At 40.3% G+C, this 72,089-nt stretch overlaps 2 protein-coding genes and 1 pseudogene across 2 annotated transcripts; 1 reads left to right on the forward strand and 2 right to left on the reverse strand.

The window, feature by feature from the left end:
* Window positions 1–3,864: 3,864 nt before the first annotated feature.
* On the forward strand, window positions 3,865–5,008 carry LOC120780197 (annotated as a pseudogene).
* Window positions 5,009–20,890: 15,882 nt separating this feature from the next.
* Window positions 20,891–31,499, reverse strand: LOC120780198. Its single transcript, XM_040112463.1, has 2 exons — window positions 30,563–31,499; window positions 20,891–20,952 (listed from the first exon to the last, which is right to left on the reverse strand). Exons 1-2 carry the CDS (start codon window positions 31,497–31,499, stop codon window positions 20,891–20,893), a joined length of 999 nt encoding a protein of 332 aa, XP_039968397.1.
* A 37,351-nt stretch (window positions 31,500–68,850) lies between these two features.
* Window positions 68,851–70,531, reverse strand: LOC120780199. Its single transcript, XM_040112464.1, has 2 exons — window positions 70,454–70,531; window positions 68,851–69,600 (listed from the first exon to the last, which is right to left on the reverse strand). Exons 1-2 carry the CDS (start codon window positions 70,529–70,531, stop codon window positions 68,851–68,853), a joined length of 828 nt encoding a protein of 275 aa, XP_039968398.1.
* Window positions 70,532–72,089: the final 1,558 nt, after the last annotated feature.

Raw genomic sequence — 72,089 nt, forward strand, 5'->3', positions numbered from 1 at the left:
AACTTATTTTTACGTGACTATCAACATTGAATAGCATTTGCTTAAAGTATTCCCAGTCAGTGTTTTTATTTGTTAGCGTAAGTGGAGGATCCTCAATAACAACACTTTCGTGTAGTGTTAAATATACAGGTGAATGGTCAGAGGTCATAACCAAACCGCTTTCTATGCACATATGTATAATTTGAAGAGATATGTTCGGCAATGAAAAATCAATAAGATCTGGTGTTTTAAGTGGAACTGTTGGCTAATAAGATGGTGTTCCAGTACACATGATGCTGCACCCAGTCATTTGAAGAGAATTCAAAAACTCTCTGCCCTTTGTGGTCATAAGCCTCTATCCCCAGTGTTTCGCATTATAATCACCACCCATTATAACTCAGTTTTTATGGCTATTGATCAGTTCTAGATAGCTATGACATTTTATTTGATGTCTTGGGGGACTGTAAACTGCTGGAATGGACAAGTTGTCGTCACTATCTGTTGTTATCGTTATTGTTTGAAATGATTGCTACAAAAATTTCGAGAAAAACTGTTTACATATTTATTAAAAAGAAGGAAAATAATAATTACTTAGACAATTTAAAGATTACAGGGCGGAAACCGGTGATGACTCAAAGTAAATGTCTAAAATTAATAGGGGCAGTCATACAAAATTCTACAATAAGTTCCGTTAGGATTGCAGTAGCATATATTAACTTAATTCTATCCAAATCTAGTTTAATGACAAAAAATACCTCAGTCAAACAATTGTATACAGTGAGAACCACAAATGACCACAAGTTTGTGCTTCGTGTCTTTACATCTGCATAAGTATAGAAGTAGAAGAGAAATTTTAAAAACTTTTTTATCTCTTTAGTTCATGTTCAATTCCGAAAAAAATTGTCGAATACTAAAAAAACACATATAAAACTAAAGCAACTCACATGTTCTCAATTATGCACCTGTTATGTACCTATTCAAAAAAAATATCAAAGTTTGCCGTAAGTTTGCATTGTTCATGACTTAAATAAAAAAGTTTAAATAATATAATGCTTTCTCGCGCTTAATAACAACTTGTTGATAAATATAAAAATATTTTTTTAATAGTTATCACATTTATTTCATTGGCCTTCAAAACGAAGAAGGGTATGAGAGAAGTATCATACTTGTAGTCATCACAAGAGCAGGTCTTAACACGAAAGATATCAAAGGTGCTTAAAGTAAGCCAATCAGTGGTCGTAGGCGTTCAGAAAAGGCGACCTATCGTCCCCATATCACAAGTCAGAGGCCACAATAAAATTTTCACGGATGCAGACGCATGTCTTATGCTAAAACATATGAAAAGAAACAAGCATTTGACACCAAAGAACGTATTAAGAAATAAAAAAGCTTGTTCGTAAATGGAATGCTTCGACATTGTCTATACCGTAGCGGTAAAAAAATGAAAAACCTGGATTGTCGGTATCTAATGTTAAGGAACAGTTCAAATGCGTCAGAGAGCAAAAAAATTAGATAGCAGATGACTGGAAGCTTGTAATTTGGTCAATCGAATTTATATATTTTCAACCAGTTCGCAAACTACTTGTACATATATTGCTGGCATTGGCATTGGGGAGACCATGCAAAGGAACCATGTTACACAAATAGTGAAGATTGGTGGAAGAGACGTCTTGATATGAGGTTGCTTAGATTTGGATAGAATTATTAGTGGTGGTAACCAGCGTTTGAAAAACTACGCTACTCTCGTAGCATTTCATTTTACTCTTGCTACCGCTCTCACATTGTCGGCAGCCACAGCATAGCTTTAGCATAACAATGTAAAGTATGTGCTCTACTCTGCTCCGAGTTTTGTTAGGAAAAAACTATAGCTGGAGCGGGAGCAAAAAATTAAAATCTGCGCTATGCTCTGGCGTAGCGGTAGCAAAATATTGGGAACGGTAGCGCAGCAGAGCTAATGAAAATTTTCATGTGCTACAGCTCCCGCATGTGTTTGTCGTTTTTTTTTCTTTTTTTGCTATTTCTGTCATAATATTTGAATTAATTGAATAATTCAAACAAAAAAATGTTTTGCAAATCGTTTTGGCACTTGGTGCGTCAAGTGACTTTATAAAACTAAAATCAAATATTTTAAGAAATATATTAATAAAGTGAATTAGATAATAATTGAATAAATTATAATTTTTTTTTATTATGTAAATTATTTACCATTTTTATATTACCAAAAACATCATCTATTCCAAATGTATTACAATACTCAATTACTATGAATTTTCGAAATTAATTTTAACTACATATCGTCACCTGAAATGCAAAATAACGTAACAACATTTTCGGAAATTTACAGTGGCATGAATGAAACACGAAATAAAATAGAACATGAGTGAAACAAAATTTTAATATTGGTTAAAACTGGTTCATATATGAGCGCAGTACCTGAAAATATTGGACATATGTAATATTATGTATGTAATTTGAAGTAGTGAATCGTAATCAATAAGATACTGAATTTCGAATTTTTTGATGATACGTTATTTTTCATTTCAGGTGACGATATACTTTCCCCCTTTTTATATACATTTGGGTGTTTTTTTTTAACTATTAATTTTTTTCAGTCCCGTCACGAAATTTCCTTGGAAATACTCTAAAAAAAATTCCCTGAAAATTTTAGCCCTAAATATTAACATTAAGAACTGGACCAAGACATGTAAAAATTTTCCATAGAAAATACACTACAATCCTGATTTTTTATCTTTAACTTCCTACAGATCAGAGGTATTTTATGGCATCGCTTTGACTTTCATTGATCTTGACTCTCCTGGTGGTCTGAAAAAAAAAAACAAAAAAAATTCTTAATCAGTGAGGATGCTGTTATAGTCCCTACCTCAGGAAACACGAACAAAAAAAGTTTTTGAAAAATGGCGACTGTGTGAAAATAAAAATCATTTTTTACGCTTTTTTTGAAATTCCTGAATTTTTTTACTATATTAACAACACAAATTTTGACACGATGCTTATAGGCACGATAAAGGATTATATAAAGAAGGTTCACACAAAATTTCAAGTAAATCCGTTGTATAGAACTTGAGATAATGCCGGTACCGTGTGGAAAAAAGTACTTTCGAGAAAAACGCGTTTAAAAAATTCGATACGGCCGAACCGGGCTAGGTGCTACGTCACTAAAGTAACTGTAGCTCTTAAAATAATTTAAATTTTAAAAAATCCTTTGGAGGATATGTTCTTAAGGGTCTAAACTTTAAATATATGAAAAAAAATCGAATTTTTAAAACTGGAGTAGAGTAAATTTAACTTCAGGCAGGAGAAAAGAACTATAGTGGAATCCCAGAAAAGCTAACTCGCGAGAAAGTTAAACCTTCGGCTAAGTGGACTGATTTTGAGCGTCCACATACTGTTCTAAAAAGGTAACTTTTGGTTTACTTTATTGAGCTTATCATGTTTTTCAAACCCAACTGTTTGTTTAACAAGAAAAATCACTGCTATGCATTCCCCGAAGTTCTATGTAAAAAATTACTGTCGGTGTCGCGAGGTCCACACGTAGTTTGTCATGAACGTTTGAACTTGTGAGTTTTTTATAGTCAGTGTGTTAAAAAATGTCAACAAAGCAGAAAAAGTTATTGCAAATCAGATTAAAATTTCGTCAAAAAGCTGAGATTTTAAGAAAAATCGATGAAGGTATATCGTTTGGCGTTGAATTATGATGTATCTAAGGCGGCCATCTCATAAATAAAGAAAAAACGTCATGGAATTTTGAAGGCAATGGAAAGCACAAACGAAGAGCCAACCAAGAAAACCTTACATAAATCGTAATATCCTTGCCTCAAGAACGCAAGGTTGTATAAACGGTTTTTAAGCCAAAGACATTGTGAAATGAGTAGTCCAATTTTAAAGGCAACAGCTAAGCTCGAATTTGCCAAATTGCACCCTGGAAAACAATTGCATGCAAGTAATAGATGGGTAGCAAATTTCAAGAAACGATACGGTTTCACGACTTAAAAATTTGTGGGGGGTTCCTCTCAAGCGACAAGTCAGAAATAACGCCATTAATTTATAATTTGCTACCAAAAATGCAGAACAATCTGGATTATTTTATCGTTTTCTGCCCAATAAAACAATTGTCGCGGAAAACGAAAAGACGGCACTTGGCCGAAAAATTGCTAAGGGTAAAATTACATTTATGTTGTGAGCGAACGCAGATGGTTCGCATAAGTTGAAACCATTGGTAAATCTGCAAACCCCCGTTGCGTCAAGGGATTTGAAAACCCATTACAATATGCTAACTCGCAAATGTCTTGGATGAATTCAGAGCTATTTTTCTGCTGGTTCCATCATTCATTTATTAAGAAGGTAAATTTATTTTTTTTTTATCATTTTTAATTTTAAGTGTGCCAAAATATTTTTCAGGTTCGCAAATTTTCTGCTGAAAATAATTTACCACCCAGAGCATTATTGCTGATTGACAACTTTACTGGCCATACATAAGTCAATTGACAAGTTACAGTCAGATGATGGAAAGATTGTGGCAATGCTTTTACCACTTAACGTGACAGCTATTTTGCAAGCCATGGATCAAAGTCCTATTAGACTGCTCAAGTTACGATCCTGGGCTAAACTGTTATGGAACATTGTAGCTCAAGAAAGCGTTCCGGTTTAAAATATTTTGAAAGGATATTCAATTCGTGAAGTCTTCTTGCTTCTTAAATCTGCAAGGGATGAATTGCCAAGAGCTGTGCCAAAGCTTGGAGAAATATAAAACAGTTGGACGATGACCAATACGACAGTGAAGACGACACTGCTTACACTGATTAAATCAAATAGTTCTCTCGATTATACTCTTCGAGAGGTACAATCATTACAGTCCAAGGTGGATGTCAGCAGTAAATACATCGAAAATTGGAACGATGACCAAAATACGGAAGATGATGAAGATTTCGAAGTGTCTGACAATGAAATTGAAGAACCGGTTATCGAGGAAGATATGCAAAGAGGTGATTGCATCAATATCTTGATATAGTGGTATGAAAACAAGAATGATACAAATCAGATATCAGATCTTATTAATATGCGCTCAAATATTGTCAGGAGATATTACACAAAAGAAAAGAAACAAACAAGTCTCGACCACTTCTTTTAACCAGCCCTTACAAATTTATATGTACGTTAGTATGTATGTATAATGTGGAAAGTTTAAATTAAATCAAAGTCTCTGTTTTGTTATGAATAAAAGTGAGTCATGCGAGTCATAATTCGAAAAAGAAAAACATCTTGGGCCATTTTGGTTAACTGTTTCGCGATTCTTCTGTACTAACTTTTGTATTCAGAATTTTTACTAAGAATATAACACCAAGCATGTTTTAAACGACTACTGTATGGAGGAAGACTTAATCCAGAATGCCATCGGAAATGCCCTAAGACGAAAAGTAAAAACTTTTTGTACCGACTCTAACTTGTCAGAATGGATTTGGTAACTAGGATTCAATATAACAGAGCCTCATTTCAATATAGGCCTAACCAAAGTTGTAAAAAGTGTTTTCGTAACATAAGGATCTCTAAATTCTTTAGACCAACGTTTATCAAAACTGAGAATAGTCTTTGCTTTCAAGGTATCAATCAAAATTAAGGTTAGGTTCCTTAGTAACTCACTAATCAACAAAGTTAAAAACTCGCTCTAGTAAATAGTATTTATATTATTACATAAGGACATGGAAACCCAGATCTACGAGAAAAGCACATTGTCTTACATTTTTGAAAATTTAATGACAAATCATTTCTATCACACCAAGCTCCAAATTGTTTAAGTCTTCAGCAGTTAAGTGTGCAACAGACACCTTTCATCAATTGATGTACATGATTTAAAAAGCTATACATCGTCGGCATATAATAAAATATTTGAAAACTCAATGACAGAAGAGATATCGTTAAAAAATAAGATGAACAGGATCGGGCTAAAATGACTATCTTGTGGAACATCTGACACATTATGTTATATTATTAAGCAATATACTTATCCATTGAAGAAATATTGGTTGAACGCCCAGAAGATCAAAAATATGTTTAAAATCAAGAGATCTACTTAATCGAAAACCTTGGTGAAGTCAGTGTATATAATACCCGAACGCTTGTGTCCCCTAAAACCCAATGATACGTGGTTTACAAATTCAAGTAAATTTGTTAGAGTATATTTCCCTTTACGAAATCCATGCTGAGAAAAAGAAATTAACGGATACATCGAAAAAGTTATATTGTTCGCAATGAAAGCCTCAAAACGCTTAGACATACATACATATTTAATAGTTTTACAATACCCCTCTTAATTTCAATGTATGACTTAAGTCCCCTTTTATGCAAAGGATTATGAATGACTGTTTACTTATTGAAGAAAATATACATTGTTTAAGAGATGAATTAAAAATACTTGTCATTCATTTTTATTAAATTTATTTTTCATAGCGGACGAAATTCACGCAGTGCATAATGTTTCGAATAGTCGACAAGTGAACCAGTTCTATTAAAATATCCCCATAATAGTCAGGCCAATTTATAGTAGAAAGTAGCAACATATTGCTACAGAGTCTAATACAAGTAGTTTTGTTTACTTAACGGTTGTACGAGAAAAGTTGAAATTCGGTTGACTGTCTGTCTGAGTAGAAATTGAGGTACCTTGATGAAAATTGGGATGCGGGTTCTTTAGTACAAAACACGAGTTCGTAGATGGGCGTAATGGGACCACTACCATGACCACAAAATGCCATTGACCAAAATCTATAAAGTGCCGTAACTAAACACCTTATTAAGATATAGTAATTTCGCAGAGGGGATCGCAGTAGAAAGGGGGACCTGTGGGCATAAAATTTTAATTTTTTATTTGACATTCTTCTAAAATTCCCATAGTGGAAAAATGGGCGAATTCAGACTATAACGACGTTTACTTCCCATATAACATAATTTTAAATTTCATTTGACTTTTTCACTTTCCACTGTTCAAATCAAGAAATAAAAAATATAACGGGATAAGAATTTGCAAGAATAATGCCTTTCGAGTATGCCACCTTGTGACCAATGGTTTCCCAAATCAAAACAAAACTGTTAAGGCCTCACAAACTGAATAGTTTATTTTTGACCGAAAATATCGGTCAATATGTAAGATAGACAATTGAAATTCAGGCAGAATTCTTTCCTGACAGTGTAACTTTGTACATAAAATTGGACGAAAACTTGACCTACCTGCCATTTAACTAATATAAGGATTTTTGAACATCCGGCTGACCTTATTCCATGTGATTGATGATTGTGTGTAAGGTACTCGATACTACCCCGACTCACATATACTACATATGTATGATTTTCATTTTTCTAACAACCTTATTGCGAATATGTCGAATAGTGTAAGAGTTATATGTATATAGTACTCAGATCTTCTGGTTGACATTTTACTCCTTAAGGTATTTCCCTGGCTTTGATTCCTGCAAGCAGCAAGAGTATAAAATGTACGGTTGCATCCGAACTTAGCTCTTCCCTACTTGTTAGTTAGATTTTGCAAAGTTAAACCGTTTACAGAAGTCTACGATTTCAGCAGTTATTTCCAAAGCGGAATTATGCGAGTCCTCAGGTAGAACAATAACATTACTCTGAATAACGGAACACTTTGAAGGGGTATCAACACATACTAAGTCTAACCATTTACCAAATTTATTCCGAATTAAATTAATTTGTGAAAAGGGGAACCTGTTCTTTTCAGGATGATTTTTTATTTAAATAGTAAAATGAACGTTCACAAAGTTTCCTGGATTTAATTATAATATTAATAGATTATTGCCCAGGAATTTTCACAAAGTTCATATAATATAATAGATAATTGCTCAGAAGGCTTTGTTACGCGTTGGCGGTTTAATTGCAATTGCTGCTGCTGATGCGCCGGTGATACCACTCATATAAAAATTTTCATGGGGTTAACCTAGAGTATGCTATCCTGGCAATGTAGCGGTCTTCAAAATTTGAGGGAATTTTGCTCCACGAGTTCATCTTATCGGAAGCGCAGATTGAAGTATAGTGACGTGACGTTCGGTCTGTTCTTGGCAAGTAATTACTCTTTGGCGGAGTTATTTTTCGGACAGAAAGGCCTCTCTTGTCGGCATGAATGGGAGTGTGGAGATCGGAGTTGTTCAAGGCTGCCCGCAGGGTTCCATCTGTGGTCCATATATTTGGAACCTTATGTTAGACACTCCGCTTGGGCAGCTCGAGCCACTCTGTAAATGTTGTGCGTATGCGGGCGACCTTCTTCTTATGGTCGAAGGTCGCTCGAGGTCTGAGCTAGAGCGGGCGGGAGGAGATCTCTTAGAGAAGGTTAATTCTTGGGGTTTAGGTGTGGTGGTCGACATATCGATGGACAAAACGGTGACAATGCTACTGAAAGGTAGATTGTCATCGTGTTGTCCACCGATTGTCCGTGTGAACGGGGTCTGCATCAGATATGTGACGTAAGTCAAATATCTGGGACTGACCATGAGTGAAAGGATGTGTTTTACTCCACACTTGGCGAATGTGAAGGAGCGACTGTAGGCAACCGTAGGCAAAATACGACGGATTTTGAGGAGCGATTGGGGTCTCGGACGTCATGCTGTCCGCATCATATATCGTGGCTTGTTTGTGGCCTGTGCCACTTATGGAGCCCCTGTATGGTGGGAGACACCCACGACTGTCTGGGGGTCTCAAAAACTCCTCTCAATCGAGCGTTGCATAATGCTTACTTGTTTGCCTGTATGTCGCACCGTCTCAACGGATGCGATGCAGGTCTTGTTAGGTGCACCCCCTCTTGACCTGATTGTCATACAGCGTGCTGTTGCATTCAGGTTAAGAAGGGGCTTGAGTGTGTCATTGCTGCGGAATGACTGGATTTCTGACGATGATGTGGAGAGGGAGGGATATCTAGGGAGCAAGAGGCTCCTAGATGATAGGATCAGGTGTAGGTGGCAAGAACGTTGTGACAATAGTCCTAACGACCGAGTGACGTACGAGTACATTCGGGACGTGGGGTTCGTTGAGGATAACCCAGATTTCAGATTTTGTCTGAGTCTGGGTTTCCTGCTTACTGGGCATGGGCCTCTGAATGCATTTTTGGATCAGTCGGAATACCGAACAGTTAGGGTCGTTTGCGCGTGAACTATTTAAGCGGCGAAGGCGGTTGGCTGGAAATTAGGATTAGTTTCTGTATGATTGGTGTGTGTAAGTGATGTGTGTATGGGGTCCAACCCCTGGCCACCAGTCCAGAGACGTATGGAAGCTCAACTGGTATTAGTTTCGGCTACGAGGTCTGACCGGAGACTTAATTCTGGTACCACGGGAAGCAGGAGCCCTTGGAGTTCGCTCCAACCTGCTCGTGCGGACTGGCCCCTCGGGGAGTATCGTGGAGGTTGTGGCTAAAACCCAAATCGCGGGAAGAACTGACTTTGTCAGTTGAATGTGGAGTTGCATTGCAACCGGGTGCCGGACCCAAAGCACGGCAGAGGTTTTAGATGGGCCTCGAACCCTACCAAGGTGGTTAGTGTATCCATTCCACGCTGCCAATTGGTACTGAAAATGCTTTGCATTCTCAGGGCACTGATCAACGCATTGATTTGATCCGCTGTGCTTTTGAGCTCCGTGGAGTAAGGCTGTCGTCAGCAGGTCCCACGTAAAACACACCGGACGTTGTTCTTGGCAAGTTCCCTCTGCGCCTAGGGGGGACCCCCTTGGGTACGGGGGGAATATACCCGCGGTAAGGCATGCCTGTAGTAAAAGGCGACTAAAATCCCGCATGCACTGTGTCTGTCATTCAGGGCTTGCCTCCGATATGTCAGCATAGTCCATGTCAGATATAGTGCTATAGTATTCATCGTAAAAAATGGTTATTATACACTGTATGTTTTATTCCTGGTATTTGACCGTATTTTCGTTTACGATTTCGTTTACGGAGGGTTTTACGAGACACATGTCAGTCATATAGCCGGGTTCTTGGGAAGTCTTAGGAATTCCTAGGGGCTCGGCTGGCAGTAGCTTAAGCGAAAACTTGGGCTACAGGTCACACCAAAGACTAAAACTTGGTACCACGGGGAGCAGTTTGCCCTTGGAGTTCGCTCCAATCTGCTCATTGGGTTTTTGACCCTTTGTGGAGATTCGTGGTGGCTGTGGTTTAAACCTAAATGCAGGAAGGGCCTTTGTACGATGTGGAGTCGCACTGCGGCCGGGTGCCGGACCTAGAGTACGGCAGAGGTTTTAGATGGGCCTCGTACCCGACCAAGGTGGCTAGGGTGTTTCTTTTGGTTTTCACCCTACCAATTGGAACCAAAGTGTATGTGTGTGTGGCGGCACTCATGCCTTGGTTCTTCCAGAGTGTAGTGTGGGTGCACACCTTACGCTTTGGGCGCTGATCAACGCATTGTTTTGATCTATGTGCTTCTAGCAATGGAAAGTACCGTGGATTTGAGCCTCCTAAGGCAGATACCCACGTAAAACCACATTGGATTCTCTTCTTGGCAAGTCATTCGCAGAGATAAAGAGATGTTTAACTCCTCTCTCACAGCTAATCGAGTTCAGTAGGTTTTGACGTTTATCAATTGGAAACGAGCGATGGCCAGATTGAAATCTTACCAAAAAAATGTGTAAACGGAGGGATTTGTTGCATCGTTCAAGACCACTTATAAAAAATGTAAAACAATGAAAATTAAATAAATTTGTGAAACGTTTTATAATTTGAAAATTATTAAAAACATTTAATGATTGAGAGCTAACAAGCTTAAATCCTATTATTGGAAATTGAAAGGACAGAAGTAAGTTGTTATAATATTCTTTAAAAAGATTTAAATAGTTTCTCCATATAATAAATAACCACTATCTAGTAATTTTTATTGGTACTAAATGTTGGTTATTGGGTTGATAAATGCCCAAAAATTGTTATTTTGTTCAATCTGGCCATAATGGAAAATGTTATAAAAAACGTTAATTTTGAGGCGCTCTCACACTGGAATAAGTTTAACATCCCTTTATTCCTGTCATTCGTCAGTTGACTGTCGACGCGGATAGACGTGCGTGCGCAACGTTGCGATATTTAAAGTGTATTTTTCGGTGATTTTTTTTGCGATTCCCTTTTGTGCGGTAACTTGTTTACGCGATTTGGCTGGCACCGTTATTGCCTGGCGCGTGTGCATAGCGGTTTAGTGAAATTGTTTGTGCGATCGTGGGTAGCGTGGGTTAGTGACCGCGAGTATTTTGTGCGAGTACACAGTTTTGTGCAATTTTGTGCATTTTTATGTACTGACATAACGGGTGAGTAATATTTTTTTATTATTACCATAATGTATATGCGGACAACGTAGTCATCCACGTTGTTGTTATTGGCGGAAGCTTCGCACGGTTCCAGTGTAGCTCCGTGTTGTTGGCACTCGGTCGACTCCGAACCGTTATGGGGACTTTGTCCGGCCGGCGGCCAATTGAGTGGCCTTAATTCGACCACTGGTTGGGGTTGTGGGCTGTGCCACTGCGAGCACGCTCCAGACGTACGCACCTCGGATCAGTTCGACTGAGAGGTTAGTTGGGAAGCGAGATGCCTCTTGGATGGAAGAGGAGGACCAAGGCCCTCGCTGGAAGCGGAGAATCCGCCGTTCTACAGAGCGACGGTTAGGTCTCCACCGAGGAGTAAGGCGCGTTTGGGGTCGCCACGTAAAGAGGGCGGAAGCTAGGGAGGGAGCGAGGAGTGTAGTGGGAATGCCAATGGGGCCACCACTTGTAAAGCGGTTGCGCGTTTGGGGTCGCCGTACCAAGTCGGCGGAAGTGAGGGTGAGAGCGGGAGTTGTGGCGGGAGTGCCAATGTGGCCAACGCTGTCAAAGCGGTTGCGCGTACGGGGTCGCCGCGTCATGAAGGGGAAATCGAGGGAGGGCGCGGAAGTCGTAGTGGGACGGCCACGGGTGCCGAGCGTGCCAAAGTGGCCGCAAAAAAGCGGGAGTATTCGCGGGGAGCAGTTGTTGTTGGGGGTGGGGCAGTCAGCCATGTTGAGGCTGCCAAACGGATTACGGGGGAGCTGAAAGAGCTAGTATTCGAGGACAAGAATTTTGATGCAGGGACCCCGAAGGGGCTGTTGGGGCTTGCGTCAAAATATTAGGCGCTATTGATGACGGTTATTACCCAGAATGCCCATCTTCGCGGTCAAGTTGACGCCCTTAAAGGAAGTTGCGGGGGACACTCCTCGACGACGAGCAGGCCAATGCCGGCTCCGTCGGCACCGATGTCTGCGCCTCCAGCACCACTACTTGCCAGTAGTGGCCCATTTATCCTAGGGCTGGATGCGAATGCTTCGTCCTCGATGTGGTTTAGTAAGGTATCCCGGCATTCGTCTGGATACCAAAGCCACAGTCGAGGCAAGGCATTATGCGAATGGGTGGTGGCTAAAAGTCTCCACATTTTGAATGAGCCGAGCAAATGGTATACGTTCGATGGGCCGGGGGGCGTGAGCGATATTGACGTGACGCTTATGAATGAGACAGCAAGTAGGATTTTCAGCGTTAGATGGGAGGTTAAGGGATGGTGAGGATTGAGGGGTAACCATAATTTGCCTTATGAGAGTCCATTGCGGCGATGGCGTACCACTGGTACTGACTGGAACCAATATGGACTCTCGGTTAGGGAAGCGGTATCCGGGTACATGGGGTAGTTTGGGGGTTAAATGATAGGGTATTTAGGAGGTGAGAAAGTCATAAGATTAGTAAGATTAAATGGTGGACGCGTGAGTTGGCCTTGAAGAGGAGGACTGTCAGGTGAAAGTTTCAAAGCGTCCGACGATCCAATTCTGATAGGCTGTTCCAGCTTAGGTACGAATTTAGTTGTGCGGATAGGGGATAAAAAGAGATGTTAGTTAAAATTAAAGAGGAAGATTGGAGGAGTTTTGTGAGACAGGATAGGAACGACCCCTGGGGTCAGGTCTTCAAGATCTGCCGGGGTCGTAGGAGGGAGGATGTCACCTCTCTTCGCGTCGGTGACACTTTGTTATCGTCGTGCAGAGAGTGTGCGGGCGTTCTTTCCTAGGTTGGAAGTCCAGGTACCTCAAGCACAAGAGGTGCCTGTCCCTCCATTAGATGATGGCCAATTGGGGTACGCCTTTGGCCTGGTTAGGTCTAAACGGTCCCCAGGTTTTGATGGTTTGAACGGAAAAGTGCTGGAAAGAGTCATGGTGGAACGGCTTCAGGAGCTAACGCGGGGCATGTGGTCGGATAGGCAGTTTGGGTTCAGGAAAGGACGCAGTATAGAGGATGCGTGGTTTCATGTTCAGAATGTCGTTAGGGAGAGTGTCAAAAGCGTGTCCTTGACATATTTGTTGACTTCAAGGGGGCGTTTGACTACCTAAGCCGGGATCGAGTGGTGCAACGGCTGGAGGAGCTTGGCTGTCCGGAAATTACTCTTTGGCGGAGTTATTTTTCGGCTCTCTCTTGCCGGCATGAATGGGAGTGTGGAGATTGGAGTGGTTAGTGGCTGCCCGCAGGGTTCCATCTGTGGTCCATATATTTGGAACCTTTTGATGGACACTTTGCTTGGGCAGCTCGAGCCACTCTGTAAGTGTTGCGCGTATGCGGACGACCTTCTTCTTATGGTTGAAGGTAGCTCGAGGTCTGAGTTAGAGATCGTTAATTCTTGGGGTTTAGGTGTGGGGGTGGACATATCGAGAGAAAAAACGGTGACAATGCTGCTTAAGGTCAGATTGTCGCCGGTTCGTCCTTCGATTGTCCGTGTGAATGGGGTCAGCATCAGATATGTGACGTAAGTCAAATATCTGGGACTGACCATGAGTGAAAGGATTTGTTTTACTCCACACTTGGCGAATGTGAAGGAGCGACTGTAGGCAACCGTAGGCAAAATACGACGGATTTTGAGGAGCGATTGGGGTCTCGGACGTCATGCTGTCCGCATCATATATCGTGGCTTGTTTGTGGCCTGTGCCACTTATGGAGCCCCTGTATGGTGGGAGACACCCACGACTGTCTGGGGGTCTCAAAAACTCCTCTCAATCGAGCGTTGTATGATGCTTACTTGTTTGCCTGTATGTCGCACCGTTTCAACGGATGCGATGCAGGTTTTGTTAGGTGCGCCCCCTCTTGACCTGATTGTCATACAGCGTGCTGTTTCATTCAGGTTAAGAAGGGGCTTGAGTGTGTCATTGCTGCGGAATGACTGGATTTCTGACGATGATGTGGAGAGGGAGGGATATCTAGGGAGCAAGAGGCTTCTAGATGATAGGGTCAGGTGTAGGTGGCAAGAACGTTGGGACAATAGTCCTAACGACCGAGTGACGTACGAGTACATTCGGGACGTGGGGTTCGTTGAGGATAACCCAGACTTCAGATTTTGTCTGAGTCTCGGTTTCCTGCTTACGGGACATGGGCCTCTGAATGCATTTTTGCAAATAAGGATTAGTTTTTGCATGATTGGTGTGTGTAAGTGATGTGTGTATGGGGTCCAACCCCTGGCCACCAGTCCAGAGCCGTATGGAAGCTCAACTGAGACTTAATTCTAGTACCACGGGAGCAGGAGCCCTTGGAGGTAACTCCAACCTGCTCATGCGGACTGGCCCCTCGGGGAGTATCGTGGTGGTTGTGGTTGAAACCCAAACGCGGGAAGAAATGACTTTGTCAGTTGAATGTGGAGTTGCATTGCAACCGGGTGCACGTCCCAAAGCACGCCAGAGGTTTTAGATGGGCCTCGAACCCGAACAAGGTGGTTAGTGTGTCCATTCCACACTGCCAATTGGTACTGAAAATGCTTACCATTCTCAGGGTGCTGATCAACGCATTGATTTGATCCGCGGTGCTTTTGAGCTTCGTGGAGTAAGGCTGTCGTCAGCATGTACCCACGTAAAACACACCGGCCGTTGTTCTTGGCAAGTCTTCAAGTAAATAACGATCTTTACAAAGCTCTTGCTTAATTATAATGGTGCTTTTTTAACGTGGCTTCAGCTTTCTCGACCTTTCTGTACTAAAAGGTTCATTTTCGACTTGCTCTAAGTCATTAACGTGGAATTTTTTTGGTTTTGAATGATGATCATCGTATCGCTTCTTAGCTTGTTATCATTTCTGGTTTATATTCTTCGCTTTTTAAATTACACTTGTAAACACTCTTTTTGTCACATGAACTTGTTATGATTTTGGTTTATGTTGGTGTACCCTGATTAAAAATATATAACGGTTTTGTTTCTATCACATCCAATTTTTTTGTGACAGCTACATATTCATTTCTGACCTCATATGCGTTTCTTTGCTTACATAACTGCATTCAGTCGACTGTGTAACTGCTGTGTTTGCTAAATAACATTTTATTTACATTAGTTAGATCGTAAATATGCCATGAAAGTGTTTGCACAATCCGGACAATTTTTGTTATGTGTATGGAGAATTAACTTTTACATCTCAGCGCCGAAATTTTGGTTTTCCTGTGAGGAATCAAGACAAATCCTGGGTTCCACATAAACACACTATCCAGTATCCAAACTTGTATTCGACCCATCCTACATAGTGCCGAACTGCCTGTGCCGATGTCTCGAAATCGATCAAAAAGTGAGAATTCTAGTCCGGAATTTGTTCTCAGTCAGCATAATAAGGTAGCTGAAGATAGTGACTCAAGTTATGAACCGTCAACTTCAAAAGAACCGCACTTATTGACACTACGTGATTTAAACGATTTAGTACGTGATTTAAATCTGTCTAAAAATCATGCTGTGCTTTAGGGGTCTAGATTAAACGACTGGAATTTACTTTCTTGTGGTACAAAGATTTCTTATTTTCGAAGTCGTGACGATGAAATAAAACCTTACTTTTCTGAACGAGGTGATTTAGTCTATTGTAATAAAGTTCCTGTTGTGATGCATTTATTAAAGTTCGAATATGATCCAAGTCACTGGCGACTGTTTATTGACTCTTCAAAAACTAGTTTAAAAGCAGTGCTACTGCATAACGGAAACAAACTTCCTTCAGTCCCGATTACTCATGGTTCTAATATGAAAGAGATTTACGAAAATATGAGATTTATATTTGAAAATTGGAAAATTTGTGGTGATTTTAAAGTGATTGCACTTTTACTTGGACTACAGCTTGATTATACGAAATTTTGCTGTTTTATTTGTGAATAGGCCAGTAGAGACAGAAAAAGTCACTATACAAAGAAAGTGTGGCCAAAGCATCAATCACTAACTCCAGGCCATAAAAATGTTAAAAATGATCCTCTAGTGAACCCTGATGACATACTTTTACCACCGTGGCACATAAAGCTTGGCCTGATAAAAAATTTTGTAAAAGTTATGCCTAAAGATGGAGATGGATTTTTATATCTAAAAGAGAAATTCCTTTAACTCAGCGAGGCGAAAATCAAAGAGGGAATATTTGTAGGCCCACAAATACGGCAATATATGAAAGATAAGAGCTTTGAAGAAAAACTGAATGATTAGGAAAAACTCGCCTGGACATGTTTTGTGAATGTTGTGAAAATTTTCAAGGTAACCATAAAGCGCAAAATTACAAAGATTTAATAAATGAACTTATGATACCATTTAAAGCCTTGGGGTGTAATATGTCTTTGAAAATACATATGCTGGACTCTCATCAGGATTTCTTTCCGGCAAATTTGGGTGCTGTGAGTGATGAACAAGGTGAGAGGTTCCATCAAGACATTTCCTAAATGGAGAAGCGTTGTCAAGGGAAATGGAGTCCAGGAATGCTAGCAGATTATTGTTGGAAACTTAAAAGCGACCTACAGGAAGACAAATATTCAAGAAAATCATAAGTATCTATTTGATATTAGGAAATAATTCTGTAAGTTGTTGTCACAAGAAAACATGATGTTAACATTTTTTTTCATTGATATATTATTATTTGGTGGCCTTAGTATATTCAAAATTTGATATAAATTTTCATGTGACAAAAAAATATTACAAATTTGTTGACCAGTGTTATTGTCGTGTAATGCTAACAAAACCTTATTTTGAAGTATACTCTAATGGACTTTTACCCGTGGTTTTATATTTCATCGTGTTTATTGACCATTGGGTGTTGAATAGATTTTCGTCCCACTTTTTGTCTATGTTTTTCTTTGGGAGTAACATCGACAAAAGTGTACGATTAACTCGTTCGACATGACCATTCGCCCGCAGTGTTCGTATTACATTAAGTATATGTTTAATATCATTGTTAGCACAATAGCTTTTAAAATCTTTATAGGTAAAGGCTGTACCTCTATCAGTGATGATTCGTTCAGGAACTCCAAATCATTGGCAACTTCTTGTAACGTTTCTAATACGTGCTTCGTTGCTTTACTATTTCTTGCTTTAATGGTCGTATATTTCGTAAAAACGTCAACTATGACTTCAGTTTCACCATCTTGGCTTTTGTTATATGCGCATTAAATACATGCTTTTAAATATGATTCAACGAAATTACGCATTCGTAGGAACCATATGTACTTTTTAATTTTGTTAATGGTCTTTTCGAAATTCAAGTGCCCATTTTTATCGAGATATTCTTCTAACATTTTATGTCTTTCTTTTCGGAACAACCCAAAACTTCCTTTCCTTTTCGATTCAAATAATATATCTTTATCAATACAGAATTCTTTCAAATTTTTTTTATCTCTGTTTTTAATCTTTTCGAAGATTATTATATCGTCCTCTTGTAGCTGCATATTAAACAACCAATCGTCTTGTGTAATCGATACTTTATCTTCTCGTAGAGTTGCTACATTTGTTTCTTTAGCATTTTCGCTTAGCCACCTACCTAATGCATCGACGTTTTCCATGCTTCTACACTGACGATGTGCAATATCGATATCGAATTCTTGTATCCTCAACCATCATCAAGCAATTCGTGGAATAAATTCTCTCTTACTCATAGCAGTTTTAACAGCGCTACAATCGGGTACAACTTTTACTGTTTTACCGTCGATGTAGTACCGGAATCGCTCTAACGCTGCAACTCCAGCTAGAGTTTCAAGTTCGTAACTGTGAAAACTTCTTTCAGTATCGCTCGTCGATCTATTGTCCATCACATTCGTTTTGTAACATTACACCTGCTAAACGAGCTGAACTGGCACCTGGCTGAATTTCGTGATTTCCATCTACTCTATATGCGACTAGTAGAGGTTTTAACGTCATTTTCTGCTTTAAGTCATTAAAGGCTTTGTCTTGGGCATAGTTCAAATTAAAGATCTAATTTTTACGTAACAGTTTTCTAATAGTTTCAGATATTATTGCGTAACCTGGAATGAGTTTTCGAAAATACGCACTCAACCCAAGAAATTTTCTAACTTCATTTGTTGGTCGGTCATAATTTTGTATTGGGTTCATTTTAGCTTGGCGTGGAGTCAATCCATTCGATGATTATTCGCATTTTGAAATATTCAATGCCAAATTAGCTTATTTTAAAACTTCTAAAACTGTCGTAAGTTTTCGAAACATTTCTTTGTAGGTATTACTGCGGATAAGTATGTCGTCCATATAATGAATCATATTATCTTTTTTTGCTTTTCTTTGGATTTTTGATTTTTTTTTTTTAATTTAGCATTTTTTTAAATTCGTATAAGCCGTCGGTAGTAACAAAATATATATACTTACGGCTTTCTGGTTCGATTTCAACTTGATAGTACCCACTATTCAGTTCAAGTGTTGTAAAATATTTATAGCGCGCTGTTTCCTAAAGACATTCTTCAATATTTGGAAGTGAGAATATTTCTTTCATAATTCATTTGTTTAAACGTCGATAGTAACGTTTTATTACTTAAACTTTAATTTCTTATATTGTTTATAAAGTTTTCTTGCCCTAGTAAAATGTCTCTAGGTAATAGTTGATCGCCTACCAAATACAAATTAACTGGTATTGTAATGCCATCGATTGTTAAATATACTTTATGTATTTGCTACTAAGTTTTTCACATAACAATTACATTTGATGGGAATTTATCGGTACGTTTCATTCATATTCGTTTAAGGTTTCTCTTCATTCTCTCATTGTATTAATTCGTTGAGCCTATATTGACAACTGTGCATTGTTTATTTTCTGCCATCTAAAAACATTAAAATTTGTTTTTGTTAATATACTTGCACATAATTTAATTAGCAATATAAAACTGCTTACCTCTGATGCTGCAAACGCAAAGGAGGCGGCAGACTTCAAGCGACATCTGTCAAAAAATAGCAAAAATCGGCCATTTTTGAGCAGTGTTGCCCACCCAAATTTGGTAAATTCTGCTAATTGCATATTAGCGCTTTCGTCTGTCAGGGCTAATTAACAACGCACAGTTTGCTATCCATTTTTCCATTATTCTTAACTTTTTCGCAGACTATTTCCGCATTACAATCAATTATTGCTTTTAATTTCACTCTATTATCATTTAACGTAGTTAATAATAAACGAATTTTTTCGTAAAATTTATATTGATTTTCCAAAATTACCAAATTTTCTAATAATAATTTATCTTATTCATTTTTATTTCACTTTTTTTTGAAATAAATAAACAAATTTCACTATCTGACGTCTGTCACCATAAAATTGCAATGCGCATTAGCGTTGCTTAAGGCGCATTAATTTTGCTCGTCTGTCAGGGCTATAGTGGTTCTCATTTTTGCGAATTATGTACTTCGTTTTATATTAAAAACTTCATTTTGTTTGCACACACATACGCGCCGTTAAATCGTATGCTCAAGATTATGTAACGTTAGCCGTTATATCGAATGATCGAGATGATGCACATATTTTACACGTTTAAATTGTAAATTAAGCTATAACTTTAAATTTTCGGGTTTTTGCAGTATTTTACACGTAAAACCCGTATGTTCTATTCGTTATGTGCTAGAATTAATATCGTTTGAAAATGCGTAACGTTTAGAACATTTTACATTTAATAATTTCACATATATATGTATTTGATTATTAACGTCTTGTACGCGTGAAGTAATCCTATTTATTTCTGGTTTGAGAGAGAAACTTGTTATTTTCAGTAAGGTTTTTTTATTTAAATAGTAAAATTAATGTTCACACAGTTAATTGCACAGGAGGCTCCGTTACGCGTTGGCGGTTGAATTGAGGCAGGGTCAATTAATATCACCCAAAAGGTTTATTGAATCTGAATTACAAGTATTTGTCATTAAGATAGCACTATTGATCAAAGAAGCATTTTGCATATATACGGATAAGTCCGATTGGGAAGTTTATAAGACAGAGTTAAATAAATAAAGCAACTATTAACATAAACCCTAATACATTTAAATTAAAATGAGTCAGTACCAGGAACGAGGACATCTTCACAAGGAATAGAAGATTTTGTTCAGTTGATCATATCTAAACACTTAAAAATCGCTGTTTAGGATCCCATTATCAAAAATGTGCGATTTTAGTCAGGTTGCTGCAAATCAATTATATGAAAGTTACAATTAGTTCTGATTAAATATAAATCAGCTAATTTGGTATTTAGACCACTAATATTCTGGAAAAGAATACTCAGCAAGTGTTTAGCACTCATTTTGAGACGCATTTTACCGTTCGGTAAAGTTTTTGGGAATTGAGCTCTTTGGATGTTGACGCTTTATCATCTTGAGTGCAAGATGAGGAAAGATTTATAAGGTCAACTGATAAGTACTCTTCTGTACAAGGAACTATGTATTACTCCAACAGTAGGACGTTTACACTTAGCTGCGGGCTTAGAATAATCATTCAGACACTTAAACGATTTGAACAATTGTTCGTAGTGCCTAAATTTATCGATAACGGTTACAAGATTCCGACCGGTTTCATTAAAGCCATTGCTCGTATGCTTATAAACTTTAAATGAATAAATTTCAACCGATCTATAATTTAAACAGGAACAACCCTTTACCGTCAATAATAGAATCTCCTCTCAGTCCTGCATATTTAAGTCAAAGCCATCATGAGACATAGCGATCTGACTTGACTTTAATACTAAAATGGGGGAAGTTACACGCCATAATAAAAATAAAACAGTATAAAATCAAAATCTAATAAATAAATAATGGCAATTTGTGTAATAATGCAGTAGTAATAAAATAATTACAAAAAAAATCGAACGCAATAAAATATTTTTAATTGTTAATCAAAAGTCATAGTGTTCAAGGTGTACGGACGTGTTTTTAATTCGCTCCGCGAATTCTGTGTTTAGAAAAAGCAAATATGCACAAAGTAAGAAACAAAAAATTGATTAAATTGAAAACAAGCAAATAGCAAAACAGTGCACACAAATTGTTATTAATAAACATAAGCAAATTGTGCACGACACAAAAAGTAAAAACAAAAAAGGAAAACAATCAAACAAACAATATGAGTGCTGCTCAGTCTCAACAGCAAGGTCGTAGGCATTCTTTAAATACCTACTTTAAGCAGGATATACACTTGCAGACATGTCTGTGCTACATGTCAAGTATTGCAGACCGTCGCATTGTGTATGGGCAGGTATGCATACCAAATTCTAGGTATGCATACAAGTATGAACAAAATTGAAATCTTTCTGCTCATTGTTGCGACGGATAGCAACGTGTATAGTGCGGTATGCAGACCGATCTCCTACTTAATTAAATTTTGAAGTGAAAGGTTGTGCGCGTATCAGTCACATTAGTAATTTTTACGATTTTTCTTAATTGGGGGCAGGATAGAAAAAAACTACACGTTGTATGAAATTGGGGCAAAGTTTATTATCTGTGGCATTAAGTTATCTTCTATTTAAATTAAAAAAACACTTAGAAAATTCAAGTTTGAACAAATTTTAAATAACATAAAGTAAACTTTTTTTGGTGAAAAACCATTTTTTTTCACTTAAAAAAAAAAACAGTAGCATTTTACACTTTTTTTGGAATTTTCTTAGTTTAACTAGAAGATAAATTATTAAAATATATGAATCTCTTTGAATTGCTTATTTCCGAAAGAAATTGCGACCTGTTTCCTTCCCGCCGTCCGATATCGGCCAATTGCTTCCAAAAGGCGGAATATCGAAGATTTCGTATGAAAAAAAATTTCGGATGATGTTTAAATGTACATATATCTATAACCTAGAAATTTCGATTCAATCCATTATTTCTTTCCCTTCCAAAAAAAATCGATTGAAACCTCAAAAGCAGGCGATCCTCTTAATGGCATGCGAAATTCCTATAGTTGAGAATTGTGCAAAATTAAAAAATCTGAAAAGTCTGGTGCTGGTGGAGAGGACATACATAGCCAACGCTTTGGTACTTTCACCACCTAAACTTCCCTCGAGAGCACGAAGTGACAACAACAGGAAGACCCCAAAAGCGTTGCTTTCGTTTTTTGCCTTTGTTTGCTCCTCATTTTCCGCGCACACCGAAATTACAAGCAGCGCTAAAATTTCCTCTTCTGAGGCCATGTCCGTCCACATCAACGATTATAACGAAATGATGTTTGAACAACTGGTCGCACAAGTGTATAGTGAACTGACTTGCGACATGGTATGCATACAAGTCTGCAAGTGTACATCCCGCTTCAGCTTAGCAGAAGCAGCAGAGAAGAGCAATAGGGCAACAACAAACAACGCTGACAGTAACCAGTAAGCAGGTACCAGCAAGCACCCGGACAGCGAAGGAAAACAAAATGCAAGGTGAGAATGTACCAAGCAAAAAAGAGCCGTCTGCTCAGACTGGTATTGATCGCTATATTAACGTAAAAAATAAATTAAGTTCAATTAAATCAGCGGTCAATACCAAAAAATTTCAACCAGGCACGCCAAATAATAAAAAGCCAGAAATTCTAAATGGCAACAGATTTGCCTTACTGAGTAAAGAGTCTAACAACGATGCAAAGGGTACCACCACAGTCGTGAATGCCAAACCCGCTTCAATCTGTCTGCGTGAGTGTAGCGCAAATGCACTTGTCTCAAAACTAAACAGTTTAATAGGCACAAATAATTTTCATATTGTGTCCTTGAAAAAAAATAACATAGATGAAACAAAAATTCAAACATACACTGAAAAAGTTTCATTGATATTGTAAAGTACTTGCCAAACAATAACTAGAATTACTACTCAGCAGAAGAGCTCAAAAGGCCTAGTTGTTGTCATAAAAGGGAGGGAGTCTTCGGTAGACTCTATCGAAGTTAAAGAAGCACTGAAAGAAGGTCGTTTTAGCATTAAATCTGTAGTAAATATTTTTAATAGGAACAAAGTCCCACAGCCAATGTTCAAAATAGAATTAATGCCAAATTCTAACCAACTAAAGAAAAATGAAATACACACGATTCACAACCTAACATATCTGTTCCATCGCAGAGTTACCGTGGAGGACCCACATAAGAGAAATGGTCCAGCACAATGTACAAACTGCCAGAACCAATTGAATATTCCTCCTAATGAAAATATTGAAATACATATTTCAAAACCAGTAAATCTTAAAGACAATGCTACACAAGGGAGCTATGCAAACGTGGTGAAAGGCAATACTACACAAATGCAATTGCCTCAAAACCAACCAAATGGAAGCGTTGTAACTATGATTTTCAACCCGACCCAATGTATGACACAATTAATGGCTTCATTGCAAAATATGATTCAAGAGATAATCAAATCACAAGCCAAAATGTTGCTAACGTTTCTGTTGCTTTTAAGTAAAAAATGAGTGTATTGAACATTTCTTTATGGAACGGTGTTAACCGACATAAATTCGAACTTATTAGATTTCTGGATGAAAATAATGTTGATGTAATGCTATTGTCAGACACTCATGTTACGAACAAAAACAATTTCTTTATACCGGGAATTAGACTCTATCTTACAAATCAGCACGATGGAAAGGCACATGGAGGAACAGCAGTGTTGGTTAGAAAACGGTGAAATCGCCACGCATTAGAATCTTATGCCACAGCGCAGTTAACAACAATAACTATAAAAAATCGCTGTGGGGACTTAAACCTGACGGCCATATACTGCCTACCTCGGTTTAAAATTACAGACATCCAATTTAAAGATTTTTTGGAACACTAGGCCATATATTTCTAGCAGGTGGAGATTACAATGCAAAGCACACGTGTTGGGGCTCACGGCTAATTAATCCGAAAGGACGACAGCTGTATCACACTATTATAAATAAGCACAATAACCTTGACATAATATCTCCTGGTAAGCCGACATATTGGCCTAGAGACCGTAAGAAAAATTTAATTGATTTTGCTGTAATCAAAAATATAGATAAATCGCACATAACAGCTGATACATGTACTTATCTATCTTCTGATCACTCTCCTGTACTAATAAAGTTATGTGAACAACCTATATTCGTTGATCCAAAAGTGGGTTTAACTTCTTATAAAACGAACTAGCTAAAATATAAAAAATACGTGAGTAGCCACATTAATGTTGAGTACAAAATAAATACAGGAAGAGATATTGACGAAAGCATAGATGAACTTAATGATATAATAACTTAAGCAGCTGTCTTAGCAACACCAAACAAAAACTATAAGCCGCTTGGTGCCAGAAAAATTACTAATAGAGAAATAGAAAAGCTTATAAATGAAAAAAGGCGTACAAGACAAGAATGGCAGATAAATTGCTCCCCTACCCCTCAGCTTCAATTAAAATGCTGTACGTAAATTAAGAAACAAACAATTAAACGTGAAGAAGAATTCAACACTGAAATGTTTATAAAGAAGCTGTGTCCAAATTCAAGCAAGCACAATTCCCTTTGGAAAGCCTAAAAGTCCATGAAGCCACCAATTGTCTCCAATATGCCTATACGACACATGGAAATTGGGCTCGAGTGACGAGGAAAAGGCTAATTGTTTTGCAAATCACCTAGAAAAGGTATTTAAACCAAATTGTCCAAAGAACAACTTCGCGTTGTCCAGCTTACCCAACACAGTTAACGAGTCACTCGAGTCTTTTAAGACTTCACCTACTGAAATTATTAGAATAATAAAAGAACTTAAACCAAAAAAGTCACCAGGACATGATAATATTATCCCAAAAATGCTAATTGAGTTACCAAATATTGCTGTAGATGTGCTCTCTTTGCTCTTCAGAGCAATTCTTAATCTCGGAAACTATCCTAATTCATGGAAAAAGTCGTAGATTATCTTGATAGATAAACCTGGGAAAGACTTAACACAGCCGTCTTCATACAGACCAATCAGTCTTCTACCCTGTCTTTCTAAAATATTTGAAAAAGTGTTACTATCAAAGATGTCTCCTTTCCTCCACGAAAATAACATAATACCAACGCACCAATTCGGGTTTCGTGAAAAACATAGCACGATAGAGCAAGTAAATAGAATTACTAACGAAATAAGAAAAGCATTTGAGAGCGTACTGTTCAGCTTTATTTCTAGACGTGGTTCAGGCGTTTGATAAGGTGTTTCATGAATGCCTTTTGTATGAGATTAAAACATTCTACCTTTAGAATTGTATAAAACATTAGAGCCTTATTTAAAAAATAGAAAATTTATGGTAAAAGTGAGAGATTTCATATCTGACGAACGACAGAGAAGGGTTGGTGTACCCCAGGGCAGTGTTTTAGGCCCAACTCTATACATCATATATACTGCAGATCTTCCAACAGCTAATAATGTATTATGTATCATCAACTTTTGCGAATAACACAGCTTGAGTGAGCCGTAACAAATGTCACATAATAGCATCAAGAGTATTAGCCGAGCACTTAAGGTCTGTCGAAGAATGGCTAGCCAACTGGCGTATAAATGTAAATGAACAAAAGTGTAAGCATGTTACGTTTTCGCTAAGACCAAAAATGTGTCCGACAGTAAAAATTAACAATATTTTAGTACCCCAAGCGAATTAAGTATTATATCTTGGTGTTCAACTAGATAGAAGGCTCACATGGAGAAAATACATCTCTAGTAAAATAACTTGCATGAAGATAAGAGCTGCAAATTTAAATTGGCTTTTAAATAAAAACTCCAAACTTAGCCTAGACAACAAAGACATTATATAATGCGGTCATAAAGACGATTTTGATGTATGGCATTCAACTGTGAGGTACGACCTGTGCAACCAATATTGATATAATACAAGTATAAAGGTTCCAATCGAACATGCTTAGAACAATCACGTGTCCACCATGGCACATGTGTAATGAAAATATCCATAAATATTTTGGTATTCCTATGGTAAAGAAGTAAGTGAGATCACCCCAACCCTTTGGCTAATGCTTTGGTACATTCCTGCGATCAAACACGCCTTAAAAGAAGAGATATGCTTGCGTTCTAAGGAGCAACGTATCACCAAAACAACTCAAACACTTACTTGAGCTTGTCTAGTTTTTAAATAGATTTAAGATTTTATAACTTATTGTTAGGCTTTTAAAACAAAAAGCAGATTCATTACATAAAACAGATATTGCAAAAAAAAATATCTTAATCATAGTACGAAACCAAACAGTTTAAAAAATATGTAGCAAGCAGTTTTAAAACACTAGAACAAATAAAAACTTTGCGCAACACAGCAGCGAAGAGCGAAAGAATGTAAATGAAAAAAAATAAAATAAAATGAAGCAAACTGAAATAAATATACCTTGTCACTGTAAATATATACCTAGCCAGCGTAGCCGCTGTCTTTTAATTCGCTGAACTATGTCAATGTCGTCATATATCTCGTAGAGCTCATCGTTCCATCGGATGCGATATTCGCCGTGGCCAATGCGCAAAGGACCATAAATCTTTCGCAGAATTTTTCTCTCGAAAACTCGTAACGTCGACTCATCGGTTGCTGTCATCGCCCAAGCCTCTGCACCATATAGCAGGACGGGAATTATGAGCGACTTATAGAGTTTAGCTTTTGTTCGTCGAGAGAGGACTTTACTTTTCAATTGCCTACTCAGTCCGAAGTAGCACCTGTTGGCAAGAGCAATCCTGCGTTGGATTTCCAGGCTGACATTATTAGTGGTGTTAATGCTGGTTCCTAAATAGACGAAATTATCTACAACTTCAAAGTTATGACTGCCAACAGTGACGTGAGAGCCAAGTCGCGAGTGCGACGACTGTTTGTTTGATGACAGGAGATATTTCGTTTTGCCCTCGTTCACTACCAGACCCATTTTCTGTGATTCCTTGTCCAGCCTAGAGAAAGCAGAACTAACGGCGCGGGTGTTGAGGCCGATGATATCAATATCGTCGGCATACGCCAGCAGCTGTACACTCTTATAGAAGATGGTACCTTCTCTGTTTAGTTCTGCAGCTCGAACTATTTTCTCCAGGAGCAGGTTGAAGAAGTCGCACGATAGGGAGTCGCCTTGTCTGAAACCTCGTTTGGTATCGAACGGCTAGGAGAGGTTCTTCCCGATCCTGACGGAGCTTTTCGTGTTGTTCAACGTCAGTTTACACAGCCGTATTAGTTTTGCGGGGATACCAAATTCAGACATCGCGGCATAAAGGCAGCTCCTTTTCGTGCTGTCGAAAGCAGCTTTGAAATCGAGGAAGAGGTGGTGTGTGTCGATTCTCCTTTCACGGGTCTTTTCCAAGATTTGGCGCATGGTGAATATCTGGTCGGTTGTTGATTTTCCAGGTCTGAAGCCACACTGATAAGGTCCAATCAGTTTGTTGACGGTGGGCTTTAATCTTTCACACAATACGCTCGATAGAACCTTATATGCGATGTTGAGGAGGCTAATCCCACGGTAGTTGGCGCAGATTGTGGGGTCTCCTTTTTTATGGATTGGGCATAGCACACTTAAATTCCAATCGTTGGGCATGCTTTCGTCCGACCATATTTTACAAAGAAGCTGATGCATGCTCCTTATCAGTTCTTCGCCGCCGTGTTTGAATAGCTCGGCCGGCAATCCGTCGGCTCCTGCCGCTTTGTTGTTCTTGAGGCGGGCAATTGCTATTCCAACATCTTCATGGTCGGGTAATGGAACGTCTGCTCCATCGTCATCGATTGGGGAATCGGGTTCTCCTTCTCCTGGTGTTGTGCGTTCACTGCTATTCAGCAGGCTGGAGAAGTGTTCCCTCCATAATTTAACTATGCTCTGGGCATCAGTGACTAGATCACCTTTGGGGGTTCTACAAGAGTATGCTCCGGTCTTGAAACCTTCTGTAAGCCGCCGCATTTTTTTGTAGAATTTTCGAGCATTAACCCTGTCGGCCAGCTTATCAAGCTCTTCGTACTCACGCATTTCGGCCTCTTTCTTCTTCTGTCTGCAAATGCGTCTCGCTTCCCTCTTCAACTCTCGGTATCTATCCCATCCCGCACGTGTTGTGGTCGATCGTAACGTTGCGAGGTAGGCAGCCTGTTTTCTCTCCGCTGCGACACGGCACTCTTCGTCGTACCAGCTGTTCTTTTGCTCTTTCGGAAAACCAATGGTTTCGGTTGCAGCTGTACGTAAGGAATTTGAAATGCCGTCCCACGGTCCCCTTATACCGAGTTGTTGACTAATGCTCTCAGAGAGCAGGAGTGCAAGCCGAGTAGAAAATTGTTCGGCTGTCTGTTGTGATTGCAGCTTCTCGACGTCGAACCTTCCTTCTGTTTGTTGGCGTGCGTTTTTCGCTGCACAGAGGCGAGTGCGAATCTTAGCTACAACAAGATAGTGGTCCGAGTCGATGTTAGGACCTCGGAGCACACGCACATCTAAAACACTGGAGACGTGTCTTCCATCTATCACAACATGATCAATCTGGTTGGTAGTTTTTCGATCCGGAGACAGCCAGGTAGCTTGATGAATCTTCTTATGCTGGAATCTAGTACTACAGATAACCATATTTCGGGCCCCGGCGAAGTCAATCAGCCTCAACCCATTTGGGGATGTTTCGTGGTGGAGGCTGAATTTACCGACCGTAGTGCCAAATATACCTTATTTGCCCACCCTGACGTTAAAGTCGCCAAGCACGATTTTGACATCGTGGCGGGGGCAGCTCTCATAAGCGCGCTCCAAGCGCTCATAGAAGGCATCTTTGGTCACATCGTCTTTCTCATCCGTCGGGGCGTGGGCGCAAATCAGCGATATGTTGAAGAACCTCGCTTTGATGCGGATTGTGGCTAGACGTTCATTCACCGGATTGAATGATAGTACTCGGCGACGGAGTCTCTCTCCCACCACGAATCCTACACCAAACTTGCGCTCCTTTATATGGCCACTGTAGTAAATGTCACAAGGACCTACTTGTCTCTGTCCTTGTCCCGTCCGTCGCATTTCTTGGACGGCGGTGATGTCAGCCTTTATTTTTGCGAGGACATCAACCAGCTGGGCAGCGGCACCTTCCCAATTAAGGGTCCGGACATTCCAGGTGCATGCCCTCAAATCGTAGTCCTTATTCCGTTTGCCATGGTCGTCATCAAAAGGGGGGTCTCTCATCCGAGGCTGTGTTTTCTTTTTCATTGGTATTGTTTTTTACGTGGCGGGTCCCAAACCCAGCGCACAACCCTATGTAGGGAATGTTTCGCCTTCTCACATTAGCTCACCTTCGAACGGATGTTCTTAGGCTACCCAGAGGATACTTGGTCAAAGACCGGAAGTAGGGAGCTGCTTGAGCCATGTGTAAAAGAATCGTTTCTGGCCACTCCCAAGTGAAAGGCGCTCAGAGAACTTTCCTCACTTGCGTGAACTTCTACACATAACTCCATCCTCCTCCATTATCACTTCTGTACAATAAAATCACTTAAAAAATTATTAATTAAATTAACTTCAAATCGCACAAAAATCCCAGCTTAACAGAATAAAGTGTTGCCACCTGCCTAGTGATTATTATCTATCTATCTATCTATATAAATAAAAATGAATTGTTGTTTGTTAGTCTGATTAAAACTCGAGAACGGCTGGGCCGATTGAGCTGACTTTGGTTTTAAAATGTTTGTCGTAGTCCAGGGTAGGTCTAAACGGTGAGCAAATAAGGAAAAATTACGAGTAAGATAGAGTAAAACGACAATTCCATTTTCCCATATAAAAGTTGACCACTTACTTGCTGTCAAACATTTGACATATTTGTACTCTCAGTTCCACTCGAATTGAAGAACGCATTAAAACAAGACTTTTGAATCGGCAACATAATATCAACTTTGCTCATAACATATTCAAAATATATAAATATAATTAATGTGTTGACATGTTTGATGGTGCCAACCTTACAGTGTTACCAACTCTCAAAAATTCTTTTATTATAATAACGGGGCATCTCTGCCTATGCAGACTCCACATTGCTCATTGCTTACTAGATAGATAGATAGATAGATAGATAAATGTTATGAGGTAATGCACCGCGACCTAGGGTCTATTGTGCCCTCTACGATATCACATGTCTTCCCAGAGTCCCAGCAGCCTGAATAGGTCTAGGAGTTTGCCGGGCGCTACTGAGGTGATGTGATCCCTGCTGATAAAAATGGAATCCAGGGCCTTAAGCCTTTTTCCACAGATTGCTGTGCAATCCGGGATTAGGTGTGCTGGTGTTTCCTGTTCCAGGTCGCAGAACCGGCAGTTAGCACAGGAGACTATGCCCATGTTGGACAAGTGTTTCCTGAGCCTGCAGTGCCCTGTGTAAATTGCGACGAGGAGACGGAATTTTTCACGGGGGAGGTGAATAAGTTCCTTGAACCTGGAGAGACTGTACCCCCTAGTAGCAGTTTGGCGTGGCGCATGCCTGATGCCTGTTGCCAATGCCGTTCTCTCTCCGTTCTTTCATCCGTGCGGAGCAGCTCCTTAAAAGTGTGGGATCCTACCGCTAGGTATGGTTCTGGTCCCATCACCTTGGACGCTGCCGCAGCGCGGGCCAGTTCGTCGGCCTTCTCGTTACCTTCTATTCCTTTGTGCCCTGGCACCCAAATTGGGTGCACCCGGTTGCACAAGGGCAGGCGGTTTAGCCTCTCTATGCATTCCTCGACTAAAAGCGATTTGATCTCATATGATGAAATCGCCTTTAGTGCCGCTTGGCTATCACTGAGAATAGCTATACGCTGGTTGCGATAGTTGCGGCTGAGGTTGACTTCAGCGCACCGACCTATGGCAAAAACTTCAGCCTGGAAGATACTTGGGAAGCAGCCCATTGGTATGGACAGCTTAGTACGCGGTCCCGCAATACCTGCCCCAATACCTTCCGGTGTTTTTGAGCCATCGGTGTACCACTGGATGGTACTGTCTTCCAGCAGTTTTTCCAGCGTGGAATCGCTCCACTCCGTCTTGCTGCCGAGAGTAACTTGGAAATTCCTTTTGAAGTTTATTTTCTTCGTTGTGCCGTCCTTTGGGAGGAGGACCAGCGGTGTGCTTTCCGCTAGTGCGTCCATCTGTCTGGAGGACATTAACTTTCCTCTACCGCAGCCTTCTGCTGACATTAGCAGCATGGTGTGGTTTGCTGCTTGTCTTATCACCTGGTGCAGCGGTGTGAGCTCCAGTATGACTTCCAGTGCCACAGTGGGGCATGTGCGCATTGCCCCCGAAGCACAGCCACAGGCAAGTCTTTGCAGCTTTGACAGTCTCTGGATCACCGAAGACTGAGCGGCTTTAGTGGCCCAAGCCACCGCTCCATAGGTGATAATAGGCCTTACTATCATGGTATGCAGCCATCTAATGATTCCTGGCTTGCAACCCCATGATCTGCCGGCCAGGCGTCTGCATACCATAAGTGCTCTCGTTGCTTTGGACAGCGTTAAGTGCAAATGCCTACTCCACCGTAGTGACGAGTCTAAAGTGAGGCCAAGGAATTTGACCTCTTTCGACATTTCCACCTCTGTGCCCCCTATTGTTAGGAACCTCAGGCCCGGAAGAGATCTCCGCCTAGTGAATGGGACCACGGTAGTTTTTGCTGGGTTGATGTTTAGCCCTACCGTGTTGCACCATCCTTTCGCCAGGTTTAAGCCCCTTTGAACAATGTCACAGAGAGTGTTTTCAAATCTGCCTCTCGCCATTATTACGATGTCTTCCGCGTACCCTTGACAGCGGATTCCATTGCTGGCGAGCAACTCAAGGAGTTCATCTACTACCAAGCTCCATAGCAGAGGGGATAGTACTCCCCCCTGTGGGCAGCCCCTTGTGGTGCCAAGACAAAGCTTGCTTTCCCCCACCGTGGTTTCCACTACCCTAGTACGCAGAAGGGCTTCTATCCATCTGCATATTGGAGTGGTAACGTTCCTTCTCTCAAGTGCCTTGACGCCGTCCGCTCCCTGTGACTTATAGTTTGAAAAAGAGGCCAGTGCCCATCTGACTGAGTCCACAGTGAACAAATTCTTTGCAGACAGCCTGTCTGAGCGGTCCGGCCTACGTTTGTCCGATGCTGGAGTTAGGTCAGCTTGAATCGTCTCCGGGAAGTGCGCCTGTAGGAGTGTCTCTGCCCTCTCCTCCGCGCTAGTCGTATAGCTCCCGTCCTGTCTCTTTAGGGATAATACTGTGTCCGTCTTACCTCTCGACAACGCCTTATGCAGCCGAGCTGCCTCCGGGGTCGAGGAGACGCTGTCACAGAATTTCCTGAAACTGTTTGTCTTGGCAAGCCTGATCTCCCTATTGTAGATTGTTAGGTGCCGTTTGTATTCTTCCCAGCTGCCTGTGCGCTTGGCTTTATTAAACAGCCTTCGCACCTTATGTCTGAGAGCTGAGAGTTTACTAGACCACCAGGGGCAGGTTTGTTTATTGGTGGTCGCTTTCAGTGGACAGGCACAATGATAGGCGTCCATGATGGACTGGTTTATTGCACTAAGTCTGCTCTCCAGTCCACCTGTGGTGGATCTACCATCTGCCTGCCTCACACTGCTTATATTTATGCTTAGGGTTTCTTTGTAGATACCCCAATTCGTATTTCTAGGGTTGCGTGTCGGCGGTTTGTCCTCAACTTCTACCCTCAGAGCAAAACGAATGATCCTGTGATCTGACAGTGAGGGCTCTTTTGACACCCGCCACTGCGAGATCAGCCCGATCATTCCGTCATTGCTCAGGGTAATGTCCAGGACCTCCCTGCGAACACTAGTTACAAAAGTGGGCTCACAGCCCACATTCTCTATGCGCATATTATGACTAATTATAAATTCTAGAAGTGACTCACCCCTCACGTTGCAGTCCGTGCTACCCCATTCCATGTGATGCGCATTTGCGTCGCATCCCAGGGTCAAGTGAAGTTTGTTGACCCTGCAATACTCCACCAGATTGAGTATCGATGGGGGGGGGGGTGCTATGGCCGTCTCCCCCGGGAAGTAGGCGGATGAGAGGACGAAGTCCGAACCTTCCTTGTCCTTCACCTGTACCGCCACCAGATCTTGCGTTAGAAACTCTGAAATACAGAAAAAGTCTATATCGGCTCTAACGACTATACAAGAGCGGGGTCTCTCGCTAGAGAGATCCCAGATTACCTTGTTTTCTTTTGTGTTGAGGCCTCTTACCTCTCCTCTAACCACCCAAGGCTCTTGGATTAAGAGGATGCCCAGGTTATCCGAAATGAACCTTTTCACGATGACAGCCGAGGCTGCCGATGCGTGATGTAGGTTCACCTGGGCAACTTCTATGCCGGCGCTGGAGCTAATAATATGGGTTCGATGAGAGACAGGTCCTCGTCCTCAATCTCTTCATCAACCTGCATATCCAGCCCTTCTAGGAGCTCTTGGGTGGATGGCAGCGTGCCTTCTTGTTCTTTGGGGAGCTCGTTGCTTCTGCTTTCATCCACGGCGGTGGTCACAGCCCTCTCGGCCGGGATGGGGTCTTTGGGGGACTCGTGCCGCTCTCCCGCAACCACAGAAGCAGTCGCCTCTTGCCCTGCTGAGCTGGCTGAGGATGAAGCCGGAACTGCGGTCATCCCCGTCGCGGGTTCTTTATCCGTCGTCGGCGTTGCTTTGGGTCTCCATGGCCTCATCACCACCCTGCCGAAGCGGAAGTTTAGCTTGAATCGCTTGAATCCCTTCTGCCTAATGTATTTGTAGGATTCATCATCCACCGTTATGTTGAGGTTCCAACCTGAACCCACAACACTGCTAGATACGACCTTCCACGCCGTGGTTCTTAGGCCCACGTTTTGGTTTTTCACTAAACCAAGCGCGAAGTCGTAATTTTCGTCCGCACTTCTAGGGAAGAATACCGCCATACTATGCGGTTGTGGTATATCCTCCCCTCTCTTAACACACAGGACCGGACCATTCCAACCCACTAGCCTTGGCGTGGTCTCCGTTAGCCAGGTGGCCGACTGCTCATCTTGGCAGTCCACCAGCAGCATACCGCCCTTGAAGAAAATGCCATTAAAGGCGCCGGTGTACTCGTCGGCCACGAACAGAGCTTTCACTAAGCAGTTCTGGAGAGACGTCTGCTGTTCCGGCCCTAGGGCCTCCGCCGGGTAGTTGCGGGGCAACACTGCCATCCGGATGCTCTTCACCGCCTCCGAGTACTTCCGGGTTACGGCTCTCGTCGGCTGCTGGTTGGGGTTGGAGCTTTTTCCCCTGGCCTCCTGTGGTTTGTGTTCTCGTACTCTTGGACCTAGGTGGCTCCTGAGGAGTTATTTGGCCGCTTTTCCTCTTTTCCGTACGATTGGGTGCCTCTTAGGGTGCCGGCCTAACTACGCTTCGTCCCTCTGACAAGGCTGCTTTGGCTCGGCGCCGCCTCTGGTTCCTGCGTCTTGTTGCAGACGAACCGCTGGCACCTGTGCGCTGTGCATTTTTAGGAGAGGGGTTGCTCCCCATACTCCTACTCAGAGCCCGCTTTTCGGCTGTCTCCGGTGTCGTGCCATCCTGAAGGAATCTGAGGTACCACTTGAGAGTGGCCCCACTCATTCCCGCTCTTCGTGGGTCGTCGTGACCTCCTGGGCGTCCTGGCTCCGGGGTACATGAGATGTTCCCTCGTTGACGTCTCCTTGTGCGCTCGCTCCTTGATTCCACTTTCGTGAAACCACCCTCCTCTCCGCAGTCGATTCTGCTCGAGTGGGTTGTGGGGGTGGCGTTCGCGCGGTTCGCAGTGGTCGCGATGGACGCACTACGTTGAGTGCCGCTGCAAGAGGGCATGTCGTCGTCGTCACGCGCGTGCTCCTCAAAGAGTGCTCGCTCTTCCGGCGACAGAGCATCCAGGAAGCTAAACTTTCGTCTAGCCCCCGGGCCACTCTTGCTTGCGGTGCTTGTGCAGCCGCGCACTGTCGTTGTTGATGCTGCTGTTTCGGTTGTTGTCGATGTTGTTGTTGTTGTTGTTGTGTTTTGTTTGTTTTTGTTATTATTCATCTTGTTCGTACGACGTTTGGCCCGTGTTGTGGGCCTCCCGGTCTATTCCAGAGCCCCTTGACACGGTAAGGCCACCGTTACTTCCCAAGGCGGCCCGGTGTTGGGAAGGCTCCGTTAGAATACCGCCGAATTTACCTACAGGCTGCAAATCATCCAATGGGCACGGGAGTCGCATAACACCCTGGATTAGGAGGTGGTAGCTCTTGGTCGCTGCACACATACAGCCTCTGCCAGCCCCCAGGAGAGACGCTATGTAGCATCGCCCCTGATGGTTGGGAGATGCCGTACTGTGTTGCAGTTTAAGCCCCTGCACCGCGACAAGGTGCCTACCATTCGCAGAGGTACTAGATATAGAATACTACATAGTTTGCCATATATGGTAAGCTAGAAGCTGTTTCTTCAGCAGTTTAACAGCGCAGTTTTCATTTATATGAAAATTTCGAAGAGGACATATTCCATTTCCACATATGCCGACGGCATTTTAATTTCGGTAATATGAAAATTAGAAGAGCGAGTTAAGACGGTTGTGTTATATTATAAAAATAAAGTACATTTTCAAAATAACATTTAATATTTAGTATGATATTGTTAATTTATAGAAATATTATGCAAATTGGGTTGGGAAGTCTTAAATTTAATAAACTTATACAAGCATAAATCAAAACATCATTTCTCAATTTAAATTTATTATTTTAATTGGTATATAAAAGTTATGCCACAATTATTATATAGTAGTCCAAAAATATAAATTCTTATTTTTCCCAGAAATACATTTGTAAACAAAGGATCTTTATCCTTTGTTATTATCTTATTTTTTCCAAAAATACATTTGTAAACAAAAGGATATTTATCCTTTTTATATGTTCCACACAAAAGATTTAAGGAGTTCAAGAGCTCAAAACGTGCCCTACATCAGCTACCTACCCGACGGCATTTCGCAAATGATAAAATAAATTTTTCAAGAGCTCAAAGCATACGCTACATCATCTCGAACCTACCTACCCTAGGCTTTTGCGCAAATGAATATATCATGATAGCAAATGCCCACATACAGATTTGGCAATGGCAATAACAGTTAGTATTCTATAAATTCTATCCTGTCGAACGTTCCATTGTTTTGTCATCTCATGTAAAAAGCACGTGTATCCGAACGTTACATTGTTTTGTCCATAAATTTAGAGACTTTTTGCTGCGCTCCTACTTTAACATCCTTGGTTTTGTCATCTCATGTTAAAAAAAAGAAACATTTAATTGGAGAAATATTGAAATACTGCTAAAAGTGATTTTCTTCTCGCTGCTTACAATGCCGAGGAAAAGAAAACGACCTGACATAGGTCGTCGAAGTCGTGTAAATGTGCAACGAGCTACTTTACGCTCCAACCGCACGAATGACCAGCGAGATGCTGATAATGATAACAGTCGTACAAGTATGGGAGAATTACGTTCAAGAGTAAATAACTATCAAGTGGATAGGGGGGGAATGGAACGAGTTCGTGCACATCTGATCACAACAGCAGAGAGCACGGGATAACGTGAATTTAATCGATTCCGCAGACGCGATGCTCCTGTAAACCCTCGAACGAGGAGCATTTTCCTACGATCCGAATTTGATTATAAAGTGCCGACAAATCTGTGACGATTGGAGAAATGTCAATCATTTGTCAACATTGTAAAGCATTAAAGTACAGTAGTGAACCTGCAGGATTATGTTGTGCTGGTGGCAATGTACAATTGCCTCAATTGGTTCCACCACCTGAACCGTTACACTCATTAGTTAATGGGATGAAAGTGAGTCTAAACACTTCTTGGCTAACATCCAAAAATATAATAATTGCTTCCAAATGACATCGTTTGGTGCAAATGCATATAGTACAAGACGGGTTCATGCCTACTTTAAGGTAGAATAATAATACCTGTTTTAGTGAAATTCTAATTTGTATTTGTATCACAATTAATTTAACCAGTTCTTAAACAATTACAGATCCAAGGACAAATTCATCACCTACTGGGGGCAATGCTGCCAGTGCCAGATGCAGATCATAAATTTTTGCAAATTTATTTTGTGGGCAATCAAGATGTGGAAGTTGATACACGTTGTGGTCATAATCCAACCGTCAAGCGAATCATTGTCCAACACCTGCAAACATTTCTTCACGAGAATAATGAATTAGTGAAGATTTTCAAAATGGCACTGGATCGGATGCCATCAGACAGCCATAATATTGTAATAAGAGCCGACAAAACACCTGATGGAGAGCATGCAAGGAGGTTTAATTCACCGACAATAGATGAAGTGGCTATTGTCGTTGTTGGAGAGAATTTGCAATCAAGAGATATTGTACTTCATCGCCGGAACAATGAATTGAAACGTGTATATGAAACGCATAGAGCTTATGATGCTTTACAATACCCATTAATTTTCTGGCAGGGAGAAGATGGGTACCATTTTAATATCAAAATGGTTAATCCAACAATAGGTAATTAGATTATACAAAATAAAATATTTTATATGTTCAATATATAAATGTATTTTTTTATCATATGTACTTCCAGGTGCTGATACACACAAAAAAGTCAGTGCTATGAATTATTATGCATACAGACTCATGATCCGTGAAGGTGAAGTAAATCACATTTTGATGTGTCAACGGCTCTTTCATCAGTATGCAGTGGACATGTACGTCAAAAGAGTACATTCATCTTCGCGATGCAATCAATGCTGACGGCAATGTAAATAATGTAGGAAGAATGACAATTTTATATTATTACTATATTAATTAACTGTATATGATCATAACTGTGTTGTATTTAATTTAAGCAAAGATTTGTTTATCATGTTCACAGTCCAGAAACGAGCACATCCAAGAAAATTTTAAATTTTTGTATATGAAGTGTATAAATATAAATAAATGACTTAATATGTATATATATATGTGCATTTGGATCCTTAATGTCAACGTGTATTAGTAACTCTTTATTTCCATCAACTTGGCTCCATCCACTTGGGAACCACTTGGTTCGCCAGGACATGATAATATGGTGGAAGTACTAGGCGACTCGGACAAATCTGATTCGATCAGAACATTATCGATGTTGAGCTGCTGGCTGTCTTAAATAACATCAATATCTACCAGAACATTCTTGATGTTGGGCTTTTTGATGTTGGCTGTCTTCAATAACTTGAATGTCCTGTATGTCTTCGGCCAATAAATTTAATTCACAGAATGTCTCCTCAGATGATGAAGATGGCATTGTAGAAACGTGTTTTGGTTTAGATAGCAGCTTTTGCTTTAATATATTTTTTTGTACTTTTGCCCTGTTCCGTGTATTATTCGTTCTACATTCTTACCACACTTGGTACAAAATCTGAAGGTAACAGCGATTATGTTGTAGCATTCGTCGCATCTTAATAATAATTTAATACAATCTGGACAGTTATTATTTTTTTTCTGCCGTTCCATCCACTTTTTACAAAACGGACAATGCATTTTAAGGAGTTAAGGGATATATAGCTTCACTATAACTATATTATAGTTATATAGTTTGAATTCTTTATTTTCTCGATGACAGATGTAGTTCTTCTTCTTTTCCTAACCATGGCCATCGTCAAAAAAAAAACGACAGATGTAGTTTGATAGTTATAGTGTAAATATTTGTCAGTATTCACTCAAAAAAAATTGTCTATGGTAAAATGTCACTTGAGATGTTAACGTCTGTTTGCTGTGCATCTATACTATAATTCTTTAATATTCCTAAAAATCTAAAAGCAGCAAATTTCAATACAATTAAAAAAGTATTGTGTCGTGTGTTTGTGACTTACTAAATATGCCTCCAATAATTAGGCGGTGCGAAGTTCGCCGGGTCAGCTAGTATAATTTATATAATATTTATACAAACTCCTGCATTGTACCTGCCCGATTTGCCAAATAGTAAAAAATACTTTGATTGTCGTTTTGAATATTTTAGTTTTTACAACCGCACGCTCTCGTTGTCTGCAAGGAAGTAATCAAGGCATACATGTGCATAAGGAATAATTGGAAACAAAAATTCGTAGGGAAAGGGAAAGCCTTTTCACTTTCCAAGATCACACACACAACACTATAGTATTGTATATGTGTATCATTGTGACTTTTGTGTTTTCAACACGCCACCTCAAAAGTTTCACTGATACAAATTAATAAATTACAAAAGATAATTTTCAGACGAGTGTGTGCATATTCAAATGGTTGTAAAATTTTTGTTTTCTTTTCCTTTTTTTCTTTCATTGCTTTGTTTTATCCAGCATTTGCTGCAAAAAATTGAGGAAATCCAGTAAAACCCAATTAGATCAATCAAAACACAAATTAACCAGATTCGCTTATATAAACATAGCAATGATTAGTCTAGAAATTTTTTAGGTTTGATTATGGTAAAATATACCTACATATATGCCAAGAGATCCAGTTTGCTTTGGTTTCTAAGGTGGAAAAAACCCCATATATTCCGAGAACTTCAGGGGATTTTTGCCATTTAAGTTTCAGTTAGCCCCAGTTGGTCTAGCAGGGCTGTGAATCCAGCTGGTGGTAATGGCTTTGTTAAAATATCAGCCAATTGTAAATCAAATGTATTTGATACAGATTAGTTTTTTTTTTCAATTTGTTCCCTGGTAAAATGATAATTAGTATGTATGTACTTAGTTCTCTTGTGGCAAGCCAATAATCTTGGCTATACTAATTGTCTTCAAAAATATCTATTGGGCCATTTAATTTTAATTTAATTTCATTTATTAATGACTTTAACCACAATGCTTCTCTTACACCTTTGAATAAGGCCATACCTTCGTTAGATGTAGTAGCTACCGGTTTTTGTTTCATAGTACTCCAGGAAATTTAACAATTTCCAAACATTTTAAATATATGTATATTCTTTAGTACTTCTTTTATCAGTCTAGTTTCCAGCCCAACCAGAATCGACATAACCCATGAGAATATTATTTACTTACTAGCTGACCCGGCGAACTTCGCACCGCCTAATTATTGGAGGCATATTTAGTAAGTCACAAACACACGACACAATACTTTTTTAATTGTATTGAAATTTGCTGCTTTTAGATTTTTAGGAATATTAAAGAATTATAGTATAGATGCACAGCAAACAGACGTTAACATCTCAAGTGACATTTTACCATAGACAATTTTTTTTGAGTGAATACTGACAAATATTTACACTATAGCTATCAAACTACATCTGTCGTTTTTTTTTTGACGATGGCCATGGTTAGGAAAAGAAGAAGAACTACATCTGTCATCGAGAAAATAAAGAATTCAAACTATATAACTATAATATAGTTATAGTGAAGCTATATATCCCTTAACTCCTTAAAATGCATTGTCCGTTTTGTAAAAAGTGGATGGAACGGCAGAAAAAAAATAATAACTGTCCAGATTGTATTAAATTATTATTAAGATGCGACGAATGCTACAACATAATCGCTGTTACCTTCAGATTTTGTACCAAGTGTGGTAAGAATGTAGAACGAATAATACGCGTGAACAGGGCAAAAGTACAAAAAATATATTAAAGCAAAAGCTGCTATCTAAACCAAAACACGTTCCTACAATGCCATCTTCATCATCTGAGGAGACATTCTGTGAATTAAATTTATCTGCCGAAGACATACAGGACAATCAAGTTATTGAAGACAGCCAGCAGCTCAACATTGATAATGTTCTGATCGAATCAGATTTGTCCGAGTCGCCTAGTACTTCCACCATATTATCATGTCCTGGCAAGCCAAGTGGTTCCCAAGTGGATGGAAATAAAGAGTTACTAATACACGTTGACAGTAAGGATCCAAATGCACATATTATATACATATTAAGTAATTTATTTATATTTATACACTTCATATACAAAAATTTTAAATTTTCTTGGATGTGCTCGTTTCTGGACTGTGAACATGATAAACAAATCTTTGCTTAAATTAAATACAACACAGTTATGATCATATACAGTTAATTAATATAGTGCTTTCTGGTAGACAATATTTTTAGTTTTTTTTTCGGTGCTTAATAAATAAGGATGTTGGTTTTCCGACACGCGAACACGCAACGTATAATTGTCCATGTGCGAAACAGGGAAACTCTAAGTTTATTCCGCAAACTTGCAACGATTGGCCTTGCGATTTATTTATGGTCATCGCAAACGCCAGACGCACGGGAAATTGCAACCTCTTAAAATCAAATGGCAAATCCGTTGGAATCATAGGTATTCGTGGGATTAAGACATCCTCTCCTTTGTATTTTCCTTTGATTATTTTAGCTTCGATGATGTTATTCATGAGTTTCTACACAACCAATCTCGTTCCATTGCAAAGTCGAGGTTGATTAATATTACGCAGCATGATGACAACTGACCCTACTTTTAATTTCAAATTATATGGTGGTAGTCCAGGCAAGTGCAATGAATTTAAAAATTCTGTAGTATGTGGTCAATGTGGTCACAGGTGGACGTGCCGCTCTATCCACAGCGTTGTTTGGGTTGAAATACACTCGTTGTCCATTTTCTAAATGAACTGCCAAATGCAATACAGTGGGATGTCTTTCATGAATTTCAAACGAAAATATGCGCCAAATAGCCTCATTGCTGCTTACATAGCGACCCATCTGATAGTGAGACACTTCATCATTTGTGTTTGTTACTGCGAACATGGCCATGTTCCTTTGTTCTACCTTTGTTAACATATTTACATATGTACTTTATGGATTTCACAGAGTTACACGTTGATGTGAGCCTCAAAAGCTTTGGACAATATGGGCGAGAACGGCACAATCCAACGATTGTCTACATGAAAATCTTGTCCTTTTATCTTGACATCTACAGATCGTCCAACCGTCCTCAACTGATCGCCGACGATACAATGGGTAACCATCGATTCCCGAGATGGTTTCAGCAAGCAAGTTTCTCGGGTACCGTTTGGAGCACTTGCCGTCGATCAAAAAAGGGGAGCTGTTGTTGAAAACTCCGCAAGGTCCATGTATCATGTGTTTAGTTACTATCGTATGCAACTTGGCCATACACACGATGCTTTGTAATGAAATTCATTTAAGATTTTAATTTTTGCTTGCAAACACTGTCTGTGATGTCATGCCTATCAAGTGGTGTTTGGTTGTGTAGCAGTTCTTTTTTTATTTCAATCCATTGTGGGTTACAGGTGAATGTAATAAACAGGTCTGGACGGCCATACTTTCGAACATAAGACATCGCATCTTGAGCGTACTCGTGCATGTGGCGCGGGCTTCCGATGTAAGTGGCCGGTAAAATTGTCATTCTTTCCTACATTATTTACATTGCCGTCAGCATTGATTGCATCGCGAAGATGAATGTACTCTTCAGATCGAAGCTGCTGTTGATTAAGACGGATGTATGTCAATCTTTCAGTCTCAATTTTGACGTACATGTCCACTGCATACTGATGAAAGAGCCGTTGACACATCAAAATGTGATTTACTTCACCCTCACGGATCATGAGTCTGTATGCAATAATTCATGGCACTGACTTTTTGTGTGTATCAGCACCTGGAAGTACATATGATAAAAAAATACATTTATAAATTGAACATATAAAATATTTTATTTTGTATAATCTAATTACCTGTTGTTGGATTAACCATTTTGATATTAAAATGGTACCCATCTTCTCCTGCCAGAAAATTAATGGGTATTGTAAAGCATCATAAGCTCTATGCGTTTCATATACACGTTTCAATTCATTGTTCCGGCGATGAAGTACAATATCTCTTGAAAAGCAAATTCTCTCCAACAACGACAATAGCCACTTCATTTATTGTCGGTGAATTAAACCTCCTTGCATGCTCTCCATCAGGTGTTTTGTCGGCTCTTATTACAATATTATGGCTGTCTGATGGCATCTGATCCAGTGCCATTTTGAACATCTTCACTAATTCATTATTCTCGTGAAGAAATGTTTGCAGGTGTTGGACAACGATTCGCTTGACGGTTGGATTATGACCACAACGTGTATCAACTTCCACATCTTGATTGCCCATAAAATAAATTTGCAAAAATTTATGATCTGCATCTGGCACTGGCAGCATTGCCCCCAGTAGGTGATGAATTTGTCCTTGGATCTGTAATTGTTTAAGAACTGGTTAAATTAATTGTGATACAAATACAAATTAGAATTTCACTAAAACAATTATGGTATTCTACCTTAAAGTAGGCATGAACCCGTCTTGTACTATATGCGTTGCACCAAACGATGTCATTTGGAAGCAATTATTATATTTTTGGATGTTGGCCAAGAAGTGCTTAGACTCACTTTCCATCCCATTAACTAATAGGTGTAACGGTTCAGGTGGTGGAACCAATTGAGGCAATTGTACATTGCCACCAGCACAACATAATCCTGCAGGTTCACTACTGTGCTTTAATGCTTTACAATGTTGACAAATGATTGACATTTCTCCAATCGTCACAGATTTGTCGGCACTATAATCAAATTCCGGATCGTAGGAAAATGCTCCTCGTTCGAGGTTTACAGGAACATCGCGTCTGCGGAATCGATTAAATTCGTTATCCCGTGCTCTCTGCTGTTGTGATCGATATTGCACGAACTCGTTCCATTCTCCCCCTATCCACTTGATAGTTATTTGCTCTTGAACGTAATTCTCCATACTTGTACGACTGTTATCATTATCAGCATCTCGCTGGTCATTCGTGTGCGGTTGGAGCGTAAAGTAGCTCGTTGCACATTTACACGACTTCGACGACCTATGTCAGGTCGTTTTCTTTTCCTCGGCATTGTAAGCAGCGAGAAGAAAATCACTTTTAGCAGTATTTCAATATTTCTCCAATTAAATGTTTCTTATATTTAACATGAGATGACAAAACCAAGGATCTTAAAGTAGGAGCGCAGCAACAAGTCTCTAAATTTATGGACAAAACAATGTAACGTTCGGATACACGTGCTTTTTACATGAGATGACAAAACAATGGAACGTTCGACAGGATAGAATTTATAGAATACTAACTGTTATTTATGACCATTGCCAAATCTGTATGTGGGCATTTGCTATCATGATATATTCATTTGCGCAAATGCGTAGAGTAGGTAGGTTCGAGATGATGTAGCGTACACTTTAAGCTCTTGAAAAATTTATTTTATCATTTGCGAAATGCCGTCGGGTAGGTAGCTGATGTAGGGCACGTTTTGAGCTCTTGAACTCCTTAAATCTTTTGTGTGGAACATATAAAAAGGATAAATATCCTTTTGTTTACAAATGTATTTTTGGAAAAAATAAGATAATAACAAAGGATAAAGATCCTTTTTTTACAAATGTATTTCTGGGAAAAATAAGAATTTATATTTTTGGACTACTATATAATAATTGTGGCATAACTTTTATATACCAATTAAAATAATAAATTTAAATTGAGAAATGATGTTTTGATTTATGCTTGTATAAGTTTATTAAATTTAAGACTTCCCAACCCAGTTTGCATAATATTTCTATAAATTAACAATATTATACTAAATATTAAATGTTATTTTGAAAATGTACTTTATTTTTATAATATAACACAACCGTCTTAACTCGCTCTTCTAATTTTCATATTACCGAAATTAAAATGCCGTCGGCATATGTGGAAATGGAATATGTCCTCTTCGCAATTTTCATATAAATGAAAACTGCGCTGTTAAACTGCGGAAGAGACAGCTTCTAGCTTACCATATATGGCAAACTATGTAGTATTCTATATCTAGTAAGCAATGAGCAATGTGAAGTCTGCATAGGCAGAGATGCCCCGTTATTATAATAAAAGTATTTTTGAGAGTTTGTAACACTGTAAGGTTGGCACCATCAAACATGTCAACACATTAATTATATTTATATATTTTGAATATGTTATGAGCAAAGTTGATATTATGTTGCCGATTCAAAAGTCTTGTTTTAATGCGTTCTTCAATTCGAGTGGAACTGAGAGTACAAATACCGTCAAATGTTTGACAGCAAGTAAGTGGTCAACTTTTATATGGGAAAATGGAATTGTCGTTTTACTCTATCTTACTCGTAATTTTTCCTTATTTGCTCACCGTTTAGACCTACCCTGGACTACGACAAACATTTTAAACCCAAAGTCAGCTCAATCGGCCCAGCCGTTCTCGAGTTTTAATCAGACTAACAAACAACAATTCATTTTTATTTATATAGATAGAAGATATTATGACTTTTAAGACATTGCCATAATTCTTTGTTATTATTATTAGTATACCGGCTTAAGACACTTATGGCCCTGACAGATGAGCAAAATTAATGCGTCTTAAGCAACGCTAATGCGCATTGAAATTTTATGGTGACAGACGGCAGACTTGTGCATTTAGACATACCTGATAGTGAAATCTGTTTATTTATTAAAAAAAAACGTGAAATAAAAATGAATAAGATAAATTATTAATAGAAATTTTTGTATTTTTGGAAAATCAATATAAATTTAACGAAAAAATTCGTTTATTATTAACTACCTTAAAAGATAATAGAGTTAAATTAAAAGCAATAATTGATCGTATTGCGGAAAAAGTTTGCGAAAAAGTTAAGAAGACTGGAAAATGGATAGCAAACTGTGCGTAGTTTATTTTCTGCCATCTAAAAATATTAAAATTTGTTTTTGTTAATATATCTGCACATAATTATTTAGCAATATAAAACTGCTTACCTCGGATGCTGTAAATGCAAAGGAGGCGGCAGACTTCAAGCGACATCTGTCAAAGAATAGCAAAAATCGGCCATTTTTGAGCAGTGTTGCCTACTCAAATTTGGAAAATTCAGCTAAATGCACGGAATTCTTGTGCATTACAAACTTGCATTAACATGGGTCAAATGCGCAAGTAAATGTAAATTAAGCCCGCTAATGCAAATTAGCGCTGTCGTCTGTCAGGGCTATTATTGGTACACCTAAATCCGGTAGTGTACACAACATTATGTACATTAAACATGCCAATCGAATTCCTACATGGTGTTTCACATGATTCTTTAGCTTGCGAGGCCTCTTAATTTAGTTTGCCTGGAAGAGGAGTACTAATTGGATTACAATCTTCCATATTAAATTTTTTAACGATATTTTTCATATATGCAGATTGACTGAGATCATATTTTCTATAAATTTTTATACCAATGGAATATTGTATTTCACATAAGTCAGTCATTTCGAACGTATTTTAAAGATAAGCTTTAAATTTACACATTCTTTCATAATTATTGGTGGCAATTACTACATCGTCAACATATGATAGTATACATATACATATTTATATACATATCTTTTTTATCTAAAATATATCTACACCGGTCTACTTCTAGATTCTAAATTCCAAATTTTTTTAGTGCACTTACGAATACCTCAAACCAGCATCTTGCAACTTGCTTAAGAACATAAATGGTTTAAACCTTTTAGAATCTTCATATAAATTTCATATTTTAATGTACCATTTAAAAATGCTGTTTTGACATCCATATGATGGATCAGTAAATTATATTGATTCGAAAATGCTAAAAGAAATCTTAAACTAGAAATTCGTACAACTGGTGCCAAGGTCTCTGTCGGGGTGATCGACGTTGCGTTTGCCGGTGTGCCAATTAAAATAAAAATTATTAGAATTTGAGTAACAATTCAGATGTATGTAAGTATGTATATTTGAGTGCGTGTAATATATGTACATATGTACATGTATGGGCGGGTTAGTATATACAATTATGCTTATACAATTAAGGGTTATTTGTGTATATACATATATATATAATTTAAATATAAATATAATTATGAATTTTAAATAAAACCTGATGAGGTTATTTATTCCCGCGTTGATATGCTGATACTGCTGCTGTTGTTGTTGTTGTTGCTGCTAATGCTGGTTGATTTTGGAGCCTGTATGTCCGTCCGCTGTGGAATCTCTTTTTATTGTGTCTTTCTGTTTGTTGGGTACTTCGTTGTTATGTTGGCGCTGTTGGGTGTTTTTTGCATTGTCCTCTAATTCGTATTTAGACGAGTTAGGAGGACAATGCAGGATTGAGATTTTTATATCTATTTTGATAGGGGTTTATGCGTATTATTATAAACGAGCTGGAGGTATACTTTGGGTTTAAATCGCACAAGCACCGGTTAAAGTCCAACCAAGTGCGGTGTTTTGTACGATTACGGTGCTGTTATCGGGGTTGAACAATCCGGGTTTCATTAATCTTGGGAAGACGTCTGCTCCCAGTTCCAACATGATCTTGTCGTTCTTCCAAAATGTAGGGTCGGCTAGGACTAAGTGGTCGAACTTCGTAATGTTTTCGCCACTTAAGTCAGGATTGTAGGGTCAGGTCAGTAAGCCATGCGTCAAAAGGCTGTTAACTTCGACATGCCAGTCGGAATCAGTTAATGATCCGATTACGAGTTTGCATATAGTACGATGCGAGTCGAGGTAAGTTTTTGGTAACCTCAGTCTCTGAACCAGTTTTGACGTAATAATAGTCACCCTTCGGGTCGGGTTGATTATGGCTCGTATTTTGTTCCATTTGCCATTGTGTTTGACTTTGATCATGACAGTTGGTATGAGGGTCGGCTTGGCCAGTAACGTGGGTATATCCTATTGTCTATGTAATCGTTCTTCGCTTTTTGCTGTTTTCTTTGGCTCTTTGCAGAACAATCTGGGGTGTCCATGTAGGGTGGAATGGTGTTCCCCGTTACACGTGGCACATCGTTTTTTACTTGTGCACTTTTGGGTGGAATGCGATCTGGCCAAGCAATTGACGCAGTACTTATATTTAATGACTGCGTCAAACTTTTCGCTGATGTTCATTTGACTGAATTTTGAACATGTTACCAGTCTATGATCTTTTTTACACAATCCACAGGCGACGTGTTTGTGTGTTCGCTTTGATGAACGGCTGATAGTACGCCGTTCCGTGCGATGGGTACTTCCTCGCTCCTCTCGAATAGGGGAAAGGGTCGCTTTAAAGCGATGAAGACGTCTTGCCAGGGTTCCTTCGTCGGAGAGTGGGCTGATGCTACGGGTCACGCTGAGTGAACGCTCAGTGAATGTGTGGCTGCTTTGGCGGCTACAAATTGGCTTCGTACTGCTTTGAGGGGCCAAGTCACTATAAGGAAATAAGATTAATTATTTGGTAAAGTGACTATTTTGGTTATTGGGCGGGTAATTGTTCCCTGAGAGGTACGTATGTCAACTACTCTTGCTTTATTGTCTGCACCGAGATACGTTTTTTCGATGCGACCAAGTCTCCACTCATTTGCGGGTAGAGTTTCTTGACGTATAACTACCACATCGTTAACGTCTATGTTGCGTTGATATTCTTCTTTCCATCGTTTGCAGAAGTGTTGATAGAGTATCTTCAGTTTCTGCCATCTTTGTGCGATGCTTAGATGTGCATATTCTAAGTTGGGCTTTGCTGGGATTAATAAAGGGGTACCTATTAAGAAATGACCTGGAGTTAAAGGTTCTAAATTTTTTGGGTCTTCACTTAGTGAACTTAAAGGGCGAGAATTCAAGCAACTTTCGGTTCGGGTTAAAAGGGTAGCTAGTTCTTCGAAAGTGAATTTCTGGTTCTGAGACACCTTTTTCAAGTGGCTCCCTCCTGCTTCCCAGAGTCCACCCATGTGTGGAGCCCCTGGAAGATTAAAGTGCCAGTTGATATTTTGGTGTACTTCACTAGTTGTTAATTGAGTTTTCAATGACTTCATGAACTCTCGCCGATCTTTAATTAAAAGTTAAGACGCTCCAACGAAATTAGTACCATTGTCCGAATAGAGATCGACGGAACATCCGCGCCTGGAAAAGAAACGTGCGAATGCGACCATGAAGACGTTGGTGGTGAGATCACTTACTGGCTCTAGATGTATTGCTTTGGTTGCAAAACAAACAAATACTCATAAATAAACTTTTGTGATCAGACGTGCTCTGCCGGTGTAATTTTTTATCTCGTAGGGACCGGCGAAATCGATTCCTGTTCCTGCGAATGGACGGGTTAAGGTGGTACGTTCCGCGGGTAGTGCTGCCATAATCTGATTACTGTTGCGCTTTTTGTGCAAAACGCAAGTTTTGCACTGATGAATGGTAGACTTGATGAGGGTTTTCAGCTTCGGTATCCAAAATTCCGAACCCATAAGTCGTAAGACTAGCTAGTTGCCGCCATGAAGGGTTATTAGATGGGTAAATTGGCTGAGTAGTTTGGCTAATCGACTGCTATAGGGTAGTATAATCGGAAAACGCTCATTGTATGATAATGCCGCTGAATTGCTCAACCGACCACTAACTCGCATTATTCCTTTGGGATCGATTAAAGGGTTTAGTGTCAAAATTGTACTTTTTTTGGATATGCTGATTTTCTGGGTTAAGGCTTCATACTCTTCCTGGAAATACTTCTTTTGGGATAAAATAATCAGCTTCGTACGGGTACTATTGAACTCTTCTGGAGTTATTTCCTACGTTGTGTATGACTGTTGTGATTTATTGGGTGACGCATTCGAACAGAATCTGAACAAATATGCTACAACTCGAATGGCTTTGGGTAAGGATGATAATCTGTCCAGCATATCTTCTTGTGTTGTGTTCACGAAGGTCTTGATTGGCCGGAGTTCCAGTGGTGTATCGATTGATTTTTCGGTAACTGGCCAGTGTTTCGGGTCGAATGTTAGCCATTGGGGTCCGTGCCACCAGAGGTCATTGTTAACCATTTCCAGAGGTGTGCTTCCGCGAGTAGCTAGATCTGCCGGGTTGTCTTGACTTTCGACGTGAGTCCAATTTTCGGTTCCAACCTTGTCTGCGATTGTGGCAATTCGGTGGGATACAAAGGTAGTCCATGTACATGGAGGATTGCTAAGCCATGAAAGAACAATTGTGGAATCCGTCCAAAGTTGAGTACGGTATTGGGTTATACTTAGTTGGGATAGGGTCGCATCCACTAGATTCGCCAGACGAACAGCTCCGTAAAGTTCTAGCCTTGGCAACGATATAGTTTTTATTGGGGCCACACGAGTCTTGGATACCAAAAGGGTTGCCCAGGTATTTGTGTTTGTAGAAACACTGATATATAGGGCTGCTGCGTAAGCTTTTTCAGACGCGTCAGGGAATCCATGAAAATTGATGATCGCCGATGTCGAAAAGTGGGTCCATCGAGGAATTTCAATAAGATTTAAGGAATCGTAGTCCTTTATGAATATTTTCCATCGATGGAACGTTAAGGGTTTCAGACATTCATCCCAATCGGATTTATCTAGCCATATCTGTTGCATTATTATTTTTGTGGTGACTACAACGGGGCTGAGCCACCCAGCTGGGTGGAACAATTTTGCTATAATCGATAGTACTTCTCTGTTAGTATACGACGTTTTATCCTGAATAGGGTTGATGAGAAAAAATAATCTTTTTTTGCATTCCATCTGATTCCTAATGTTTTTGTGTTATTGGATTCTGGTAACCTGAGTGAGTTGGTATCCGATAGATGTTCTTGTGGGATTCCAGATAAAACTTTTGGGTCATTTGAGGTCCATTTGCGTTGAGCGAATCCTGCGGACTTCAAAGATGAAGTGAGTTCATCTCGTGCCAATATCGCTGTTGGTGCGTCATGTGCTCCTGCAAGTACATCATCAACATACATTCCGTTTCGAAGTATCTCTGCTGCCAGTGGGTGGGTTCCTTCTACATCATCCGCTAATTTAAGGAGGGTACGAATAGCTAAAAATGGAGCACAGTTAATACCAAACGTAACAGTTTGTAATTCAAAATCTTCTATAAGGTCGTTAGGGGATTTCCTTAATAAGATTCTTTGAAACGGAGTGTGTCTGCTTTCAACCAGTATTTGGCAATACATTTTTTGAATATCTGCGTTGAATACGATTCGAAACATTCGCCATTTTACTACTAGGATTACGAGGTCTGCCTGAATGGGTCCAGTATGTAGTACATCATTGAGGCTGTTCCTGTTCGAGGTGGGGCATGATGCGTTGAATACTACTCGGAGTTGAGTCGTTATGCGATCCGGTTTGATGACTGCATGATGTGGCAGATAATACGTTTTCGTATTATCCGCAGGGTCGTATTCTACTTTGGTCATATTACTGAGTTCCAAATACTAGTTGATGGCCTTGTCGTATTCCGCTTTAATTTCGGGTTTTCTCGACAATGATTTTTCATTTCGAAGAAATTGAGCTAGAGCTATGTGTCTTGAGTTGACTAATTCTATGTTTTCCGGGGTTTTAAAGGGTAATGTTACCACATAGCACCCATTTGAGTTTCTGTGGGTTGTATTTTTATAGATTTGCTCACAAACTATATCCGAAGTTGAGGGTAGAGGCTTCCTTGGAACTTCTTCAACTTCCCAAAATTGTGTGAGCAACTTGTCTGGGGTCATGTTATTGAAAAATGACATTATTGAGGGTGATAAGGGTTTTTCTGGTGTGGGTCCGGATAAAAACCAACCGAATTCCGTTTCTTGGGCTAGAAGGGTCCCGAGTACATTTCTCCGTACACCACTGAGAATTATTTGCGGGTATGGGTCACTTCCGATCAATATGTCGACTGGTCTGGGTTTGCAAAATTGAGGGTTATAGGGGAGGCTAAAAAAAACCGAAATCTGTATTAGTAATGATCGTATTAAGTGAGTGAATGGGTAAATTATCGGTTAAAGTTTTTAAGATAAATGCGTGTGTTGTTATCTTAAACTCCTTTCTTATCGGGGAACGAAGGGTGAGTTCACAAATTTTGGAGGGTGTTGCCGAAACGGTGTTGTTCAATCCCGTCACTTGTGCATTTCTCCTGAACGTGGGTATGTCCAATTTTTTCTGGAATTTCTCTGAAATAAAAGTGGCTTTTGACCCGGAGTCGACTAGTACGCGAGCTGTGAATATTTGCCCTTTGTATAAAACTTGGACTACAGCAGTACCTAACAAAATCTGCTTCCCACTGAAGTTTTGTGGGTCTTGGGTTTTATTTTTAGTGGACTGTAAGAGGGTTTGGGTAGGCTTGCGGATTTATATTGGTATTAAGGGTTTGGGAGGTACTATTGGAGTTTGGGTCAAGAGACGGGTTTGAGGCTCTTGATCCTTGCGGGGGGGATAGGGAACGGGTTGGTGTATCCTTATGCAGAAGTGTGTTATGTTTCTTTCTACATATTCTACAAGAATATTTGCTCTTGCAATCTCTGAAACTGTGAGATAATTCAAGGCAGTTGAAACAATAACCATTACTTTTTACTGTGGTTATTCGGGTCTCAACATTCATTTGTAAGAGCTTTGGGCATTCTCGAATTGAATATTGTGTTCTACAAAGCTTACAACTTTCAATGTCTTGAGGTTTTTTTGAGAAGTTGTTGCCTCTAACTGGGTGTGCACTAGCGTGTGAAAAATTCAGAGTTGAAGTTCCGGAAACAATAACGTGTAATGTGCTGAATTTCCTGTCTTTTCCTTTTCTATAGGATCCACTGTCGGATTAGGTCACTGGAACGGGGTCAGTTAGATTTCCTACTGCTTCCAAAGATTTATATCGATGAATGAGAAACGCGTCGAAAGTTTTCCAGGATGGTATTTCCGAGTTATCTTCTAGGGTGTCCTCGAATTGATAAAGTAGGGTTTTGGGTAGTTTCAATCCGCATAAGAAGATTAAGATGGGGTCCCAACTACTAGTGTCTATGTACACGTTGTGAAGATTTGTGAGACAATTGTTGACGGTCCTCTGAAGGTGTTTAATCGCGCTTCCACTTTCTTGGGTTGCTTGGGGTAGGTTGAATAAAATTTTCAATTGCGCGTTGACCTGAACTCGTTTGTTCTCGTATTGGGATACCAGGTCCCTCCATGCCATCAGGAAACCATCATTCGTTAAGGGTGCGTTTTTTCCAATTGCTCTTGCTTCTCCTCGGGTTTTTTGAATCAAATGGAACAGTCTTTCCACGTTGCTGATTTTGTGATTGTTTACATATATAGCCGTAAACATGTCTCGGAATGAAGGCCAGGTTGCGAAATCTCCATAAAATATGTCCGTATCACAAGGGGGTAGATGAATTGAGGGTCCTATGTCCCGCGATGTATATTCCTCTGAAACTCGTTCCTTTATTGTTGGAGTTGGGGTCTTGAGATCATCAATAGCTTGATTGATGGATCCTAAACTTTTCAAATACAATTGATGACCTTTTTTAAATTATTCTTTGATTTTTGCAAAATCAATAGTTTCACTGGGTTTTTGTGGGGTTCTACGAAAGGCATCGTACGACTTGTTTGCCTTGTCGTATATCGCGTTGAGTTCAACCCATTTTATTTCTAGGGTATAAATGGATTCGTCTTCGGGTTGGGTGTCGTAATGTTCCTCAGTGTATTCGAACAAATCGGAAATACAAAATTTAAACTCTTCTATTATTATTAAAAATTCACTTAACCGGTACCGCAAAATATGAAGGGTGAAATACCGAAGAACGAAAAATTTCCTAATGGGTCTTTTGAAATTTTTCCTACAGGGTCTGTTTTTTGCTTGCTCACACTGCACTAGCAGTCAACGTGTGTTTGTTGTTAGTGGAGCGGGTAATACAATAAAACATACATATAAACATGTAGGTACAAGTGGGTGCCAAAGCAACGTTACTTGGCTCTCAGAAATTATGTGCGTATGTATGTATATTGTATATGTATGAACGAGTAAAGTGCAAAGCGGAATATGGCAATAACAAATTTTGCAAATACTTTGTGCTTAATAATTAAAACATTAATTAAAATATTTCTCCCAAGAACATGTAGTTCTTGCTTTATTGAATCAAAGAATATGACTAACCTAGTTTACAAAAATTCTTAATCTTAAATACGAAATCACTAGTAAAGACAGAAAGCAAAATACAATTAAAATTCTAAAGAATTCTTATCAGCAAAATTAATAAGTGCAACGCCTCTTAAGAATGTCGATCGTAAAAACATACTTGCAGCAAAGCGGAAATGCACTTAAAATTCTTTAGAATTTGGTTACAAATAGTGTCAATGCAATTTCGACTATTTTATAAACAAATGATAAAATTAAAGAGTTCGATGCCTCTTATGAAAAATACGTTACCCACAATTAAGTGGAAAACAACAAAAGAACTTAGTTTATTTTAACGACGTAAGTATGTTTAAGTGTACATGTATGTATGTATGTAAACATACATATATATGTATGTTTATATTAATATTTTATGTGATGGTGAAGTGGATATCATAACTCAAAAGAACTTAGTTTATTTTAATGACGTAAGTATGTTTAAGTGTACATGTATGTATGCATGTAAATATATATATGTATGTTTATATTAATATTTTATGTGATGGTGAAGTGGATATCATAACTCTTAATACAGGTTAAGCAAAAGATTTACATTGAATATAATATTAATTTTGTTTTTTTTTTCACTATGCGGTTTATTCCGACTTGCACTAATATTTTATATAAATACTAGCTGACCCCGCAGCCGTTGTCCTGCGCGAAATTATGTCTTCTGAATTGAAAAGACAAAAAATTCATATTGTGTTGATTATCATTTATTTCAGATTGATAAACAACAATTTTTGGTTTCTGTTCCGGTGTACAGAAAAGATGGTTTTCCAACTCGTGAACACGCCACGTATGTATATCTGGCCGTGTGAAAATTATAGCATTTCCAAATTTATGCCACACGTTTGAACTGAAGTGGAAAATCATTAGAACTCAAAAGAAATCCGTAGAATCAAGCATTCTGCCCCTTGTATTCGATAGGTGCGTCACAATCAGTCGGGTTCCATTACACAGTTTCGTGGCATGTTGATTGCGAAACATAATAACGAACGATCCTACTTTGAGACGCAAATGATGCGGTGGCATACAAAGCCTCTACAAAGAATTTATTTATAAATTCCACTTGATAATTCACGGTGTTGTCTTCATTGTCAAGACGATCGATCGATCGATTTGTATGACCGCAAGTCTTCCGGAATTTGACTTTGAATCTTCCAGTTTAAGTCAACAACATCGGTATTTTTGCCAGCTAACATTGCGCATGCATTTAAGGAATCGTACTAACGATAATTTGCCTAATGTTCGTATAAACATTCCTGATGAGTCCATCTTTCGTGAATTGATAAACGGCATATGGAATTAATATCAAACCACCGGAAGTATCAACCGGTATTGACCCATTTCCAATTCTTAGCGTATACGATGTAAAATGTCTTTGGCAATGTAATTTTTGGTCGTATCCCATAACTGACGCGAATTTGAAGGCTGATCATCGCGAAAAGTGTGCGAACTTCATTCCAGTGGTTATCATGTTCCAGCAATTGTAATTGTAATTGTATGTATAATATCAAGGTATTTCCGAATAGAGCAAGTTCTCGCAAACGGTTCACTGACGAAAGTTGAGAAAAAACTCGTAAATATTAATTTTCTTACTGGGGGTGTTTCCCCTGTCTGTACTGTATTCTTTTTCTTGAAATAGACTATTTGGTCATTCAACAAATTAACTGCGAGACGCACAACAGTCGGAAAATGTTCATGAATCGCAAAAGTAAATATCATACAAAGCGCTTTATTGCAGTTCACGTATCTACCCTATCGTTCAAGACCAATAATCGCCATGTTGTTTCCTTTGGTGACGTAATTACAAATCGATTACACCAAACTGAAATATTCAACACTGATATGAGTTTTGAATGTGAATTAGACAATAATGGTGAATATAGTACGGCCCATGTGTTGTCAACTTCGATATTCACTCTTCTAAATTGAATGCTAAATGTTCTGCCATTGTCATCTGGTGAGCGACGCTGATACATTGGATATCCATCCTTTCTAGTTTGTGTTTCCGAAAGAAAAGCACGTGGATAGTGTTTCGTGCATTAATTGTCAGACATACAAACCGAAGTGGGATTGTGGTGTCCGCAAGGTCCGTGTACCATATTGGTTTTCGTCACTTCTTATAATACTGAATCTTTCTCTGCGTCAGGAATTTCTGCAGAAATGATTTCTTCAATTTGATCTGGTGTAACCACCGTCCACCATCCAAAGAAGAATGTGTACGTGCGACAAACCTCTATGTTGTCAGTCAACATAATACATCTAGCATCTAACAGCACCGCATATACCTACATTACTCCAAGATAAAGTCCATGAAACATCGTAACTTTTTTTTTTAAAGTCGTGCTGTGATATCGTGACGATCGCTTGCTGAATGACCGCGATCCATAATTCCGCACGTATGTTATCGCATTTTGGGAGTACTTCTTGCCTTGCCTTGCTTGGGCTGCCATACGTTGATGGCAAAAATAGCGCCTACCGATATTACGGCGACCTCTTCGTGGCTTCGTAACAAATTTCAATCTGCAATTGACTTCTTTGTGTGAACACTTTTCACTGAAAAATTTTCAAAAATTTTTCTTTTAAATAGCCGGAATAAAAAAGCAAGCGACCGAAATTGAACGATTCAAATAATTTACAAATCAAAATATTAAAACACATCACAAACACAAATTGAAAAAAAAAATTGTATGAAAAAAGTATATATAAGAATATTAAGTATTCATTACACATACATATCTAGTTTTCATTGTTTTTAATATGTATTCTGCTATTCGGGCCGAAGACTAATCCAACGAATCAATAACCATGAAAATTGGTTCAGCAGATCTCGAGTTATAAGTATCCGAACAAACCCGTCTTTGTTTTATATACATATGTACATAAATAGATATAGATATGTATATAGATTATCAAAGATAAGAAAAATTTAAAAATTAAATTTACTTGGACATTAACTACAAATATTACCATGAAAATAGCATAATTTAATAATAATGTTATCAATTTTGCATGAATTCACAAAAATTCGCAAAATGATATTCATATGAATTGATATGATAGCATGTAAACGTATAAAAATATAAGCCAAAAGGCCATCTTGCGTCTGCAAAAGCAATGTACATATATTTCTGAGCATAATTTTCATTGAATTCTCAGCTCTGTCCACTCATTTCTGTTAAAATTTCTCCTGCCGAGCCAAAAGTGGTGAAATCCACTAATAGAAAATTCATGGCTCTTGACAGTTTACACGCTTGCCCGTAGTTGAACCTTCTCTATATTATACGTTCTCTGGTAAAATTCATTTGACGGGACTGCCAATCTTCTTGCGGCAAAACATTATTTCATGAGAATTTGTATAGGCGGGATGTATAATTTTTTTTTGTTTTTTTTTTTGCAAAACGTGCAATGATACACACATTAAATTTCTTATGTGCACCCTCCAAACAGACCCCAATCACCCCTGAAATTTCATTGAAATCGGGCAAGCCGTCTAGGAAGAGTATGCGAACAGGAAGTTTTGCCACTTAATTTTATATATATAGATTATTATCAGTTTCAACTAATGGATAAGTATTATTGAGACAAGTGGAATTTTTATTTAAGTTTTCTCCAAACTTCGAATCCATTGATTCGTTAATTTACTGTAATGTAAAATCCGACACTTCATTCTCTTCAATTGGAGAATCATAACTTCGGTTAAAATCATCATATTTTACCGCAAAGTCATTTTCATTTCAAGTCATAGATTTTATGTTTATTTCGTCCACCACTACATCAATAGATGTCATAAATTTTCTCGATTACTCATTCCACAATTTATAGCCATTTGGCTCATACCCGACAAGTATAGTCTTTATCATTTCTTATTTTCGCTTTCGCACTTTATTTAGTTCGTATACTGACGACCAAAATATATTTAGATATATTAATATTGGTTTCTTTCTATGCTGCAACTCATATGGTGGTTTCCTTATATATATTAAAGATCTACTTGGGGACCTATTAACTAAATATGTTGTTGTTACCCCCTTAATTCTTAATTCTGGTCTAGAAATTTAAAAAAATCTAAATTTTTTTTTACATTTTCAAAGTTTAACTATTCAAGAATATATGTAAAAGAGGATTTTTCAAAATTCAAATTTTTTTTCGAGATATAGGCATTTTTCTGACCCGGCATCCAAACTGGTTCGGCCGGAACTAATCGAACAAAAGACTTTACGCGAAACTTTAAACTCGTTTTTCTCAAAACTGACTTTTTTTATAGAGTCTTCTTTATACGCTTGTCTAGGGTTGGAACAAGGCCATCCCCAAATTTTTATTTTTATTATTTTTAAAAAATTCGAAATAGTCAAAAAAAGTGATCCAAAACAAACTTTTTTTTCAGGCAGTCGCCATTTTCTGAAAAAAAAAATTTCCCACTTTTCTGTAGTTCCGGCCATTGCGAAATTTTTCTAGATTAATAATCTTTTTTTTTGGTTTCAGATAACTAGGAGGGTTGAAATCATGGGTATGGTCACGTGGAAATTTTGTCAGCTCATTATTTTTGAATTTTTTTACTTTAGTCTAATTTTTTTCTATACTCTTCTAAAATTAACAAATAACTAGTAAAAAATGGATAGTAAAAATATTAATTGCCTTTTTTACGACACTTTAAAAATTACCAGAAATTCATGTTTCTAGACCAGAATACCCCCTTAAAACAGCTTCAACTCAATAACTTTTATTAGACTCAGTACAGTTAATCATAGAGCGAACTTTTTCAGTGATTGTTCTAATCATCCGCTTTGCAACATCATTTAATTGTGGGGTATAAGGAATTGTTAAATGATAGCCTTTTTCGACATAAATTCACGCATTTCTTTAGAAAGGTATTCTCTACCATTATCAATATGTGACCTGGTCCACGGAAAGGGGGCTTAGGTGTCAAAAAAAAGGAGAACAATTAATGAGATAACGAGAACCTGACGATTATTTTTAACAGCTTTTCCCAGAAAACTAGTTTTCGCACGTTAGCTCCCTTTTCGTAGACCAGGTCACATATATAGATTTACCATTTCTAAGTTGAACTCACTTTTCGCTACTAAGTCTTTAAATACAAAAAATACGTCTGATTCATAAATTACTTGCGGCCCGGTACGTGCTTCGTGCAAAGTGAAATAATAAAATTATTTTTTTTTTAACACCAATTTCATTTATTCAAACAAAAAAATATTTTATTAATTGCCAGCTATTTTAAAACTTAATTGTAATCGTTTCAATAAAACTGGCATATCAGTTGGAATCGTTATTCTCCTTTTGATTAATCAGTTAAGCTCGAAGCTTCAATCAAATTGAGCAACAACTTTTTCCTGCCAACTGTGCAAGTTTATAATAATTTTTGTAGCACCAAAAGATGTTATTTGAAATGTCAAATTGCATTGTTGAAAATTACTCAAAAAAGCTTCGACATTTGAGATGTCCCAAAAATTAATGAATACAATGGGTTATGTGGAGTTTTTAATGTTGGCAATCTCACTTTGCCATTAGCACAACACATCCGTGGACAAATTGCGGTCATTCCAATGTATGAGTACATACAAATTACAAGTATAATCAATCTAACTGTTGTCATTAAAAGCATCACGCATCATTTCAGCCAAAATAGCACGACGTATGAGTGATCGCCGTCCAGATTCAGTACAGGGTCAACAGCTTTATTTCTTGCTGTTGAAATAATAAAATCAAAATGGTCCAAATTTGGTTTGGATAGAGGAGCCCGTTCTAAGTTATAAATTATAACGAAAAGTGGTATTACTTTTTGTATATATAGACATAGCATCTATGTATATTGAATTCATTTGTAACAATATGATAAATGAAGAACCGGTCCACCATATACTAAATAGTCCAAACAAAGCCAAAAGATTTGGTTTGGATAGGTGGATACATTCTTAAGTTATAAAATATAACGAAAAGTGGCATTACTTTTTATAAGTATACATAGATTAAAAGATTAAATATGTCACACAATAATGTGTATACTGATCAATAAGTACTACATAGCAGTTTTTATTATCAATAGTTAAGAGCGTTATCGGACCACATACATCAGAATGAATTACGAATAGTTAGCGTTCCCATTGTTGGCAAAAACCAAAAACGAGTCACTCAAATAATATATTATATTATGGTAAAAGGCTATTTGCATTCTTTCTTCCCGCTTTCCTCTAACAGCGCCCTTACTCCGAACTTCCAAATGGAATTTTTTATATATACTATACATGTAATATGGACCAATTTGGTGCGTCGTTATATGTATATAGAATGGCGGATTCAGAGGGGGTAAATGGGGGAAATTTCCCCTCCCAAAGCTAAATGGATAACTAGTAATTTTACTATATATAATCCAGAAATTTGCCATTTTATTTCAAAAATATAATTAAAAACTGTCTCCATTTTTGAATACAATAAATAATGCAGATTAAATTGTTAATAAATTCAATCAGACCCATAACTAAAAGTGCTAATTTTAAGCGAAGCGGCTTCATGAGAACTTGAAATAGATGCTGCATTCTACTCCACCTGTGATCTGTTCGATTGATATATTCTCCACGGTTTATTCTCCAAGTTTCCCAGAAATATTAGTAACTGGAAAAATAATGAAACAGCGCGAAAAGCAGTCGTGTGAAATTTCAATTTATAATTGGGATTTTTTGCATATGTGATATTCTATCTCTAACTAATTATTTTAATCAGCTGGATTCTTCAGAAAGAATGGATTGATCTGACATCAAATATGATAGATACGCTGCTTGTAACGTTCCGAAATTGAAGACAAAAAGCTGAGGAACATTTTCGATCTACGTATTTATCCAGACACGAAAACAATTGCGCCCGAGCTGAAAGTTGACGAAGAAAAACCAAGAATCTACGGTCGACAAAAAAAACGCGAAAATTTCTAGGTGAGAACCTGCTCAGAATAATACAGGGTCTCAATCTACCTTCCTCTGTTGGATATAATCGGCGAAGATTTGAATACGCGCTTTTTTAGAGAGGTATTAGTTGGATTTCATGGGATGGGGTCATGTGTAGAAGTTCACGCAAGTGAGGAAAGTTCCCTGATCGCCATTCACTTGGGAGTGGCCAGAAACGATTCTTTTACATATGACTCAAGCAGCTCACGACTTCCGGTCTTTGACCAAGTATCCTCTGGTTAGCCTAAGAACATCCGTTCGAAGGTGAGCTAAAGTGAGAAGGCGAAACATCCCCTGCATAGGGTTGTGCGCTGGGTTTGGGACCCGCCACGTAAACAGCCTACCCCAATGAACAGTAACAACCAGCCTCGGATGAGAGACCCCCCTTTTGATGACGACCACGGCAAACGAAATAAGGACTACGATTTAAGGGCATGCACCTGGAATGTCCGGTCCCTTAATTGGGAAGGTGCCGCTGCTCAGCTGGTTGATGTCCTCGTGAAAATAAAGGCTGACATCACCGCCGTCCAAGAAATGCGATGGACGGGACAAGGACAAAGACGAGTAGGTCCTTGTGACATTTACTACAGTGGCCATATAAAGGAGCGCAAGTTTGGTGTGGGATTCGTGGTGGGAGAGAGACTCTGTCGCCGAGTACTATCATTCACTCCGGTGAATGAACGTCTAGCCACAATCCGCATCAAAGCGAGGTTCTTCAACATATCGCTGATCTGCGCCCACGCTCCGACGGATGAGAAGGACGATGTGACCAAAGATGCCTTTTATGAGTGCTTGGAACGCACTTATGAGAGATGCCCCGCCACGATGTCAAAATCGTGCTTGGCGACTTTAACGCCAGGGTGGGCAAAGAAGGTATCTTTGGCACTACGGTCGGTAAATTCAGCCTCCACGAGGAAACATCCCCAAATGGGTTGAGGCTGATCGACTTCGCCGGGGCCCGAAATATGGTTATCTGTAGTACTAGATTCCAGCACAAAAAATTCATCAAGCTACCTGGCTGTTTCCGGATCGAAAAACTACCAACCAGATCGATCATGTTGTGATAGACGGAAGACACGTCTCCAGTGTTTTAGATGTGCGTGCGCTCCGAGGTCCTAACATCGACTCGGACCACTATCTTGTTGCAGCCAAGATTCGCACCCGCCTCTGTGCACCAAAAAACGCACGCCAACAAAACACAAGGAAGGTTCGACGTCGAAAAGCTGCAATCACAACAGACTGCCGAACGATTTTCTACTCGGCTTGCACTCTGCTCTCTGAGAGCACTCATCAACAACTCGGTATAAGGGAACTGTGGGACGGCATTTCAAACTCCTTACGTACAGCTGCATCCGAAACCCTGGTTTTCGGAAAGTGCAAAAGAACAACTGGTACGACGAGGAGTGCCGCGCCGCAGCGGAGCGAAAACAGGCTGCCTACCTCGCAACGTTACGATCGACCACAACACGTGCGCGGGATGGGATAGATACCGAGGATTGAAGAGGGAAGCGAGACGCATCTGCAGACAGAAAAAGAAAGAGGCCGAAATGCGTGAGTATGAAGAGCTTGATAAGCTGGCCGACAGGGGTAATGCTCGAAAATTCTACGAAAAAATGCGGCGGCTTACAGAAGGTTTCAAAACCGGAGCATACTCTTGTAGAACCCCCAAAGGTGATGTAGTGACCGATGCCCAGAGCATACTTAAATTATGGAGGGAACACTTCTCCAGCCTGCTGAATGGCAGAGAATGCACAACGCCAGGAGAAGGCGAACCCGATTCCCCAATCGATGACGATGGAGCAGACGTCCCATTGCCCGACCATGAAGAAGTTCGAATAGCAATTACCCGCCTGAAGAACAACAAAGCGACGGGGGCCGATGGATTACCGGCCGAACTATTCAAAAACGGCGGAGAAGAACTGATAAGGAGCATGCATCAGCTTCTTTGTAAAATATGGTCTGACGAAAGCATGCCCAACGATTGGAATTTAAGTGTGCTATGCCCAATCCATAAAAAAGGAGACCCCACAATCTGCGCCAACTACCGTGGGATTAGCCTCCTCAACATGGCATATAAGGTTCTATCGAGCGTAATGAGTGAAAGATTAAAGCCCACCGTCAACGAACTGATTGGACCTTATCAGTGTGGCTTTAGACCTGGAAAATCAACAACCGACCAGATATTCACCATGCGCCAAATCTTGGAAAAGACCCGTGAAAGGAGAATCGACACACACTACCTCTTCCTCGATTTCAAAGCTGCTTTCGACAGCACGAAAAGGAGCTGGAGCCTTTATGCCGCGATGTCTGAATTTGGTATCCCCGCAAAACTAATACGGCTGTGTAAACTGACGTTGAACAACACGAAAAGCTCCGTCAGGATCGGGAAGAACCTCTCCTAGCCGTTCGATACCAAACGAGGTTTCAGACAAGGCGACTCCCTATCGTGCGACTTTTTCAACCTGCTTCTGGAGAAAATAGTTCGAGCTGCAGAACTTAGTAGAGAAGGCACCATCTTTTATAAGAGTGTACAGCTGCTGGCGTATGCTGATGATATTGATATCATCGGCCTTAACACCCGCGCCGTTAGTTCTGCTTTCTCCAGACTAGACAAGGAAGCAAAACAAATGGGTCTGGCAGTGAACGAGGGCAAGACGAAATATCTCCTGTCATCAAACAAACAGTCGTCGCACTCGCGACTTGGCACTCACGTCACTGTTGACAGTCATAACTTTGAAGTTGTAGATAATTTCGTCTATTTAGGAACCAGGATTAACACCACCAACAATGTCAGCCTGGAAATCCAACGCAGGATTGCTCTTGCCAACAGGTGCTACTTCGGACTGAGTAGGCAATTGAAGAGTAAAGTCCTCTCTCGACGAACAAAAGCCAAACTCTATAAGTCGCTCATAATTCCCGTCCTGCTGTATGGTGCAGAAGCTTGGGCGATGACAACAACCGATGAGTCGACGTTACGAGTTTTCGAGAGAAAAATTCTGCGAAAGATTTATGGTCCTTTGCGCATTGGCCACGGCGAATATCGCATCCGATGGAACGATGAGCTGTACGAGATATATGACGACATTGACATAGTTCAGCGAATTAAAAGACAGCGGCTACGATGGCTAGGTCATGTTGTCCGGATGGATGAAAACACTCCAGATCTGAAAGTATTCGACGCAGTACCCGCCGGGGGAAGCAGAGGAAGAGGAAGACCTCCACTCCGTTGGAAGGACCAAGTGGAGAAGGACCTGGCTACGCTTGGAATATCCAATTGGCGCCACGTAGCGAAAAGGAGAAACGACTGGCGCGCTGTTGTTAACTCGGCTATAATCGCGTAAGCGGTGTCTACGCCAATTAAGAAGAGAAGATTAGTTGGATTTCAACTGAGCTTGCTGCTTCCAGAAAAATTATATACTTTGAAAACCAAAAAACGGAAAAACTTATTAACTGCTTGATAGATAGATTCAAAGGTCTTTTGGATAATGAAAACGTTGTGCGACATTTAAAGCTCAAAGGTGAACTTGTTCACTGGTACTGTTATTGACGGCATAAGCAAAATCCAAAAACAAAAGTCAACAAGTTACCGACTACTGCGAAACGTTGAAGAACTACGATGTAGACCTATACCCCATAATTCATAGTTTACTTCGCATATTCTGCAAGAAAATGTCGATGAGGACAAACATGCTTCAAGATAGATTGATCGGTCATTCACTTGGCAGTGGTCAAAAACGATTATTTTACATATGGCTTAATCAACTCACGACTTCCGGTCTTAGACCAAGTATCCTCTGGGTAACCCAAAAACATCCGTTTGAAGGCGAGCTAAAGTAAAAAGGCGAATCATCTAAAAAACAGCGTCGGAAGAGAAACTCCCCTTTTTAAGCCAACCACAGCAAACGTAATAAGAACTATGATATATGTCAATGTCGTCGTATATCTCATACAACTCATTGTTTTATCAAACGCGATATTCGCCGTGGCCAATGCGCAAAGGTCCATAAATCTTTCCCAGAACTTTTCTCTCGGAAACTCTCAACGTCGACTCATCAGTTGTTATCATCGTCCAAACCTCTGCAGGAAATAGCAGGACGGGAATTATGAGTGACGTAAAAGGTTAGGTTTTTGTTCGTCTAGAGAGGGCTTTGCTTACAAGAAACTATCTACAACTTCAAAATTATGACTGTCAACAGTGACGCGAGAGCCAAGTCACGAGTGCGACGCCTGTTTGTTTGATGACAGGAGATATTTCGTCTTGCCCTCCTTCACTGCTAGACCTATTTATTTGGCATAGGTTAGGTAAGGTTAGGTAAGACGGCTGATCGGAGATCGCACATGGACTAGAAGTAGTCCTTTGTGAAGCCGTTGAAACTCGAACTCCCATGTTCGAACTTAGAGATCGGCAAACCGTTTAGTATCCAACACAAATTTACAGAGGCGCTTAATTTCAATGCCCGCCAGATCGGTGGGATATCTGAAAGTATGTGCCCCCAAGCGCCCTGCCTTCGATCTCCCAAAAGCAGGGCAGTCACGAAGGAAGTGCTGGCTAGTTTCCACTGCATCTCTCTTCCAAGCAGCTTCTGTGGCATGCGGCGTCCGGTAAAATTCAGTCTTACAGCGTGTATGCCAATGGGACAGTGGCCCGTCAAGAGTCCCCGTCATTAATGAGAGGCTAGCCTTGTTGAGGGCAAAGAGATCCCCAGATCTCCTTCGATCTATCTTTGGCCAAAAGGCTTTTGCGACCGCGCAGGTACTAATGCTGCCCATCGCTGACCGAGCAGCCGCGAGGCCCAGCTATCTAGTAGTAGAACACAAAGGATGCCGGAGCACCTACCGTTCCCATTCTACCGATAGTGATTCTAGGGTGCCTTTCCTTGCTAGCTCATCAGCTTTGCAGTTACCCGCGATTCCGCTGTGGCCCGGCACCCATACAAGTCTTATAATGAACGCTCTCGCCGCCAGAGACAGTGACGCCAGACACTCTTCGACCAGCCCTGAACGCACTGTGAATGAGTTCAAGGCTAGTATCGCCGCTCTGCTATCCGAGTGAATGGTCACCTCTCTGAAGTTAGACGCTCTATTGAGCAGCATATCTGCTGCTACCTTGATGGCTACAACCTCAGCCTGGAAAACACTGCAATAGTCGGGAAGTCTAAAGCTGGATTTTATGGAGAGCTCCCGACAGTAGACCCCTCCACCAACCTTCCCCCCAAGCTTTGACCCATCCGTAAAGAAGCTTACTGCCCCTCTCCTCCAACGGCTTCTTCCCTGCCAAACCTCCCTCGTCGGTATATGTGCAGAGAAGGAGCCACCGGAGTTCGATATGGCGACTCCATGATCCAGATGATCGGGTATGCAGGGTTCAGATACCCGCTCCTTTAGGAATCCATACTCCCTGAGCCTAATGGCCACTTTTGCGGCCATACACCTTCCGGCAATATCCACCGGCGTTATGTTCAGAATTGCATTAAGTGCAATGGTTGGGGTGGACTTTAATGCACCACATATGCTGATGAGCGCAGCTCGTTGAACGCTCTCAAGTTTCTTTGCAAGTGTGATCTTCTGTAAAGCCCTCCACCACATGAAGACTCCATAGAACATTATGGGCTTGACTGTGGTGTCATAGAGCCAGAGTACCACCTTCGGTGAGAGGCCCCATCTCTTGCCAATAGCTCCTCTACAGCAGTAAAGGGCAATCGATGCCTTTTTGGCTCTCTCCTCGATATTCGGCTTCCATGAAAGCTTTCTATCCAGGATGAGCCCTAAATACTTCACAGTATCCGCCGGTTGCAAGCGAATACCTCCCAATAGCGGCAACGGCGCCTCAGGGATCTTGTATCTTCTACTAAATAAAACCATTTCTGTTTTATTTGGATTTATAGCGAGTCCACTTTCGACCGCCCATTTTGCGTCAACTCATACACGGTGCTTAGAAACTTTCCTTTCACCATAAGTGCTACATCGTCTGCATAGGCAATAACCTTGCAGCCAAGATCCTCCAGCCTTTTGAGAAGGTCGTTAACGACTAGAATCCATAGAAGAGGGGAAAGAACCCCTCCTTGAGGGGTTCTCCTGCTCACACTCCGCCGCGCGCTCGCGCTGCCCCATTCTGTTTCGACCACTCTGTCGCGCAGAAGACTGAGAATGAGGTGCTTGAGGTTCGATTCAACCCCAAGACCGTCTAGAGCAGTTACGACTGCCTCTGGCAGGACATTGCTGAAAGCTCCCTTAATATCAAGGAAGGTCCCAACTGCGAAGTCCTTAGCCTCAATTGCTTCCTCAAGCCACGACACGATAGTGTGCAAGGCAGTGTCCACCGACCTTCCTTTACGATACGCATGTTGCGCTCCTGATAGATAGTCCCTCGGAATGCGCCTTCTCAAATACCAGTCCAGCAGTCTCTCCAAAGTTTTTAATAAAAGAGAGGAGAGACGGATGGGCCTGAAATCCTTGGCCGTGACGTGCGAGCCCCTGCCCGCCTTCGGGATGAACGTCACTCTGACTCGTCTCCAGGCCCCCGGAATGTAACCTAATCTGATGCAGTTCGCATAGATCGGTGCCAACCAGCCGCAAGATACCTTAGCAGCCTGCTGCAGCTGCGCTGGTATGATGCCGTCCGGTACGGGGACTTGAACGGTTTGAACGAATTCATCGCCCAAGTCAAGTGACGCTCATCCAGAAGGCCGACAAAGGCTGTGTAGTCAGCATGCAACGTTCCGAGAGATACCTCCATAGAGGACGTGTTAGTAGGGAAGTGAGCATCAAGGAGCATCTGTAGAGTTTCTTCACTGCTCTGCGCCCACTTCCCATTTGCATCCCTAAGATACCCCAGGGACACAGGATTTTTCGCGAGGATTCGCCTGAATCTAGAGGACTCGTGACAGCCTTCCACTTTTTCGCAGAAGCTCTTCCACGAGATCCTTTAGCCCTTCTAAGCTCGGACTTGTATATTGAAAGTCCTGTTTTATACAGGACCCAATCATCAGGTAGCCCGCTCCTACGGGCCTTGTTAAATAAGCGCCTACAGGACGCCCTAATTTCCGAGAGCTCCACAGTCCACCATTGAGGTTTCCCTCTGCCCTTCGGTGTTTTTAATGGACAGGAGCTCTCCAATGCAGTGTTGCACGCCGAGCTGAAAGCTTCGACCCACCCATCCACCACATCGGCGGTGGCCAGCGCGCCCACCCCCGGTGCGCGTGGAAGAGTTTGCCGAAGCCTTCTGCGGTAACCTTTCCAGTCCGTGTTTCTGGGATTTCTGAAAGATTTTCTAGGCGGACCCTCTCCGTCAAGACTAAACCCGATATACCTATGATCAGAAAAGGAGTGGTCATCGAGAACCCTCCAGTTCGAGATCAGCGGAGCAATCCCGTGTGAGGCAAGGGTGAGGTCGAGGACCTCCTCCCTACCCGCGGTCACGAAGGTAGGAGAATTTCCCCTGTTACATATGCGAAGATTTTCGCTAACAATAAAGTTAAAAAGCGACTCACCTCTAGTGTTGGTATCCGAGCTCCCCAGATTGAATGCCGCGAGTTGGCGTCCGAACCGATGATAACACCGGCACCATTCCGGGACGCTTCAGTCAAAGGTCCTCCTCAGTAATGCGGGAGGCGGCTCTACCTCATCGTCGTGAGGCATGTACGCCGAGACTAGCCAGATATTTCCGGTGCCGCACTCTAGCCTTGTTGTAACTACGTCAGCGTTGCTGAAATTAGGTAAAATAAATACCGTTAGTTCTTTTTCTGACCAGCATACAGGCTCTGTTTCTACCTGCATCCTTGGCCACCAGCAGCTTATGGTTCTTCGTCCTCAGTCCAGATATACCGTTGCTAGTTAGCCACGGTTCCTGGATCAGACCACATCGGCTTCGTCTTGCTCCAGACGAAGAAGCAGTAGATTGGCGGAGGCCGCCTTTGCGTGATGGAGGTTAATCTGGAGGAATTTCATCCTTCAGACTCTCCTCTAGTAGCGCTAGTTCAGCGCTAAAGTCCTGATCGACCCTCACCTCCTCGAACAATTGTTCGAGGCTGAAAACGGAGTCGCCCATCGACGATCCGCCTCCAGAGCTCGCCACGTCCGAGAGGTTTGGGTCGTTTTCCAAGGTCATTTGACCATCGCTAACGCCTTCCTCCTTCTCCCCCGCACCTGCAGCTTGAGTGCCATCAGCCCTGGCATCCGTTGGGAGTACCTTAAGTACCACCATTTCGAACCCATAGCTGATGGCTCCCTTGGTTTTGCTGAGAGGACCGATAGACTCTGCGTTAAGCATTATCAGCGCCTGCCGATATGGTTTATCGGTTCTCTCCAGCCTTATGACCCTCCAGTCATGCGCGGGGAGTGAGGGGTTGCAGTATCTGAGGATTTCCTCGATCTCTTTCGCAGTGGATGGTTCAGCTGGCAGCCAGACGCGAGCCCTAGGGCGAAGGGGAAGATCCTCTTTGTCCACGGCCTCCAGTCTGGCCCCCTTCCAAACCTCCCCCACCAGAGACACCGCCTTCTTATATAAGATGGCCGATCTTTCATCGGCACCCCCAGTAAGCTTGTGCAGCCCATGGTGCGAACCGGCACTGACACATTTTGGAGGTGGCCCCGGGTTTTCCTTGACCACCTTGAGGAAGACCGAAGAGATAGCCGCCGCTACTCTCTTCCACTCCTCATGGGAGATAGCCCCGTCCTCCTTTATTTGGCATAATGGTAGGTAAAATCAGCACGATGAAATAATCCGAAGTGGGTTGCGGCTGATCGACTTCGTCGGGCCCCGAAGTATCTGTAATAATATATTCCAGGATAGAAAAGTTCATTAAGTTACTTGACTGTCTCTAGATCGAAAAGACACTAATTAGAACGATCATGTTGTGATAGACGGATGACACGTCTCTAGTGTTTTAAATGTACATACGTACGCTCCGAGGGCCTAACGTCGACTCGAACCACTATCTTGTTGCAGTCAAGATACACGCCTGCCTTTGTACAGAAAAAAACACAAGTCACCAAAAACACAAAGAAAGTTTGACGTCGAGAAGCTGCAGTCAGACAGTCGAACAACTTTTTAATAGACTTGCACTCCTGCTCCCTGAAATCACTCGCCATCAACTCGGTATAAGGAAAATGTGGGACGGCATTTCAAACTCTTTACGTACAGCTTCAAACGAAACCATTGGTTTTCAGAAAGTGTAAAAAAACAGTTGATACGACATGGAGTACAGTGTCGCAGCGAAAGAAAAACAGGCTGCCTACCTAGCAACGTTACGATCGACCACAACACGTGTGGGATGGGATAGATATCCAGAGTTGAAGAGGGAAGCGAGGCGCATTTGCAGACAGAAACAGAAATAGGCTGAAATGCATGAGTATGAAGAGCTGAACAAGCTGGCCGACAGGGGTAATGCTCGAAATTCTAAAAAAGATGCGGCGCTAACAGAAGGTTTCAATACTAAGAAGAAGCACTTTTCCAGTCTGCTGAATGGCAGTTAATCGATGATGATGGGGTAGACGTTCCATTGTCCGACAATGAAGAAGTTTGAATATACCCGACCGAAGAATACAAAGGCGGCGGAGGCCGGTGGATTGCCGGCCGAGTTATTCAAACACGGTGGCAAAAAACTCATAAGGAGCATGCATCAGGTTCTTTATAGAAAATAGTCGGACGAAAACATGTCCAACGATTGGAATTTAAGTGTGCTCTACCAAACCCATAAAAAACATTGCATATAGGGTTCTATCGACGGTATTGCGTGAAATATTAAAGCCCACCATTAACCAATTGATTGGACCTTATCAGTATGGCTTTTGGCCTGGAAAATTAACAATAGACCAGATATTCATTGTACGCCAAATCTTGGAAAAGGCCAGTGAAAAGAAGAGTTGCCTCTATGCCGTGATGTAAGTATGTCTGAATGTGACCTTCCCATAAAACTAATAGGGGTGTGTAAACTGACGTTGAACAACATCAAAAGCTCTGTCGGGGTCGGGAAGGATCTCTCCGAGCTGTTCGATTCCAAACGAGGTTTCAGACAAGGTTACTCCCTTTTGACTTCTTCAATCTTCTCTTGGAGAAAATAACTCGAGCTGTTTAACTAAATACATGTGCGATGATGGCATCGATTTCCACATTCGTTTTCTCCAGAACGGGTAAAGAATCGAAGCAAATGGGTCTGATATTGAACGAGGGCAAGATGAAATATCTGCGAAAATTTATGGTTCTTTGCGCGTTGGTCACAGCGAATATCGCATTTGATGGAACATGAGCTCTATTAGATGTATGACGACATTGACATAGTTCTGCGAATTAAAAGACAGCGGCTACGATTATAATAGTGGGTTTATTTTAATGCATGGTCAGCTGGGCTGTATACATCATATACCCAAATAGTGATCATATGGCAATCATAGCACAAATTGTGTACTCCCGAGAGCTGGAACTTCTTAACAGATACACTTTCCGAAAGCAAAGCTGGAAACAAAAGAAGTTACACTTAGACCGGTTTGAGTGCAATAAAGGTATCAGGTGACGACGCCGCCCACTTAATATCGGCAGTGCGAAAGAAACTGGTTGCAGGACGCAATTCGAAAATGCGTAGAGCAACACATCACAACATGTGGCATGATGTTTATTGGTGGAATGTGGAAATTTCCACGCTAAGAAAGCCTTGCCACTCAGCTAGACGGCGACTACTGTAATCGTAACCTGCGAAACAAACGCGAATCGCCTTAGAGAAGAATTTAACAGCCACAAGAAGCTCTGAAGTTCGCAGTTGCCCGGAGCCAAAATCATGTTTTGAGAAGATCTATGAAGAAGCAAACATTGACCGTTGGGGAACTGCAATGTAAAGATATATCTTTTATGAGAAAAATCGGCGAAACATTCTTTCCGAAACACTACCGGATTGCCTATGCCAAGCAATGAAACGAGAGTGACTCCCATAAGTCACGGAGGAAGAGCTATTGGCGATAGCAAAGAAAATCCAAAACACCAGAGCGCCTGGATTGGATGGCATACCCAAAATAGCCCTAAAGGAATCTAAAAGCTCAAAACCTCATCTATTCGCTAAAATGTACAGCGCTTGTATAAAGAAAGAAGTGTTCCCGACTCGTGAAAAGTACAGCGTTTGGTTCTACTCCCAAAACTAAAGAAAACACCTGAAGAACCTTCAACGTACCGAATTC

Source organism: Bactrocera tryoni, unplaced genomic scaffold, assembly GCF_016617805.1.
Source record: "Bactrocera tryoni isolate S06 unplaced genomic scaffold, CSIRO_BtryS06_freeze2 scaffold_227, whole genome shotgun sequence".
Lineage (NCBI taxonomy): Eukaryota > Metazoa > Arthropoda > Insecta > Diptera > Tephritidae > Bactrocera > Bactrocera tryoni.

What these genes read in the sequence shown, in the direction of transcription:
- LOC120780198 (XM_040112463.1), bottom strand. Translation starts at nt 31,499, where the DNA reads ATGATAGTAAGGCCTATTATCACCTATGGAGCGGTGGCTTGGGCCACT. An exon ending in CGCCAAACTGCTACTAGGGG is followed by an intron (nt 20,953 to 30,562) that starts GTACAGTCTCTC and finishes CCCCCATTTTAG; the next exon opens with TATTAAAGTCAAGTCAGATC.
- LOC120780199 (XM_040112464.1), bottom strand. Translation starts at nt 70,531, where the DNA reads ATGAGTTTTTTGCCACCGTGTTTGAATAACTCGGCCGGCAATCCACCG. An exon ending in CCTTTGTATTCTTCGGTCGG is followed by an intron (nt 69,601 to 70,453) that starts GTATATTCAAAC and finishes TGCCAAATAAAG; the next exon opens with GAGGACGGGGCTATCTCCCA.